The 70789-nt window shown below is 46.2% G+C and overlaps 2 protein-coding genes across 5 annotated transcripts; one reads left to right on the top strand and one right to left on the bottom strand.

Annotated features, from left to right (window-relative positions):
* Positions 1 to 221: 221 nt before the first annotated feature.
* On the top strand, positions 222 to 45006 carry LOC113919618 (sterol 26-hydroxylase, mitochondrial). Of its 4 annotated transcripts, none has more exons than XM_027589038.2 (12): positions 222 to 894; positions 7339 to 7451; positions 9339 to 10282; positions 11757 to 11846; positions 36224 to 36414; positions 39690 to 39889; positions 40016 to 40213; positions 40403 to 40575; positions 41105 to 41271; positions 41435 to 41516; positions 41597 to 41809; positions 41920 to 45006. In XM_027589038.2, exons 3-12 carry the CDS (start codon positions 10019 to 10021, stop codon positions 42037 to 42039), a joined length of 1698 nt encoding a protein of 565 aa, XP_027444839.1. In that variant the 5' UTR covers positions 222 to 894; positions 7339 to 7451; positions 9339 to 10018; the 3' UTR covers positions 42040 to 45006. The 4 variants fall into 4 exon arrangements, with proteins under 4 accessions (XP_027444839.1, XP_027444838.1, XP_027444841.1 ...); XM_027589037.2 differs by having other exon boundaries at positions 7344 to 7451; XM_027589040.2 differs by lacking the exon at positions 11757 to 11846 and having other exon boundaries at positions 225 to 894; positions 7344 to 7451; positions 41920 to 45005.
* A 3677-nt stretch (positions 45007 to 48683) lies between these two features.
* Positions 48684 to 55073, bottom strand: PRKAG3 (protein kinase AMP-activated non-catalytic subunit gamma 3). The gene is made up of 12 exons (XM_027590236.1): positions 55034 to 55073; positions 54440 to 54595; positions 53683 to 54086; positions 52437 to 52518; positions 51873 to 51931; positions 51708 to 51753; positions 51419 to 51473; positions 51107 to 51233; positions 50808 to 50973; positions 49477 to 49514; positions 49153 to 49299; positions 48684 to 48800 (listed from the first exon to the last, which is right to left on the bottom strand). The coding sequence occupies exons 2-12, from the start codon at positions 54591 to 54593 to the stop codon at positions 48684 to 48686; spliced, it is 1395 nt and encodes a 464-aa protein (XP_027446037.1). The 5' UTR covers positions 54594 to 54595; positions 55034 to 55073.
* Positions 55074 to 70789: the final 15716 nt, after the last annotated feature.

A 70789-nucleotide genomic window follows, 5' to 3' on the forward strand; every position in this document is an offset into this window, starting at 1 on the left:
CAATCTTGTGTGTGTGTGAGAGAGAGAGAGGGAGGGAGAGATGAATTGTTGAAATGGTTTTGTAACTTGTTTTTGTTTCTTCTTAATGAAACATTGTGAGCATTTTAATACAACCCTTGCTCTTTTCACCATATCAAGCTGCCTCTTGTTTCAATAAATTCTTTTGTGTCAGGGTAGGAAGCCCCATTCAAGGGTCAGAATATAGCAACTCTCCCAGTGGCTCCCTTTGCATGGGTGGCCCTCCCCCATTAAGGGAGCAGTGGCTGAAATGTTTCATCTCATTCCTTTTTAGGAAAGACCAACACAGCAGAGAAGAAGAGTCATTTATTTGTTTGCAAAAAATTTCAGGTTTAGATGTGTGATGAAATATTTAGAAAAAAACTTACTTGGTTACTGAGAGCCAGAATTCCTGCTCCGAAGAGCAGATGGGTTACCTGAGGTGGCAGAAGGGGAGGCAACGGCGAAGAGGTCTGGTGAAAGGAAGTCAGTCCAGGGAACTGTAGAAAGCAAGATGGAGTCCCTCACGTCAAGCAGTGGCCTGTGTCAAGCAATGGTGCAGGCAGCTGTGGGCATTGCGGTTCAGACCAGGTATTGCTGAGAGCAGCCCCTGCCGACGACGCACCCAGAACAATAAGCAGCAGAAGGAGAGCAGGTCTGCAAACGCCCGGCACTGACTAAATCCCCGGTAAAAGGGAGGATTTTTGCAGCAAATGGTCAGACTCTGGACACTGAGCCTTCTGCGTCTGACCACTTCAGAAAGGTAGCTGCTGCCAAAGGCTCTGCCTGATTGATCTCTGAACAGAACCGAGATCCTTGCTGGCCTGAACACAATCAGCAGTCAGTGCCGAGAGCAGACCCGGACCGGACCTGGACTGGACCGAGGCCTTATCTCAGGTGCGACTCAGACTGAGTCTTTTGATTCATTAACGTCCTATACCTGTTCTATCTTGTTTGTTGTGTGACTTGCCTTGTGCCTTGCATGACTTTTTTTTTTTTTAAAGGAGGCTCCCCACCCAACGCAGGGCTTGAACTCATGACCCTGAGATCAAGACCTGAGCTGAGCTGGTATCAAGAGTTAAACCCTTGGGGGCACCTGGGTGGCTCAGTCAGTTGAGAATCTACCTTGGGCTCAGGTCATGATCTCGGGGGAGGGGGAGGTTGGTCCAGGGATCAAGCCTCTGTCCAGCTCCCTGCTCAGCGGGGAGCCTGCTTCTCCCTCTCCCTCTGCCCCTGCCCCCCGCTTGTGCACACGAGCTCTCTAAAATAAATAAATCAATCTTAAAAAAAAGAAAGAGGCAGTGTACCAGTTTGCTCAGGCTGCCATTAAAAAGCACCACAGACTGGGCGGCTTAAAGAGCAGACATTTATTCTTTCAGTTCTTCTGGAGGCCAGAAGTCTGAGATCAAGGTGTTGGCAGGGGTGGATTTTTTTCCCTATGATCTCCCTCCTTGGCTTGTAGACGTCCTCCTCAGGTGCCTTCACCTGGACTCCTCTGTGTGTGTCTGGGTCCAAATCCCCTTATAAGGATGTCAAATGTATTAGTTTAGGGCCCATTCAACCTCACTGAACCTTAATCACCTCTTTAAAGGCCCGATTTCCAAATATAGTCACATTCTGAGGTACTGGGGGTTAGGACTTCCACAAACAGTTTTAAGGGGCGGACACATCAGTCTGTAACAAGCAGTATTTCAAAGGAGACTCCACTGGCCCAGGAACAGGTCGAGAGAAGAGTGGGACATAAAGCAGGGAGTGAAAACTGGCACACACAGATTTTGTTTGGACTGATTAATTTGTTTATTAAGGCTGTAGGGGGTTTTCTCATAAAAATTCTGATGTTTTGGCTTCTTGCCTAAAATCTAAAGCTCCAGCCACATGGGGCCTGCATTCCTGCATGGCAATGCTTGGCTGGGGTTGGGTGGTAGCTGTCCCAATTCCCAGCACTCCCCTGCTCTGCTCTCCAGCCTGGTCTGCTTCACCTAAAGCCATTAGGGTTTTTGGCACCTGGGCTGGAGAGTATAGACGTAGATCCAAATTCATGTTCAAACTGAAGAAAAAAATGTATGTGATATTTCAAACCTATGGGGAAGCACTGTGTGGAAGAACGGGCCATGCTGTCCCAGCCCCGATGAGAGGACCATTGTTGACTTGAGGAGTTTAAGGCAGGTGCTTTCCTCTGGGTGCCTGAGAGTGCAGCCCTTAAGCACTAGCCTAGAGCTTCTGTGATGTCGGCAGTTCCCCTGGGCCCCAAGAAAGGCAGGGGAGAAACCAGCTGCTTTGTTTGTTCTTCAGCAAAATAATGGCACTCACTGATTCTATTAATTTTAAGAGGAAATGCTCTGGCTTCGATACGGTTTAGACTAAACCGTCTTTAAGGGGAAGAAAAGTAATTTGTCTCGGGTGAGATGCTCGCTTTTAGAGGTCAGCCAGTAGAGGAACGATGCCAACTGCCCAGCCGCCAAGCTCACGGGCGGGAATACTGTGAATACAACAGGAACCGGAGGGTCTTCCTTCACCATCTCCTGGGAGCTGGGTGCCCACCCCCCTGCGCCTGTGGGGCCACTGGCTGAAACTCAGGGTTGAATGAAACTATCAAACTAAGACTCAGAACCTTAATCTGAAGAAAAGAATCCAGGTTCCTTGGGAAAGAAGTGGGGTTTTCTCAAGGAAGGGAAGTAGAGTTTCTCTACTTCGAGACTTGAAGAAGAGAATGCAAGAGGGACCAGGAACAAACCAAGTTCTGGAGAAGCCAGTTAGAAAGCTGTTCGAGAAGCATCTGAAGCACGGAGTCATGAAGGTCTAGGGCACCAGCTGCCCACCCTTGGGCAACTTGAGGGAGAATGTGTGATTCTCCTATGTAGCGGTTCCCTTCTGGAAATGTCTTTTTTGCTAAAGGATCATAGGTTGTCTGCTCTGTTGGTCTTGTGAACACTAAAGAGGCAGAGTGGCATGACGTGGAAGGGTATGTTCCTTCCCATCTCCTCCTGGTCCTCAGTGAAGACAGAGGGTCACCCTCGGGTGAACTGTAACCCTAAGCTGCAGGTGGTCATTGTAATATCAGAGGATAATCCTGAAAGCTACCCGGCACCGGGACACCTGGGTGGCTCAGTTGGTTAAACAGCTGCCTTCGGCTCAGATCATGATCCCAGGGTTCTGAGATCAAGTCCCACATCGGGCTCCCCGCTCAGCAGGGAGCCTGCTTCTCCTTCTGCCTGCCACTTCTGCTTGTGCTCTGTCTCTCTCTCTGACAAATAAATAAATAAAATCAAAAAAAGAAAAAAAAGCTACACGGCACCAAAGCAATGTTCTGCAGTGAAATGGAAGATCAAATCTGCTAAGTCTTATAAGTTAAAGAATCCTGCTCCCAGATGGGAGATGGGGGTACCCAGCAAACTCCCGAGCTATTATATAATAAATCATGTTGGAATAATTAGATGTTATTTAATTTAATGATGTAGATACATTAACACCCTAGGTCACACCAGAAACAAAAATTCATTCCAGATGGATTGGATTACTCGTGAAAAAAATATATAGCATATAAAAAACAAAACTATCAAATATAAGGTAAAATATATGAAAGTTTTTTCTTTCTTTTTTTAAAGATTTTTTTTTAAGATTTTTTTCTTTATTTATTTGACAGAGAGAGACATAGCGAGAGAGGGAACACAAGCAGGGGGAACGGGAGAAGGAGAAGCAGGCTTCCCGCTGAGCAAGGAGCCCAATGCGGGGCTCAATCCCAGGACCCTGGGATCATGACCTGAGCCAAAGGCAGATGCTTAACAACTGAGCCACCCAGGCGTCCCTATGAAAGTTTTTTCTGCTAACAGTGTTGGGGTAGTCCCAAGCAAGATATGAAACCAAGAGGTCATAAAAGGAAAAAAATGCCAGGCTGGACTACACAGAAATGAACAAAAGATACTTTAAATGCAACCAAGATATAGGGAACAGATGACCAGAAGAAAATACTTGTAATATATAACAGACAAAGGTTAATCTCCCTAAATAGGAAAAGAACACCAACACACTGATAAGACAAAAAAAAAAAAAAAAAAAAAAACTCGACAGGAAAAAGATCAAAGGATATAATGAAGGACTTCATAGAGAAATAGAAATGGTCAATAAGAATATATTTTTAGAAACCCTGAGCCTTTATAATATTTAAAGGACTTCACATTGAAGTATCAGTATGACCCTTTTACCTGTAGGTGAAAAAAGTTTTGTAAATACAGATTAAGGTCTGGAAGAATATGCACTAAACTCTGCACAGTATTTCATTCTGAGGGAATATAACTGAGGAAGCAGAGCAGGGGTCTTTTATTGATTTTTCATGTGGTGAGATTATGGGTGATTTTTACCTTGGGGATGTTTTGTTGCTGTACAATTTAATTCCTTGGCAAGCAGTGCAAACATAAATTCACTACTTTCAGGGGGTTTGGAAAGTTTCTGTTTATTTTAGTTTTCAAAATCACAAAAAATGTATGAGTTAATTAGAAGAATCAGGCCAGTTTTTACCTATTCTCAGATCTCAAATTTTCTTACGGGGGGACGGCAGAAGGAGAGGGAGAGAGAGAATCTTAAACAGGCTCCAAGACCCTGAGATCATGACCTGAACTGAAATCAGGAGTCAGATATGGAACTGACAGTCATCCAGATGCCCCTACAGCCAATTTGTATTCACACTATTTGTCCTTGTACTTAATTCATGGATATCTTCAATTATACATTTTCCCCAACATACATCTTTCTAGATACCCCCCCCTACTGAAAATAGAAAAGAAAGAAAACAAAGAAGAAGGAAAGAAAGAAAAAAGAAAATGCCATATATATATGGCTTTGATTATTTTAATACATTATTATTGCTTTCACTAAAGTTTTGACTCTAGTGAGGACCAAAGTGACCAGGATAATAGATAGCCAGGCATCACTCTGGGAAACAAGTTTTCAGAAAGGTCAAAAGAAAACGTCCTTGCTATGTGACTTTTGAATAAGCCACTTGAAAAAACTAGATATTACATGTACATATTACATAACTCAAAGAGTCCAAGAGAGTGTGCTGGGGAGTTGTGTGCCTGCTACCTTTGTTCCTGAGGCAGATAATATTACAAATCGTAATATCTGGTATATCCTTCCAGAGACAGTTTACGCGTGTGCAAATGTTGGCTTAATTATAGCGTAGCTACCGGGCACCTGGGTCGCTCAGGTGGTTAAGCGTCTGCCTTCGGCTCAGGTCATGATCCCAGGGTCCTGGGATCGAGTCCCACATCGGGCTCCCTGTTCCTTGGGAGCCTGCTTCTCCCTCTGCCTCTCTCTCTCTCTCTGTCTCTCATGAATAGATAAATAAAATCTTTAAAAAAAAATAAAAATAATTATAGCGTAGCTACCATAACACTGGTTTGCGTCTTACTCTTTTTACTTAAAAAAATAGATCTTAGAAATTGTTGTATATCAGTATTATCGATAGAGCTGTATCATTGTTTTCAACAATATGCAAATGCAAATGATTTCAGTCATTGAATGATGGTTAACCATCATTTACCTCATTAGTCCCCTACTGATGAGCATTTATGTTGTTTCTCATATTTTATCTGTTCAAACAATGCTGTAATAAATATCCCTCCGTGGGGCCTGGGTGGCTCAGTTGGTTAAGCAACTGCCTTCAGCTCAGGTCATGATCTCAGGGTCCTGGGATCGAGCCCCACATCGGGCTCCCTGCTGGGCAGGAAGCCTGCTTCTCTCTTTCCCACTCCCCCTGCTTCTGTTCCCTCTCTTGCTGTCTCTCTCTCTCTCTCTCTCTGTCAAATAAATAAATAAAATCTTAAAAAAAAATAAATATCGCTCCGTATTTGTGATTTTGCAAATGTGCAAGAATTTGTAGAAGAAATCCCTGCACTTAGGATTACTGGCTCATAAGGTAAGTGCAATTTAAATTGTGAATGCTCTGTAGTAATTTGTATTCCTTTGAACCATGATTAAGAGTTTGTTTCCCTATACCTTCAACTACATAATGATATCAAGCTTTTGATCCCTGTCAACCTCATAGGTGAAAAATGGTTTCTTATGTAGTTTTGATTTCTCTTTCTTTCATTGCAAGTGAAGTTGAACATTTTTGTATATGTTTAAGGCCATTTATATTTCCTCTAAGGTATCCATTTATTATGTCTTAATTTTATTCAATTTCATGTATTTAGTTTTAAGCGTTCATTCAAATTACAAAAATAATTTTTGCTATTTAAAGATTCGCTTGCTGGTTAAGAAAAAATCCAGCTACATGGTATTTATGAGAGATACTTCTAAATCAAAATAACTGGAAATAGAGGGATGAATAAAGATATATCAAACACATGAATAAAAAATAAAGTAGGAGTAACAATAGTAAAACCAAAGCAATTTAATATTTTAGATTTATGAGAGGTGCTGTTCATCAAGAATATATAATAGTCATGAGCCTTTATGAATCTAACAACAGATTTCAAAATATAAAACAAAAACTGTTGGAAATACAAGAAAAAAAATTTTTTAATACAGCTTTTTTTTTAAAGATTTTACTTATTTGTAAGAGAGAGAGAGAGAGAGCACAAGCAGGGGGAGCGACAGGCAGAGGGAGAAGCAGGCTTCCCGCTGAGTAAGGAGCTGAGTAAGGATCCCAGGATCCTGGGATCATGACCTGAGCCAAAGGCAGACACTTAACTGACTGAGCCACCCAGGTGTCCTGAAATGCAAGAAAATTTGATGAATCCACAGATACATAATATTTTGGGGATACTAAAATGTATCTCTCAGAAGTTAACAAATCAAGTAGACAAAAGTAAGTAAGGTTACAGAGGATCTAAATAACAAAATTAAGTTAATAAACAGAGAATACATATTTAAAAAAGGCACATGGAATGTTCAGAAAAAGAAACAATTATGAGACTATAAAAACATTTTGATAATTCTAAAAAGACCATATACAATCTGACCACAATATAATAACTATAATTTAATAACAAAAGAATGGAACCTTTCAAAACAAAAAACAAAACTGCAACTATTTGCAAGAAAATAAAATCACCTTTCTGTATGACTCTTAGATTAAAAAGAAAATCAAAATGGAAATTACAAACTATTGGGACATGAATGACAATAAGGGAGAATGTTTAGTGAATCTTGTTGGAATGGCCAACACAGTAACATGTGAAAATGTATAGCATTAAAAGCATTTATCGGGAAATCAGAAAATTTTACTAGGCAGTTTTTTAAAAAGGTAAGAAAATGAATCTGGTGTGCGGGGGGCGGGGGAGAATAAAGATAAAAGCCTACATCAGATTTCTACTGTTAATACTGGACTTTCTTTCTAAGGATAGCTAGAAAAGCTACATGACTACAAATATGTCAAGCATTTACTTGAAGCATCAGCATCAGCGAACACGCAAGGTAATAAGACAATAGAACCAGAAGATGGAAACCCAGAGGTAAGTTAGGCATTATGTACCACTTTTCTATTAGTGGTATTTCCCATTTTCTTTTCTTAAGCTTTTTTTTCTTTTAAATATTTTATTTTTTTTCATTTTTTTTAAAGATTTTATTTATTTATTTGAGAGAGAGAATGAGAGACAGAGAGCATGAGAGGGAGGAGGGTGAGAAGGAGAAGCGGACTCTCTGCCGAGCAGGGAGCCCGATGTGGGACTGGATCCTGGGACTCCAAGATCATGACCTGAGCCAAAGGCAGTCGCTTAAACAACTGAGCCACTCAGGCGCCCTCTTTTAAATATTTTATTTATTTATCTGAGAGAGAGAGAAAGAGAGATCACGAGCAGGGGGGAAAAGGAGACTCCCCACTGAGTAGGGAGCCCAACACGGGACTCGATCCCAGCAGCCTGGGACCACAACCTGAGCCAAAGGCAGATGCTTAACTGACTGAGCCACCCAGGCGCCCCCCCGCCCCATTTTCATTAGAGGAAGCTGAGTGGTTTAGCCTCACAGGGCTGGGTGAAGAAACGTTGGAATCCATGATCTCTTATACCCAATTTCAGGTAGAGATCCCAAGGGGTTAAAGGACTGGGCTAGACTGGCTTTCTAAAGGATTGCAGCTTGGCTTCAAAGAATCTCAGTTCTGAAATTGAACTAGGCTGATCCTGGTTTGCTTGTGCCTTCAGGCAACGGTGAGAAACAAAAGTAAATCTTGCCTGAGGAAAATGAAATCATCCTAAACCTTAATGAGCTCCACCAGAAACTTAAAGAATGCATTTCTCTGGCACACAATCAAAAGCAACCAGGCCCAGGAAGAAATACGGCAACATGAACAAAAACCACTAGAAACAATGGACATTAGAAACCGTTTCATGTAGAACCCAGATATTGGAGTTATTAGTCATAATTCTTAAAACAACTATTTTTACAAAATATAAGGGAATAATAAAAGATAAAACTAAGAATTCGGACATAAAACTAGAAATATAAAAAAGGACATAGATTTAAAAAAAGCTATTCAAAATTAAAAACTGAAAAATACAATAGCTGAAATTAAGATTTAACAGCAGGTTAGACACAGCTGAATTGAGGATTAAGGAGCTAGAAGAGACAAGAGAATTTTTAAGAAGTGCAGAAGAGGGACACCTGGATGGCTCAGTCAATTAAGCGACCAACTCTGGAGCTCAGCTCAGGTCTTGATCTCAGGGTCCTGAGTTCAAGCCCCACTTGGGCTCCACCCTGGGTGTGGGGCCTGCCTAAAAACACAAAAGTTAAAAAAATGCAGGAGAGAGGTTAAGAGACAGGAAGGATGGGTCAGAAGGCCTAGAATAGGTATAATCTGAAGTTTTAGAAGGGGGGGTGGAGACAAAGGAATGGGATTGAAGAAATGTTTGAACAGATCATGTCTGAAAAGCTCCCAAAGTGATGAAAGATTTTCAGTCACAGATTTAAGAAACCCTATGGCCCCAAATGGGATAAATCCAAACATAAGTCCACACCTAGGCCACATTAACTGACCCTCTAATTGTTGCCCCTTTGAACCCAAAATGCCCTTTCTCCCTCTGGCTGTTTGTAAATAACCAATTCTTCCAATGTTCTTAGAACAAGATTTACCATCCTGCTTTTAACTTTTTGAAATAGAAATAACTTTTCAATGTACTTTGAATATATAGGAGACAAAGGATTCATGAAACACTACTCTTTCTTCTTGGCAGTATTTTCTGTACTATTTTATTCTTTTCCATCTTATTAAAAAAATAATTCTGGTCACAGTCCCTAAATCCGGGCTCAACCTACGGTTTGGAAAACCCTAAGGAGTGTGGAGAGAATAGAATTGCATTAACCTTTAATATGTAAATTTGTTTGTCTGTTTGGCTTTCACCCTCCAGGAATCAGATGACCTTGGACACGGGCCAGTTTTCTTTTCTTTGCTGTGCTCTGCTTTGTTTGCTTATTCTTTTTTTTTTTTTTTTTTTTTGCTTTGCTTTGGGGGTGGTGCGCATTAGGAAAAGCCGGCGGCCAGTTAAATCTCAGCAGCCGGTTCCTGCTCTCGGGGAAGGGAGGAACACTGGCGCTAGGGCGCTCTGCCGTGGCGAACCTGTAGGTCAGGCGAGGGCCCGGCTCCCTGGCTGGGGCTTCCTGGCCTTGGAAGTGCCCGGAGCTTCCGAGAACTTTGCTGTACTGCGAATGAAATGTCAGACCAAAGAACTTCAAGTTCTCCTTGAGAGTCCGCGGAAGTGCAGGGTGGGGAGTCGCGGAAGAGGGGGCCGCGATCGGCGCTCTGGAGATATCGGTAAATCCCGGGGTGCAACCTCTGCAGTGGTGTTGGCCGGCGCCCCCCCCCCGGGCCGCAGGCTTACGGCTGGAGGAGGTGGCTTCTGTGTGTTCGTGAGGTCCCGTCGGGGAGAGACCGAGGACCGCGAGGAAAAGTGAGCAGTAAGGGGCCTAGCCGGCCTTCGCCCGGCCCACCCCCGGCCGTTGGCGCCCTTGAACCCGCCCCTCCGGATAGATCTCTGAGCGGGTTCCAGGCGCTCTTCACTCGCGGTCCAAAGGCGCGGCGGCGCGGGCCATGGATCCCCTGGCTGCGCTGCGCGGCGCGAGGCTGCGGTGGGCGCTGCTGGGTACGCGGGTGGCCCTCCCTGGCCTCTGCCCGCACGGGGCCAGAGCCAAGGCCGCGATCCCCGCCGCCGCCCGGGTTACCGCCGAGACTCCTGGAAACGGGCCTGGCGACCGGAGACTGCGGACCCTGGAGGAGCTTCCAGGGCCCGGGCAACTGCGCCTCTTCTTCCAGCTGTTAGTGCAAGGCTACGTTCTGCAGTTACACAAGCTCCAGGTAACCGAGCGGGGCGGGGGGATGGGGGGGCGGAGCTCGCGGCCAGGGTGCGCGGGGGTGAGCATCGGGACAGAGAAGCTGGAGTTGGAGAGATGTTGGACAAAAAAGTGAAGGACACGAGAATTGAGCTCAGGACCGACGGGAGCTATGGTCCTAGACTGGACATCTGTAGGGATTATGTGTAAAGGGTAGACAGAAGCCTTTGAACTGAAATGAATAGGTTCAGGAGTTGGTAGGGCACCAGGGAGGAGGTGACTTGGGAGCCAGGTTCCCAAATGAACAGAGGTTGAGAGAGGCAGGAACTGTCTTGGTAACAGAATGGCAGATGTAAGTGTCTAAGTTGCCAGATGTGGTAGAACCACTATTTAATTCCGAGATGATGTTGGCTCCCGTAGACTTCTTCCAAAGGAAATGGCTTCGGGTAGGATTACAGACATCTGGCAATTTGCACGATAGATTTTTCCATAGGGAGAAAAATGTCACTTCTCAGGGAGTGAAAGCAAAATCGTAGACGTTTAGGAAAAGGTGCATTTTTGTTGTTGTTGTTACTAAAGAATCAGTGTCCAGTAAGAAGAGTTTATTCAGTGGAACACTGAGGCAGGGATGGGTGGATATCCCACTGTGAACGGATGGAAACTGGAAAACCCAACGTGGGTTAAGGTGGAGAGGTTTTAGGAAATGAACTGAAGAGATTCATCTGGGATCTGTCTTCCTCATGACTATTACAAAGTATAAACCCATCCACTCTGCCCCAGGCATTTTTCCAAGTGCTGGGATTCATTGAGAGGCAGCCAATGCCTTCATAGTTTATATGCTCAGTTGGAAGCTTACATCCCAGGGTTTATATGCTCCTTTGGGGGAAGGAGGAGGACAAGGGTATGAACAAGTCAATAAACAGCTCATTTCAGAAAGAGAACTTGAGTGCCCTGCGAGGAGAAGCCTGTCCAGCGTTGGGGGCGGAGTAGGACCTTTGATTCATTTGCCCTCCACATGTGTGGTTCACAGTGATTGGCAAGAGGAACGGGCAAGCTCACCTGCTGGGCTGGCGAGCAGGCTGGTTACCATGTAGCTGTGTGCTGGCCAGTAGTCAAAAACTCAGAGGACTGTGGGCACTGGGGATGCGACAGGCCTTTTGACGAGGGCCTCGAAGGTCAGACTGAGGGCCCGGGTTCCTCTGAGGGGCTTCGATGGGCTCTTGAGCGGGCCTGGGGGCCAGATGGCCTCCAAGGGACACTGTCCAGGTTATGATGTGTGCAGTAGGATGGACTAGACAGGAGAGGTAGAGAGGGCCTCGGGACAAAGGCTCGGGCGTGGTGTATCCAAACCACCCTCCAGACAAAGCTGGACCAGGAGTTGAGGATGAGGGGGGGAAATGACTCTGAGGCTTTGAAGCACTAAACTGACCAGTGTCTGTGCACGTGCATCCTCTGTACCCACCCGGGCTCCTGCTCTCTCCCGGGGCCTTCTTTGTTAGCTCCTGTTTCCAAGACTTGGTGGACAGCTCCCAAGGCACTCAGAGATGGTTAACAAATCATTCCTTCCAGGCGCAGCTTCAAGAAACCAAGTAAGCCAAGAAACCAGAATCCTGTAAACTTTTCCTACTTGATTTAACCTCTGGAAATATGAGAGGCCCAGTGAATGCCCCAAGGGTGATGACTAAGGATTTCTCATCACTTCTTAGGGAGAGTTTACTGGAAGGTTTTGCTCAGGATTATCTCTGGAGCAGTAACTACCAAAGAAATTCTAGACCATCCTAGGAGGTGGAGGAAGAAGCAGGAGAAAGCCAGGAATGTGTAATATTTTATTTTATTTTAATGTTATTTTATTTTATTTTATTTATTTGAGAGAGAGGGAGAGAGAGAATCTCAAGCAGACTCCATGCTGAGCACGGAGCCCAACATGGGGCTTGATCTCACAACCCTGAGATCATGACCTGAGCTGAAATCAAGAGTTGGACGCTTAACTGCCTGAGCCACCCAGGTGCCCCTTTTACTCTTTCTTTGAGATGGATTCCTGTAAGTAAATCCAGAGTCGTCTGCTTAACTGACTGAGCCGCCCAAGAGCCCCAGGCATGTATAGCCTTTTAGAGCAGCCAGGGCTAGGATCTAAGAGAGCCCCCTGGCTCCAGCCCCTGTCTCCCAGAGATCTGGAGTCACATGAATCTTCCCAGGGCATTGATGGAAAATACATTAGCCCTTCCCACTACGTGTGGCTGGTATGAGTTAATAAAGAGTGGAGGGCTGCACATCTATAAAACCCAGTTAATACCCCTATTGAGGAGGAGGATACATTTCAGTGACCCACTTTGTATCAGTTCAAATTTATTTGGTTGCCACTCACACTGGCTTCAGGTAGCTTTATTGGCTCCTATAACCAAAAAGTGTAATAGTTGGATGCCCTTCAGCTATATGGTTTGCTCTGGAGATTCATGAGATCATCAAAGCTACAGTTTTGTTTTTCTGCAGTTCTCTCGGGTCTGCTGTCTTGCAGAAGTTGGTTGACTGACCTGGGTTAATTGCCTGTATCTGAACCCATCATAGTGGCCAGAGACATACTCTAATTAGCTTAGACACATGCAGGCTCAGCCCTAAAGCTGGGATTGGGGTCCCTTCCACCTAAACCACGTGAGTACTGCACAAAAGGCAGAGGACTGGAGTTGATAGAAGGGCAGCTGACCACAATATCCCCTGGACCCTCAGTTGTCAAAAACTGTGCATCACACACAAAAATAATAAAATCAGCTCAGGGAAGCATTGTAGGACTTAAGGGGTGGAGTGGGGATTGGAACATGTGAAAATCGTGCTAGTCCATAAATGCAGTTCCCTTTTCTTTAACTAAAATAATACCAAGAGTGCTAGAAAAATGAAATGTGAACGTATATTAACTTTATATGTAGATTTATATCAAATTGGTCGGCCCAGAGAATGATGAGACCAGTTACATATTCCATAGTTCTTATTGTGGACTGCCTCGGTTGGCGACCCCTCGTGTGCCCCACAATGCCCTATGCGTGTGTCATTTCATACACATGGTTCTCTCTCTCTATCTTTTTTTTATAGTTACACATATTTTTTCCTGTGATGAGAACTCTAAGATCTACTCTCTTAGAAACGTTCAAATATACAATACTGTATTAATAATTATAGTCACCAGGCTGAACATTACATCCCCCGGATTTATTTACCTTGTATCCGGAAATTTGTATCTTTTGACCCCCTTCATCCATATTACCCCCCTCCCACCTGCCAGCCACCAGTCTGTTCTGTGTATCTATGAATTCGGTTTTGTTTGTTTTGTTTTTAGATTCCACATGGAAGAGAGATCAGTCAGTATTTGTCTTTCTCTGACTTATTTCACTTAGCATAATGCTCTCAAGGTCCATCCATATTGTCATACATGTCAATTTGACCTTCTCTTGTGTGGCTGAATAATATTCCATTGTATATATACCACAATTTCTGTATCAATTCATCCATCAACGAACACGTAGATCACTTCTGGGTCTTGGCTCTTGTAAATAATGCTGCCATGAACATGGGGTGCATAGATCTTTTGGGTTAGTATTTTCTGTTTTCTTTAGATAAATACCCAGAGTGAAATTGCTGGATTACAGGGTAGTTCTATTGTTGATTTTTTTGAGGAACCTCCATACTCTTCCACAAGGGCTGTACCAGTTTGCATTCCCACCAACGGGGTGCAAGCGTTCCCTTTTCTCCACGTCCTTGCCAACACTTGCCATCTCTCGTCCTTTTGAGGTTCATTCTAACAGGTGTGAGATGCTATCTCATTGTGGTTTTGATTTGCATTTCCCTGATGATGAGTGATGTTGAGGGTCTTTTCAGGTACCGGTTGGCCATCTGTATGTCTTCTTTGGAAAAATGTCTACTCGGATCTTCTGCCCATTTGTGAGGCAGATGGTTTTCACTGATATTTTCTATTGTCTTTTTAGTCTCTATTTTATTTATTGCCATCCTGATCTTTGTTATTTTCTTCCTTCTACTAACTTTGGGGTTAGTTTGTTGTTCTTTTTCTAGTTCCTCGAGGTGTAAAGTTAGGTTGTTTATTTGAGATCTTTCTTGTTTCTTGATGTAGGCATCTATCACCACGAACTTCTCTCTTAGAATTGCTTTTGCTGTATCCCATAAATTCTGGCTTTCACCACTCTTTGCCTCCTTTCCCTGAAGCCTGCATTCCATTCTCCGCTGGACATCAGCATCAAAGGCCAGATCAAAGGCCAGATGATCTGTGACCTTCTGAACCTGGCAGGCTTTGCTCGAGGGTGTCATGTCCAGCTCCGGCAGCTCCAGCGCCAGGTCAGCCTCCTCCTTGGCTGTGGCTCAGCCGGCAGCATGAGCAGCCCCATGGGGACTGTGGGAAGGAAGGGTGCCCGGGCGCCCCCTCCTGCTCAGTCTCCTGTGCTGCACAGTCTGCCCCTATAATTTATGCATGCACCACTGCCCTGTCCGTGTCCCTTAAAGCATGTTTGGTTCCCCTGCTCGGGAATCTCCACAGGGCCTGGGCAATCAGCTTTTAACTCTTCACAGGGATGTCGGAGGCCCCAGCCTCCTTTTCCCAGGCGCCTCCTCCTCTTTTAAGGTTTAGGGTGCTGTAATTCCATTTTCTTTCTTTCTTTTTTTTTTTTTTAAAGGTTTTATTTATTTGTCAGAGAGAGAGAGAGAGTAAGCACAAGCAGGGGGAATGACAGGCAGAGGGAGAAGCAGGCTTCCCGCCGAGCAGGGAACTTGATGCAGAACTCGATCCCAGGACCCCGAGATCATGACCCAAGCCAAAGGCAGACGCTCAACCGACTGAGCCACCCAGGCGTCCCTCATTTTTTTCCTTTTTATTTTTTTAATTTTTAAAATTTTTATTTATTTACTTGAGAGAGAGAGAGAGAGAGAGAGCATGATCATGGGGGAGGGGCAGCAGCAGAGGGAGAAGCAGACTCCCCTCTGAGCAGGGAGCCCGATGTGGGACTCGATCCCAGGACCCTGAGATCACCACCCGAGCTGAAGGCAGATGCCCAACCAACTGAGCCCCGGCGCCCCTGTATTTCTATTTTCATTTGTCCTTAGGTATTTTTTTTCTCTTTTGGTTTCTTCTTGGTTATTCAGTAGCCTGTTGTTTAATCTCCACATTTTCGTGAATTCTCCAGGGTGTTGGGTGTGTTTGGGTTTTTGTGTTTTTTTTGGTAATTGATTTCTAGATTCATACCCTTGTGGTGACAAAAGATGCTTGATAAGATTTTAATCTTGTAAGACTTGTTTTGTGGCCTATCATGTGATCTCTCCGGGAGAATGTTCCCTGTGCACTTGAGAAGAATGTGGATTCTGTTGTGTTTGAATGGAATGTTTGGTATATGTCTGTTAAATCCGTCTAGTCTGTTGTGTCATTTAAGGCCCATGTTTCCTTACTGATTTTCTGTCTTGGTGGTCTGTCCAGTGGGGTATCAAATTCCCCTACTATTATTGTATCACTGCCTATTTCTCCTTTTAGGTCTGTTAATACTTGTTTTATCTATTCGGGTGCCCATGTTTTATATCATCACCTGTTTATATGGCTTAGAGGCTGGGCTGATAAGTTCTGAGGGCTGGGCCTATGTCTTTCCCACCTCTTTGTCTCCCAGTGCCGGAGACAGGCCTGGGTACAGGGAATGTTCTCAGTAATGTTTAATAAAAAATAAATTTCAGGGGCGTCTGGGTGGCTCAGTCGGTTAAGCGTCCACCTCTTAACTTTAGCTGAGGTCATGATGTCAGGGTCGTGAGATGGAGCCCCATGTTGGGCTCTGTGCTGGGCGTGGAGCCTGCTTGAGATTCTCTCTCTTTCTCTGCCGCTCCCCACTCTCCCTCTCAGATAAAAAATAAAAATAATAAAAAATAATAAATTTCATGTAACAGCCAAAGGACTGTGACGGATACCGAGCAGTGGCTACATCTGGTGGCAAACTTTGTGAGTCTCTCTTCAGCTCTTGGGTCTGGGTTATGTGATGTTAGATGGAGTAAAGAAGAGACAGTGAGGGCGATGGGCAGATGGAGTAAGCCTGACCCTTCAGGTCTCAGCTTTTTGAGTTCAGAAACTAAATTTCATCAGCAAATTCAGCATGGGCAGACTATTAGAGACTGACCAACATTGGCCAAACCCACAGAAACAGATAGTGGACTGGAGTGCCCACGTGTTTATTTACTGGAGAAGCCAGCCCTCTTGGGGATCCTAATACTCCATCACATAGAAACCCTGTATTCTAGTTATCTATTTCTGTGTAACAACCTACTCCAAAACATAATGGCTTAAACCAATATTTTGTTACACTCCTGATTTTGTGGGTCAGGAATTTGAGCAGTACACATCAGAATTGACTTATCTCAGCTTCGCAGTGTAGTGGGCTTCAGTTTGAATGGCTAGTGATGGTTGGGATGGCTCGAGTGGGGTGTATTTCCGGGCCTCAGGCCTGGTTTTGGGCTGGCTTCCTTAGTTTTTCCCCATGTCACAACTCCTAGGCCTGGAATTTCCAAGATAGTTTCTTCAATTGCATGTTTGGTCCCTGGGCTGGTTTGGCCACATCAGCTGAATCATTCTCTCTCTCTCTCTCTCTCTCTCCCCATGTGGCTAGCTTGGGCTTCCTCACAGCATGGTGGTCTCTGGATAGTCAGAGTTCTTACAGGGTACTGGCTTCCCCCAAAGTGAATTTCCAAGGGCTAGAAAATGGATGTTGCCAGTTTCTTAAGGCCTGGGCCTGAAAACTGGCACAGCATCTTTTTGACTGTATTCTACCCATCAAAGCAGTTACAGAGCCCACCCAGATTCTAGAGGAAAAGACATAGACCTCACCTCTTAATGGGAAGGGAGTCAACGAATCTGTGGCCATCTTTAATCCACCACATCCTTTTCCTAGGATCCAGGTACCTAGAGAGAGAAAATAGTCATTACATTAGTGGATTGCTTGGTGTGCAGAGACCCCAGAATGAAAGGAGTAGAATCATATGGAAGGAAATTTCATCTAGGCTTTGGAGAAACCTGGTTGAATGTGCCTCTCTTGTGCCTATCCATTAGATTAAGTATCTCTCTTGAGAGATGAATGCTGCCAAATTCTTGCTGCTTGGCTCCCCTCTTCTGGGTTTTGTAATGGCCACTCCCATTCTGTTAACATATTCTTTCTTCAGTTTGGCTAATACCATTGATTAGTAGATTTTCTGCCCCAGGACTCCTGTTACCATCCAGGCTTTCAGAGATTATCCTCTAGTTACATTTATTTGGCTCTCAGTCTCATCTGGCAGACATGATAGGTTGTCCTTGAGACTATGGCCAAATTGGGTGGGTGGCTTTTAAGCCTCAGGAGTGGGCAATTTGAAACCAGGTATTAAGGTCAAAAGTGTGAATCATACCAACTTAGCAACTGCACTGTGGAATTTTTATCTTACAGGTACAATTCTCTGGTCAAAGAGAATACCAAATACTCAAGGTAGCAATATTTCTCATTGGGAAAGATTAGAATGACATGCATGTCCCAGTAAGGGACTATTTGATTATAGCATCTTCATACGATGAAATTTTATGCAACCGCTAAAACAGCCCACAGCTCTATGTGTATTACTATGAATTGCCTGCTAAGAGATGGGAAGAAAGTAAGGCACAAAACTGTATATATATGCATGTATATATTTAGTAGGTGCATAAAATCTCTCTGGGAGGACGCACCAGAACTTGGTAATGATGGTTGCCTCCGTGTGGGGTCTTGGCGTTGGAGACCAGTTAGGAGGAGGTCTTACCTTTAATGTGGGACTGCTCTGGACCTCCACCAGGTTTTCTCTATTACAGTGAAATTACCTATTACAGTAAAAACAACAGCAGCAGCCAAAGAATGGAAAGCAGGGGATAAGTGCATGTGCTTCCTGGTCTAACATAATATTTTGAGGTCCTCTGATGGCCCTTCCTCTTGCACCCTTGTTTGGCTCTGGGTCCTTACTTTCGATTTCCACCTCTGTGCTACATCCTCTTTCCAGTTCTGTATCCGCTGCTGATTGCACGTTCCTTGTTCTTGGAATACTCTCGTTCCGCCCGCCTGAGACCAGCCCGGCATGTAGGCAATGATAGGTATAGTAGAATACTATTTCTGTAAATTAAAAAACCACACAAAAATACTATAGGCTGTCATTGGATCCATATATATGTAGTAAAATTATATAAACGTTGACGGAAAGGATACATTTCAAATTCAGAATAGTGGGTTGTTCTGGAAAGGGAGGGCGAAGGGAAGGATAAGGAGACTTCAAAGTGTTTTCTTTTTTTTTTTTAATGTTTTCATTTTTGAAAAAGACTTGAAGCAAATATGACAAATAGTAACAGTTCTTCATTTTGGTGGGTGGGTGCATGTGTATTTATAATGTTATTTTCTTTAACTATCCACATTAAAATATTCATAATAAAAAATACAAGTAGTCCTGCTCATCCTAAGTCCACATGGAGCCACTGATCTCGGAGATCATTCAAGGCCAGGTTGAGAGCAGGGGTCACCGGGGAATGCTGTTAATTATCTAGCACCTTCTGTCCCTTGGAAATGTGAATTCCACTTGTGGGAGGGGGCTGGGGCTAAATTCCTGATGACACTTTGACAGTCCTGAGACATGACTGTCCCAGCGAGGCTCCTCTTCACCTTTGACCCCAAGTGGGCCTTCTTTCTGCCACATCTGTCAGTGTAGGCAAAGGAATGACCTGTGCCTACAGTTACCTGTCTCCTTCTGTTTATCCAACTGATGGCTGCCAACTTTTAGGGGCAGGCTTGTTGGTACCAGAAAAGCAGTACATGGTGTTTGTGAGTTTACTTTTGTCCTCAGCGCTGTTTGCTTGCTGTTTTCGTGGGTTGTTTTTTTTTTTGCTGTGCCGAGAGCCTCCCCGAGGAGTCCACTTGTCAGTACACCGAACAGGCCATTAAGTAGGAAAATAGAATATTGCGATGTGGTATCTGTTTTTCCCAGGGGAGATTTTAGATGATTTTAATGTTCTTTTTCCCCCCCCTCTGGTAACAGCTTTATGGAGATATAATCACGTGCCATATCATCCACCCCATTGAACAATTACATGGCTTTTAAGAGATTCACAGACTTGGACGCCTGGGTGGCTCAGTTGGTTAAGCGACTGCCTTCGGCTCAGGTCATGATCCTGGAGTCCCGGGATCGAGTCCCACATCGGGCTCCCTGCTCAGCAGGGAGTCTGCTTCTCCCTCTGACCCTCTTCCCTCTCATGCTCTCTATCTCTCATTCTCTCTCTCTCAAATAAATAAATAAAATCTTTAAAAAAAAAAAAAAAAAAAAGAGATTCACAGACTTGTGCAACCGTCACCACACCAATTTTAGAATATTTTCATTGCTCCAGAAGGAAACCTTGTGCTCTTTAGCATCACCTGGACCCCATTCTCTCATTAGCCCCTGGCAGCCACTCATCTATTTTCTCTGTCTATGGATTTGCGTGTTCTGGATATTTCATACAAACAGACTCATTGGACATGTGGTCTATTGTGAGAGGCTCCTTTCACTTAGCGTGCCATTTTTGAGGTTCATCCACGTTGTGGCCTATATCAGTACTTTGTTCCTCTTCATGGCTGACTAATATTCCATTGTGGGGATATGGTACAATGTGTTCTTTCCCCATCTGTTGATGGAGGTTTGTGTGGTTTCCACTTTGGGGCTCCAGTATTACTTTTTGGGTTTTCAAGGTACACACGACTGTCAAAAATAAGCACAGTGGACATTAAAGTGGTGAAAACAGATTTTATTCAGTAATGACTGACAGGAAGGGAAAGAGATTAAACTCCCTTCTGGTTTTGCGGGGGAGTGACTGGGCATTTTCAAAGGAGAGTGAGAGAGCGGGAAGCGGGATGGTGGGGGCTTGAGCAGAGACAGGGAAATGAAAAATTACAAAAGCAGGAAGCGGGGCAGTTGGTCCACGTGAAACTCATCTGGTTTGTTAACCGGTGCTTATCAAAGTTAGACTCCTGCATTTCCTCAGAGACTGGAGACAGGGGCCTTATTTTTAGGTGTTGGCGGGAACAAACAGGAAATTCTTTTGGCAGCCTTGAGTTTTCTCAGGCAGTCCTTTCTCCTAAGGATGAAGGTCATCCTAGGGATGCTACTCTGAGCTGTTAGAAACTATGTTGGTGTGTTCAAGTCTTTCTCGGCCCCAGCTGAGGCCTAGCTGAGAAGAGGCCTGGGGAGAGCCTGACCAGAGTCTGGTTAAGGACTGAATCTCTATCATATACCAAAGCTGAGTTTCCTAACTTTGTTTAGGTCCCCGACCTTTTAAAAATCTGAAAGTTACGGCCCTTTGCAACTGCAAAAAATGAGTCTATATACAACATATTACATAGAATTGCAGCTTTCCCCCCACTCCCCAGCCTGTCTGCACACCCCAGGTAACCATCCCTTACCTAGAGGCGGATTAGTACATTCTAGGCACTATGCCTAAAATTTGGGTAATGGCCATTATGACCTGCCTTGAGTTATTTATCTTAACGTATGGCTAGCCACAGTGTACCTTTGGGATCAACTAATAGTATAGTTCTCTTATTTAAATGATGAAGTGTCAAAGAGGAAAAGGCAAAGCTAAGGCTTGACTGATTTAATCAGTAAAGATACAACAAGCCACTTTTAGATTTAGACATTTTATTTCTTACATAGTAAAAGGAAGAATAGGCAAAGGTACCAGCTCCCTGGGAACCCCGTCCCACACATTCAAAAGGACAACACTGAAACTTTTCCCACCAGATCAGTGCAATGTGAGTTACAGGGTACCCTGTTGCTGAGGCATTCCTTCTAGATGGCAGCCAAGGGGATTTCTATTCTGTGGCTCTTGTCTGGGTGGGGGTGGGCAGAAAGCCAGCACTTCATCAGAACCTGGGAGGTGATGAGGAACTGTTTCATGACAACCTCCCAGGGGATATTAGGAAGGTGAGTGGGAGGTAGCCTTATAGCAGCTCCTTATAGAACATTCTCTCATATTCCAGGAAGATGGCAGAGTGTTCTGCCAAAACTCACAAGCTATGGCTCAAGTCATCACATGCGTGGATATGTACGGGGCTGTTCCATTATTCTCCCCTGACCTTTCGTATATCAAGGTATGAGAGAGAATTCTCAGCGATGTGAATACCCCACCAGATAAATAGTCCAGTTCTACTGATAGGAGCTCATACCAAATCGGCCGTTTGTCTTCAGCAACATCAGATGAGAGTCACCATACCCGCTACTCCCTGGAGGCTGATGGGGCCTGTTTGGAGTACATACAGCAGTCGGGCCCGCACCCGAGGGTAGCCAGAGGTGTCAGCGACCACGCACCGCCCACCCAGCCAGCCTGGGAAGTCGTGGGCATTACGATTGCCCATCACCACTGGTGCTGAAGAGTTTAGAGCAGCCCGTGACAAATGAACAAAAGAGGCCAGCAGTAACAGGATGAAGCTAAAGAGACCAAATCAGTGTCCAGAAAGTTAATCTTGTTCTGTTATCTTTACTGGAGGCTGACCATTTCTGAAATCAGTGTCTCTTGGGAAGTTTATAAGAGTTTTTAGATTGAGATTCTATTTGGCCGGTCAAGTTGAGGGTGGTGGCGGTCTGGGTTAAATTGGCCAGATGTCAATTAGATGCCATCTTGTCTGTAGATAGATGCTGAGAGAGAGAGATTAGTGGTCCTTCCTGCACCTCCAACTACCAGGGGATGGTCCTTGATCTCCCACAAGCCAGACGTATCCCTCTTTCCATAGCCATGTGACCAGTGACCATTTCTTCTAGCAATCACTTCACCTTTTCATCCCAGTCCTTCATTTGTCTTACTCTCACACGAACCCTGGTTTCTCGTGAGGTGCTTCAGTCGTTTCTCCCTTATCTACCAGCTACCTATTCTAGTACATCTCCGAACCCCCACAGCAGGACCATCTGGGGAGTCGTCACCTCATAGTCATGACCATTATCGTCAATATCTATTATTGCCCAAGAGCAGCTAACACAGCTGATGGCAAGAGAAGCACCAGGTTAGAGTCGTTCACCCCCTGACTCTTCTTGCTGCTTGCAAATTCCAGTAACCTTGGTTTTCCAAAGGTAGGTGTGGGAAGAAAAATGGTAGAATGAGAAGAATTAATTATGTGGCTTGGGTCCCTTACAGCTTATCCAGGCCTCTCGAGAGGATGGTAGGGGACCTGTAAAGTCTGTGTGCCAGGACAGGCTAGCTCTGGTACTCCTCACTACGTGCCCCCACATTTCCTTTACCACTGGACCGTTTTAGCGGGCAGTCTGGACATATTTGCCAGGCTTCTTTGGCTTCATGTGCCAGAGTCACTATGCCTTGTTTGGGGGCCAAGTTTTGAATTGTAGATGGATTACCATGCCTTGTGCAATGGTGTACCCAGGTGGCTAGGGTCCTTACATGGGCATCACAGGTCCCCTCCACTTGCTGATTCCACTGATGTGTGTTCATCCAAGGAAACCTTTGCCACGGGCATCCACCTGGGGGCACGGACAGAGGGTATGGGTCTTGTGTGATCTGCTGCCATAATATTCCTTACCAGAGAGCCTAAGACTTATTCATCCAGGCATTCCACTGCCAAGCATCAGCTCACAGGGATCAGGGATCAGGGATCAAGGGAAGATGTAGCAAGGTGCATTTTGGGAGGGCTTTTCCAGAACAAGTACCACAGCTCCCAGCTCTGCCTGTTGAACAGCAAATGTTTTCTTTTCCACGTATAGTTGTAAGCAGTTTTCTTTGGGGCTACACAGCAGCAGTCCGGTATCCCCCCTGGCCCTCAACTTAGCTGATCTGTCCATGAACCAGGCCCAGGCTTTGTCAGGAACCTCAGTGTGGCGAGGCCCCCAAGAAATTTGAGGGCTGGCCTAGACCCTGCAAATGAATCAACACATCTGGGGGGCGACTAACCACTTAATGGCTGGTGGACGACTTCCCTGGACGTACCGCTGCCACATAAGGGACGCTTGTTAGGCCATACCCACTTCGTTGGTGTTCTCATTGCTGACCCATCTCAGGGGAGGAACACCAGGTAGAGCCACACTTTGCTGTGTTGGCCTCTCCCTGTGCACTAGCTCTGGGTAACAAGCCAGTAACGGTCTCTCGCGTGGGGTATTCCAGGTCCTGATGACAGGTGAGGGCCACGTTCAAAACCCTAGAGAACCAGTGTCCCATGGCCACATCATTTTGCTGCAAAACTCGTCTGCATGTGAGTCACTGACCCGTGTAGCTCAAATGGCGAATGAGGGTTGACCCAAGTGGAAGGGCAGTCTGTACTGTTGGATTGTTTGTTTTTCTAAAAAAATACAAACATCTATCTATCTATCTATCTATCTATCTATCTTAGTGACCTCTACACCCAGTGCAGGGCTTACACCCATGACCCTGAGATTAAGCATCGCAGGCTCTTCTGACTGAGCCAGCTAGGTGCCCCTGGATTCTTTCCTTAAGCATCATGTTTGTCTGTACTAGTTCTTTGATCAAGACAGTGATCTTCCCTTCTACCCCTTCCTTTTCCCTGGAGTCCTGTTACTACTTTTTTGATTATTGATAACACATGACTGAGCTGAGAGAGCAAGGTAGACTCCTGGTGGTCCACTCAACCCACCACCATTGTTCTAATCATGGCGTTTCCCCACTGGGAACATCCCTTACAGTGTAGAGAAGCATGATATATACTTAATACACCTATTCCCACAATACATTCAGTAGTATCCATGACAACCATTAGAGTGTATATTGGCTCAAAAAAGGCTCACCCATGGTAATCGTTAACTTTTGTGTCATCTTGGCTAGGTTATGATGTTTGGTGAGACACTAGTCTAGATATTGCCATGAAGGTATTTTGTAGGTGTGATTAACATTTAAATCAGTCCCCTTGAGTAGAGCAGTTTACCCTCCATAATGTGGGTGGGTGGGCCTCATCAAACAGTTAATGGCCTTAAGTGAAAAGACTTAATGTCCCCAGAAGAAGAAGGAACTCTGCCTCCATACTGCCTTCAGACTGAAGACTACAACATCACCTCCTGCTGGAATTTCCAGGCTTCTGGCCTGCCTTATAAATTTCAGACTTGCTAGCCCCCACAATTGCATAAGCCAGTTCCTTAAAATAAGTCTCTCTATATATACCCCAGTGGTTCTGTTTCCCTAAAAAGGCCTGATTAATACACCCACAAAATTATATCAGTCCATTGTCCAGTTTGAGAGTCATTTCCAAATCCAGCTGAGGTAATTTTTCAGCCATGCCCATGGGTATTTCTCAGCATCCTAGTGGCTTGTGCCCACAGTCCAAAAAGGCTGAAAAACTCTGACAACCTTGGTTGCCATCAAGTCCCGAACCCATCTTAGCCAGTGAGTGCATAAGAACCCTGGTCCTCCTTAGGGAAGGAGGGGCTTGGGTCTCTGCCTTAGTCCTGTTTATTCTTGAAGAGGGTGAGATCTGGGGAGAGAGGTAGGGTGGAGGCACTGGATCAGCACGGCTCCAAACTGCACAAACCTCAGCAAGGGCACCTCAGTCCTCTTGGCCCTCCTCCTGTTTGTCCACAGTAAGTGCCAGTGGTGACTGGGGATTCTCCTCTGTTACAACCTGGGTCTTGCAGTTTTGTAGCCCTCTCATGGCCTGGGTGCTAGAGAGAATTTCCTTCCTGGACAAACTCTCAGTCTCCAATTCAGTGTCATCCTGGCATAATAACCAGGTCCATATGATCTTACATCCTGGATGCCTGTATTCCTACGTTGTCCCCGTGTGTTCGTTTGCAAGGGCTGCCATAACAAAGGACCCCAAGCCAAGTGGCTTAAACAATAGAGATGTACTCTCGCACAGTTCTGGAGGCCAGAAGCCCTGGATCAAGGTGTTGGCAGGGTGGGTTCCTTCTAAGGGCTTTGCAAGGAGGATCTTTTCCAGGCCTCTTTTCTTGCCTGGTAGAAGAGTTGTCTTCATGTTCACCTGCCATTCTCCCTGTATGCATGTGTGTCTGCATCCAAATTTCCTTTTCTTAGGGCACCAGTCATATTGGATTTGGGCCCGCCCTTGTGTTCACTGGATTACTTCTTTATTCTGTCTTAAAACAAGGTCACGTTCTGAGGTACTGCGTGTTGGGACTTCTTTGAATTTGTTGGGGGGGCACATTTCAATCCATAACAGCCCCCCCTTAACCTGAGGGGCATTGACCTTGCTCTCTGTCTAGGCTTCCATTCTGGGAAGTTTGTTGCCCAGAGATGAATAGTTTTCCAGAGTCTGTCTTTGGGGTGCAAGAGCAGATTTAACTGTCCCCTAAAGCCTGATGGTGCCCATTGAACAAACCGCTCAGTCTAACCATAAGTGACTATCTGATCATCCAGGCAGTCATGTTTTCCACTGTAAATCCAGCTGTGGTTACAGCATCCCAAGGGAAGTTATGGTTTCTTCCCTTGTCATCCCTGGGTGCTTATCAGATGATGGTTTCATTATGGGTGGAAGGACCCAGTGCAACAAGCCCTGATCAGTCTTCGCCTGTCCTTCCTCCATCACCTAAGGAATTTGTGTTCATGGCCAGGGTGTCTAAGGAGCATGGGGTTGGTCATTAGGTGACATGTTGATTTCCATTCCTTCTCATCCAGTGGAACTGGCGTGGCTTTCTCATCTACTACCTGGTGCAACCAAATTTCCAGAGTCTCATTAGGCTTTTGCCCAAATCACTCCCTAATTTCTCCTTTCCTGCTCATTGTAAGAGGAGACTTCAGTACATCTCTGGGGAACTGACTGCCCTTGATGACAGGGGGTATTTTACTTCTAGCCACAGCCACGTGTCCGATGGAAACAGTGTCCCTTTCCTTGGTGATAAGGAACAACTGTGGAATGCTTTTTAAACATTTTATGGGCCCCTCTCCCCTTTTGCTCTAAAAACCAACACAACTCACCAGGGCTCTCAGGGACCACAGTCAAGGACCCTTTGTCACCTTGTCACTAAACACATCCACCAGGTCTGCTACTGCCTACCAGGATCCTATTGCAGACTTCGCAAGTTGGCCTGTGGGGTCTTGCTATCTTTTTCCTAAAAGCGTGCTGTGACCTCATCAGCTTTGGTGAGGAGGGTTTAAAAATGCCATGTAAGTCCATCTGTCAGGAGCAGTGGAGTGTCACCCCGGGTGCTGTGGTTCTTTTTTGCGGGAGCAACTTTTTAAAAAAAAGATTTATTTATTTATTTGGCAGAGAGAGAGATAGAGAGAGAGAGCGCACAAGCAGGGGAAGCGGCAGGCAGAGGGAGAGGGAGAAGCAGGCTCCCCGCTGAGCAAGGAGCCCGGGATCATGGCCTGAGCCGAAGGCAGGCGCTTAACCAACTGAGCCAGCCAGGCGCCCCGCAGGTGCAACTTTTATATCAGGAGTATACTGCTTTTTAGTTGGTAAAAGACAGCAGTTTTTCTCTGGCTGCTAGAGGGATTCCATGCTGTCACTCTACCAACATTGTTTCTAAAACTCCTTGGCAAGCGGACTCTGAATCTTACTGGTCATTCCTACTGAGACCTTCAACTTGCCAACCAACAAGACATCATTATACAATGAAAAGTTGAGACATCAGGGGAATGTTCCTAACACCTTAGGAACACTGTCAGGGAGACGTCTCAATACCGGTCACACATTTTGCAACAGTTTGTAGGAGGAATCGCCTCGGGGACCTCTCACAGAAGGACTTTTCCCTTTTGTTCTCTCTTGGAGGCCATTCTTGTCCCAAACCATCAGTCGCTTTTTACGGAAGCACAGACCAAGGGGTTTAAGTCAGGCACTTCAGTGAGCAGTGGCTGGAAGGTCAGGGGAGAAGGGGCAGCGCAGGGGGACAGCTCCAACAGAAGGACAGCTTTGCGGTTAATTTCAATTTTCAGTGGCCTTTTTTGTTTTTTTTTGTAACATCTATTTATTTGAGAGAGAGAGAGCGCGCACGAGAGCGAGCGGGAGGGGGGTGTGAAGGGAGGGGCAGAGGGAGAGAACTCAAGCAGACTTCCCATTGAGCGTGGACGCCCCCCCCCCACCTCCCGGGGCTCCATCTCATGACCCATGTGAGATCATGACCTGAGCCAGAATCACGAGTTGGAAGGTTAACTGACTGAGCCACTACAACGCCTTTTCAGTAGCCTTTTATTAACAGGATGGATAGGACAGTGGGAAGACCCCTACTCCTCTGCCTTCTCTCCCCTACCTTGGCCCATGCCATCCACCAGTGGGAGGACCCTTCCCTGCCCGCCCCCCCCCCCACACTTAGCCCAGAGCATGTGCTCCTAGATCATGGGTTCTGCTTTGTCTCCAAACCTGACCATGTGGTCCCATTTCTCTAAAGGGGCATTGTAACCTTAGCAGCCCCATGTTAGGCACCAGATGTGTCCAGTTCACTCTTTAGACAAGGCAAGGCCAAGACATAACTGATTTTTCTGGTAAAGATGTAATGGGCCACATTTAGATTTCGACAGTTCATTATTTACATAGGGAGTGAAAAAAAGAATAAGCCAAAGGTGCCAGCTCCCCAAGATCCTTGTCCCACACACGCAGAAGGACCACCCCGAAACAAAAGGGGTACCCCATGGTGGAAGTGCCCCTTCTAGACTGCAGATAGGGGGGTTATATTTTGCAGCTCTTTCCTGAGGGGGGCGGGGCAGAAAGCACACCCCTCCTCCGAGCCCAGAGGAGAAGCTGTAGGTCTCCTGACGGCCTCCCAGGGGACGTAGGAAGGCAAGTGCTAGGAGGCCTCATGGTGGCTCCTGGTCGGCCTCCTGTCCTCCGGTGTCCCGGGAGGGTCACAGGGCATTCAGCCCAAAGACCCAGGGAAGGCTGGGTTCCAGCTTTTGTGTGTATGGATACACGCAAGGTCGGGAGGGTGCCATAGTGAAGCTGTCATCCAGTAAAGTGACAAAGCCTGTTAGTGTTGGGGCTGGAACTGGAACAAAATCTCCTGCCAGGCAGTCCCTGCTCCCTGCACTGATCCTAACGGCTGTGGATGAGATTAAAAACACACAACAGCAACAGGCTCTTTTTTGCTGTAAAAATTACTCTTGTTTTTTGGAAAAAATCACATAAATATGAGGTATGTGCTAATTATTTATGACTGCATACCACCTGTAGGAGAAAATGTCATTTCGACATGGCTGACGTAATTTTCGGATATTAAACAATATTCTGCACACATTAACGCATTTTTATTGTAGAGAAATCAGAAGATATAAAGACATAAAAAGAAGAAAATCCAAAGTTTCCATAATTCCCAAACCCTGCACAGGTCACAGTGCCTTGTGTACATAGGTGCTTGATAAACATTTGTGAAATGAATACATAAATACACACACCTGATCTTAGTGATAAGTAAGCATTATCCCTGTTTGCTTATCCTTGGTGAATAGATTTCCACACTTTCCCCGATGTGTCATCAACATTTATATATTTTTTTTAAATGAAAGCACACCATATACTCTCTTTGGTAAACCTGCCCTTTATTGAAAATAAATATGGGGGCACCTGGATGGCTCAGTTGGTTAAGCAACTGCCTTTGGCTCAGGTCATGATCTCAGGGTCCTGGGATTGACCCCGCGTCGGGCTCCCTGCTCAGTGGGGGGTCTGTTTCTCCCTCTCCCTCTGCCCCTCCTCCATGCTCATGCTGTCTGTCTCTCTCTCAAATAAATTTTAAAAAATCTACAAATAAATAAATAAATAAATATGCATACCTTTCTATATCAACAAACACTTCTATAATAATTTTTAATGGCTGAATAGTGTTCTAGCATATGGCTTCACCAGAATTTGCTGAACCTTACCATTATATATTTAGACTTTTTTTTATTTATAAAGCATTCACAAATATATCTATCACTAAATATCATGCCCATCCTGAATTAGTTCCGCAGAATAAACCCCTAAAATGGAATTGTTGTGTAAAAGATTTTGTTCAGAGGTTTGTGGTATGTATCGCCTGCCAAATTGTCCTTTAGGAAAGTTGTAAACACAGTAGTTTAGCACAACAGAGGGCATCTTCAGAGACTCTGCCACTATGTTCTTCCCAGAACAAATAAACAGACCCACAAATACCTCCCAAAGCTTGATCCTTTGTCCCGGGTTAGGAGCTGACAGCAGAAAGGAAAGGTTGGTCTGGTTCTCTTTCCTCCTTGATCTACAAGAGAGAACACCTTGGAGGCAAGGAAGAACCAACTCAAGGGAACATTCCTTAGCCTCTTTCTGTTCTGTCTTTTCTGAGGGGCTATTTTTTGTTCACAGCAGGTTCTTGCTGAGGCTCTGGAGGCTTTTTTTTTTTTTTAAGTAGGCTCCACACCCAGAGTGGAGCTCAACCTGGGGCCTGAATTCATGACCCTGAGCTCAAGACCTGAGCTGAGATCAAGAGTCAGTTGCTTAACCAACTGAGCCACTCAGGCACCCCTGGAGGTTTTAAGTATCACAAACTTCTGGGCCTTTTGTTTCGTTTTGTTTTAGGGGAAATTCACATAATACAATTAATCATTTTAAAGTGTACAATTCAGTGGCATTTAGTGTATTCTCAATGTTATGAAACCACTACCTCGCCCTAATTTCCCAAAACTTTTTCAGTACCCCAGAAAAACACCCTGTCACCAATCAATCTCTCCTCATTCCTCTCTCCTACTGCCCCTCGATAATCATTCATCTGCTTTCTGTCTCTATGGATTTGCCCATCCAGATAAATCATATAAAAAGGATCATACAGGGGTGACTGGGTGGCTCAGTCAATTAAGCGTCTGACTCTTGATCTCAGCTCAGGTTTTGATCTCAGGGTCATGAGTTCAAGCCCGGCATTGGGCTTCATGCTGGTGTGGAGCTTACATTAAAAAAAAAAAAAAAAGGATCATTCAGTAAATTACCTTTTGTGTCTGACTTTTTTCACTTAGCACGTTTTTAAGATTCATCCAAGTTGTAGCATGTGTCATATTTTATTCCTTTTTATGACTGAATAATATTCCATAGTATGTGTGGACCACAATTTGCTTATTCACTCATCAACCGATGACATTTGGGTTGTTTCCACCTTTCAACTATTATGAATAATGCTGCTGTAAACATTCGTGTCCAAGTCTCTGTGTGGCATATGTTTTCATTTCTCTTGGGCATATACTTAGCTATGGAATTGCTGGATTATATGGTAATTCAGTGTATAACCTTGGAGACCTGCCAAATGGTTTTCCAGAGCATCTGTACCATTTTTAAAATTCCAATGTACAAGGGTTTCAATTTCTCCACATGCTCACCAAAAACTTGTTATTTTCTGTTGTTTTGGATTAGAGCCATCTTAGTGTGAAATGGTATCTTATTGTGGTGTTGGTTTGCATTTCCTTAATGACCAATGGTGTTGAATGTCTTTTCATGTGCTTATTGGCCATTTGTGTGTCTTCTTTGGAGAAATGTCAAGTCCTTTGACCATTTTAAAATTGAGCTGTCTTCTTATTGTTGGGTTTTTTAAGACTTCTTTGTATATTCTGGATATCGAACTCTCATCAGACATATGATTTGCAAATATTTTCTCCCATTCTATTAATGCCTTTTCACATTCTTGATAATATCTTTTGATGTGCAAATATTTTAAATTTTTATGAAATTCTATTTATCTTTTGTTTTTCTCATGCTTTTAGTGTCAAATTGAAGAATCTGTTGCCAAATCCAAGGTCATGAAGATTTGCCTCTATGTTTTGTTATAAGAGTTTTAAGTTTTAGCTCTTATATTTAGGTTGTTGACCCACTTTGAGTTAATTTTTGTGTATGAAAGGAAGTAGGAGTCCAACTTCATTCTTTAGTACTTGGTTATCTAGTTGTTTCAGCATCATTTGTTGAGGAGACTCTTCCTTCTCTCTATTGAATGGTCTTGGCACTCTTTACAGAAATTCATTCACCATAGATGGTGAACTGTCAGTTATCCATTGGTGTATATGTGTATTCTTATGCTATTGCCACACTGTTTTGATTATTGTAGCTTTGTAGTAAGTTTTAAAATTAGGAGGTGTAAATCTTCTAACTTTGTTTTTCTTTTTCAGTACTTTTTTTGGTCTAGTCAGGGCCTTGATTTTCCATTTCTACAGAAAAGGTCATTGGTATTTTGGTGAAGATTGGATTGCATCTGTAGACTTTGGGGAGTACTCCATCTTAACAATATTAAGTCTCCCTATCCATGAACATGGGATATCTTTCCATTTATTTAGTCCTTTAATTTCTTTCAGCAATGTTTTGTAGCTTTCAGTGTACAAGTGTTTCACCTCCTTGGTTAAATTTATTCCTAAGTATTTTATTCTTTTGGATGCTCTGTATTAGTCTTCTCTGGCTGCTGTCACAAAATATGACAGATAATAATAAGACACCAAAATGTGGGTGTCTTAAACAATATAAATTTATTTTCTCACAGTTCTGGAGGCTGAAAGTCTGAGATCAGGGTGCCAGTATGGTTGGTTTCTGGTGATAGCTTTCTTTCTGGCTTGTAGATGGCCACCTTTTCCCTGTGTCCTCACATGGCCTTTCTTGGTATCTTCGTGCAGGGAGAGAGAGAGAATGCTCTCTGGTGTCTCTTCTTATGAGGACACTAATCCTATTGGATCAGGGACTCACTCTTATTTAATCTTAATTACTTGTTTAATCTTCCTTAGAGGCTCCATCTCTAAATACAGCCACACTGGGGGGCTAGGGCTTCACCATATGAATTCCCCCAAACACAAATATTCAGTCCAGAACAGATCCAATCCTGAATGGAATTATTTTTTTAATTTCCTTTTCAGATTACTCTTCCAGGCTTTTACAACTAGTGGCCACTCCTTTGGAGCCACTGTTACCAGTTTCCTGTGAATCTCCTTCCCCACCTCCTTTCTGTCTGTCTTTGTTTCTGTCTGCAACTTAAGTTGTCTGCAACTTTTTTTCTCCACCTGATTTATTGACAACTGTTAAACATTAAGTGTCTAAAATGTGCCTAGTGGTATGTCAAGCAACATGGGAAGCAATAAAGAAGTATGATATGGTTCCTGCCCTCGAAGATTTTCCATCTAGTTGAGGAGAAAAGACATAACTAGGGAGCAATTTATAAGCAACTCCACTGTGTGGCTCATGCATTAAGATGTAAAGTCTTTAAGAGTAGGTGTTCCTGGTGTGCTCACAGTTGTATCCTCAGCCCCAAGATCAGTATAGGAGGAACAAGACATGAGCTCAATAAATGAATGTTGAGTGAATTCATCGCTCTCCCCCTTCAGAATCTCACTTGGTGGAAGCTACCCCTCCCATTCATCCTGGAAGATGATCCCTAGGGGACTGTGTTCTGCAAAGTGGCACTTGGACAAGGATCTATCTGAGAAACTTGGGGCTCTCAAACTGGCTCAGGTTACGGCCTGATGGTAGGTTCACAGACACAGCTCACTCTTTCAGCAAGTATTCTGGTGTCTTTCTAAAATAAGTTCTTACATAAATAGATCCTAGTTAAGTTCCACTGAGTCAACTGAGAAGAGGAATATGAAAGAAGAGGGAAGAAAGCATGGCCTACGCAAAGGGGGAAATGTCTCAGAAACCTGCAAATTGACAGCCAGGGAGAGGTGCCAGAGGCTTTGGATTCCAGAGAAGAAGCTGGTCCCCAAGTAAATGATTATTGCTTTAGTCTTTTAAAACATGATTTTTTTTTTTTCTGATTCCAAGATCATGGAAGAAAATCTGAAAAACAGATTACAGTATAAAGAAGGAAGTAACCTATCTACAAACCATGACTCAGCAATAACCTCTATTTGCATTTTTATAAAACTGTTGCATGTAATTGTATTTGAACTTAATACAAGGAAAAGAAACCAAACTTCAGATAAGTATTTTTTTCAAAATGAGATATTGTTTCTTAAGAAGAGTCCTCTAAAATTAAGGAATTAGAGTCGTATTAAAAGGTTGGAGTTACAAAACAACAACAAACCACCACCACCACCAACAACAAAAAGGTTGGGGTTATTGTGGAGGTTCTCAACCTGTGTGATTTTGCCCCTCTGGGGACATTTTGGCAATGTCTGGAGATGTTTTTGATTGTCACAACTTCGAGGGCAGAGAGATACTCGTTGGTAAAGGCCAAGGATACTGCTAAATATCCTACAGTGCACAGGATAGTCCACTGCAATAAAGAATCATCCAGCCCCAAATGTCAGTAGTGCGGTGAGGAACCCTGATTTATTGCATAGTTGTGTTGGTTTTAAATAGTGCATATTTTTAAAGGGCCTAAGTTTGTTCCTGCTTAGTAGGATATAGTCAGTTTTCTCAGGGATCAGTAGGGTAAGTGGTTGAGAGCATGACCTCAGTCTAGGTGGTCTTAGTTTGAATTCTGATTCTTCTTCTTCCCAGTAATGTGACCTTGGGCAACTTCCTTGGGCCTGAGTTCCCTCATCTAGAAAATTGTGGTAATGTTACACCCCTCTCATAAAGTGTAGTGAGGACTGAATTTCTAAATAAGTAAAGTGCTTGGAACGCTGTCTGGTTTATGCTAAGCTCCATGGAAATATTTACTGTTATTATCATTATTATTATGTCATTAATACCATTAATAAACCCAACTGGAAACACAAATTAAAACTTACGTTTAGGATAATTCTCCTAAGGGATTCAGTACAGGAAAACAGACATATTAGGACTTTCAACTTTTTTTTTTTTTTTTTTTTTAAGAGCCGGAGAGAGGGGGATTGCACAGAGGGAGAGGGAGAGAAAGAATCCCAAACAGGCTCCACACCCATTGCAGAGCCCATCGTGAGGCTCAGTCCCACAACCCTGAGATTTTGACCTGAGCTGAAATCAAGAGTTGGAACATAACCAACTGGGCCACCCAGGCGCCCCCGTATAAGTACTTTTGAACAATGGAACCTTTACGAGAAATAAACAAAGTGAGTAAAGCTAGGGCCCAGTTACAAATCTAAGAAGTATATACATGAATTGAGAGGTTTGGCAAGCCTTTCCTGCTTTCTGGAATTACCTGATCAATGGCAGGTGACTCATTATTTCACAGGGCACTTTCTTTTTGTCCCTTTAGATTTGAAAAATTTGAATTCATTCTCAGTTCAAAACTCAAAGCAATATGACAAGATATACATCGTGCAGTCTTGCCTCTCACTGCCGCCCCCTCACCCGCCCATAGGTAGTAACTTTAATTAGTTTCTGATGTATCAACCCAGTGGTTCTTTATAAAAGCAAATATAAATGCTGTATATTCTTATTTGGCCTCCCTTTCTTAAACAGAAGATATCATACTTTTCCATTTAACAGTCTACCTTGGTTATATGTCTTTCCACATTGCAATCCATCTTTCCATATTATTACACCAGAAGCTGCTTCATCCTCTTTTAAGGTGACATAGTATTCCATTATGTAGACATCCATATTTTGTTTATAAATGTATTTGTAATTTTTATAAATATTAGCAAATTGTCCTCGATGTGGGTTTGTGTCATTTTAAACTCCCACCAGCAATGTATGAATATGCCTATTTTTCTCCAAGAATCACTGTAGTTTCCAGACAACCATCTGTTCAAAACCAGACCACACTGGCAGGCATTACTGGGAGGTAGAAGTGGGAAACAAAACTAAAAAGATGCTGGGGGTTTGTCGAGGCTGTTTTCCTAGAACCTGACAGAATCAGCTGTTAGTTCAGGATGGATTCTGGGCAACTGGGTAATATATTGAGGGCAATTGGGTCACATTGGTCCTGGGAGAATCTAGTTTTTAATGTCAATAGTAAAACCCAGGAAGATTGCTGTTTTTCTGGACCAAGAGCTGGGTGAAGTTTCTTTCTATGGTTTGAATGAAAGATATCTTCTCTATAATTTGAACACATCTTTTACAGAAATGCTTTGGTCTAATTTCTGTACTGGAGCAGATTCTAGTCCTCTTAACATCTTTTCAGTAACAGATTATGAAAGATGAAGTACCTGGGAAAACGCTATGTTTCATATTCTTTAAGTTTATAGGTGTAACTTAGCCAGTAAATTTAGCCTCAGTATTTGTGGATTCTTCTTAAGTTTTACCCCCCAAACCCAAAATATATTTATTTCCCCCTCATTTTCGACAACTCTAAAAACATTATACTCATGTCAATTTCATAGATGCTATGGGTATCAATTGTCAAGTGCTTTAGAAGTTCTAAGATAAAATATTTGAGAATCATATTACTTAACACAGCTAATAAACTTTTTTATTTAAAAAAAATTCATACCAGGGTGCCTGGGTGGCATAGTTGGTTAAGCGTCTGACTCTTGGTTTTGGCTCAGGGTCCTGGGATCGAGCCCCTCATCGGGCTCTGAGCCCAGCATGGAGTCTGCTTGAGATTCTCTCTCTCTCTCTCTCCCTCTGCCCCTCCCGCTTGTACTGTCCCTCTCTCTCTCAAAATAAATAAATAAATCAAATAAATAAATACATAAAAATCATACCACAAAGTGTACTTCATATTTGAATCTTGGCTTTCTCATTCAGCTTCTTGCTTTTCCTGGAGTTTCTATTGTGTTTCTTTTTTCTTATTGATTATATGAGATATTTATCTTTATCTCATTGACAGCAAGCTGCATTAGATTTAAATGCTTCTATGAAGGAGCTGTGGGCATTCTACTATACCTTACTATAAAGGGTTCAATTTCTCTAAAACCTTGGACCCCAAATATCTATACCTCAATACAGACCCCAGTTTGCCACATATCCCATTTTTTTTAAACTTCATTTCTCTAAGGACTTCCACTCCCCCAGTTCTACCAGATGCTCCGTGCTCTCAGTATTCTAACTCCTGTGTACCCATGTTTTTCGGTGTTCCCCTTTGAGAACCACAGGCCATCCTAGTGCCTACCTCCTATAGCATATGCTTTTGCCCAGCCCACTTACTCTGGTGCGACTGTCAGATACTCCCTGATCCCATCTCCTCTCTAGTAAATTCCTGCCTGGCTAGGCCATGGTTATTCAGCTTTGGTTGAACCCCACAGGTGCTGAACAAGGCCAAGTATGGTCCAATGTGGGTAACCCGCATAGGGCCTCAGAGCCTTGTGAACCTGGCCAGTGCCCCCCTCCTGGAGCAAGTGATGCGGCAAGAGGGCAAGTACCCAGTACGGCACGACATGGAACTATGGAAGGAGCATCGGGACCAGCAGGGCCTGGCCTATGGGCCCTTCACCACGTGAGCTGGGGCCTGAAGGGATTGGTGCAAGGCCTTAGAGGGCCAGGCCCAAGGACAGTGGTATTAGGAAACCAGTGGATAATGGGCAGAATGGGTTCTCCCTGCATCCTCTGAGCCTGATCCTCAGTCTAGAAAGCAGTGGTTGGGATGGGCTGAAGCCCAGGGACCATTCATTATCTTTTCCGTTGGTATATTGTATAACTTTGGACAAAGGAATAATTTCCTCCTTCCTTGACCTTGTGTTTCTCATATGTAAAATGGGAAGTTTGGAGTGGAATATCTCCAATCTATCTCTAGGACTTTTCCAGCTCCATTATTCTCCATTGTAGTTGAAAATATACCAACTTGAATCATAATAGGACGTATCTGTTTATAGTTGGAAAACATCATCACCATACTAGTTAGGAAGGCTGAATTTAACTTTAAAAATATTTCCTAAATTATGTATTACAGGTTTGTTGTTGGATATAACTTTCACAGTTGCTCTCCATACACAGACAGATGTAGGTTTCTGCCTTGAATTTACACCCAGAAAAGTTAAGATTATTTTGGCAGTGACAAATTCAAGGATGGGCTGCATGTGTTATATACGCATATGCCAATTGAGGTAAACCATTGAGAATCATTGGTGATGAACCATTCCTGATGCTACAGGTTGTAACTGGGTCTGTTACAGGGTTTTTAAAAAATTGTTTTTTATTTTAATCCCAGTATTGTTCACATACAGTGTTATATTAGTCTCAGATGTACACTATAGTGATTCAACAATTCTATATGCTACTCAGTGCTCATCAGGATAAGTGTACACTTTAATCCCCATCACCTCTTTTACCCTATTACAGATTTCTTTTTGCTGTAGTATGTTAACAGAGCTCCAAAAATAATGAAAGACTTATTTTCCCTAGTTGCTTGACATCTCATGCTTTCATCATTTCTTAAGGGATTAAAGTTGATCCTGATGGTGGTTATAGTAGCAGGACCAATGATAATAGCTAAGCAGGTGTTAATAACATGCCAGGTATCAGGCTAGTCTCTTTACATTTATCATTTCGTTTTATTCTCACAACAAGTCCCTGAAGTAGATAGTGTGATTATCCCCTTTTATAGATGAAGAAACTGAAGCCTGGAGAGGTTTTGGCATCTCTTGCCACTAGTAAGTGGTGGAATCGATCTCTCTGATTCTGAAAGTTAAGAACTTAATGCCTTGATAATTTTGCAAAGGAAGCAAACTGGTTGGAGGGTGCATTTCATCTGTCTTTGAGGGTGCATTTCATTTGTCTTTGATGCCTCTGTGTTCATTCTCCCATCGGCGGGTTTGTTTCTTTTTTGTGGTTCCTTCACAGGTGGACAGTTTCAGAACTGCAACAATTAATGAGCCCTTTATTCAAAGTTGCGAAGAGAATCCAGTGTCTGTCCTTCCAGAGCTCTTTAACTTGTTGTCTGGCCCTGAGGGCAGGACTTGGGTCTTAGGTTTTCACCAGGTCAGCTCACCACTAGAGTTGATGGCTCAGGATTTAGAATTGGAGCTGAACATTATGTACACCCCTATTTATCTATTTATAGTTTTTCACTCTACAGCCAATTTCCTAATTATATTATACCATATATGTGTATTTTAAAGCTGTTTTGCTAACCAATGATAAGTTCTTTTTGCTTTAACATATATATGTGTGTGTGTGTATATATACATTTTTTTTAAATCTCATTTTATGAAGCATTTTTCTCCCAGGAAATATTTTAACAACCACAGAAATGTTCTCGTTTAAATTCTGCAAATCTGATTGCTACTATTGGGAGAATTTTTTACTCTTGGAGAAGCACCCACACCCTGAAGTTCCAGTAAATGAGTCTATTCTGGTTTTTGTTTCTTTTTCAGCAGCACTTTCAGTTGACCTTTTTGCAGCTTTTCCCAACATAACAAAGAAAACTCCTGAGGTTTGAGGTTCATTTAAATAAATACTTTTTTAAATAAAAAAAAAAAAATTCTTGCTGTAAGCCTTTTTAATATCTTTTTTTTTTAAAGATTTTATCTATTTGACAGAGAGAAAGAGGAAGAGAGAGCACAAGCAGGGGGAGTGGGAGAGGGAGAAGCAGGCTCTCTGATGAGCAGGGAGCCCAATGCGGGGCTTGAACCCAGGACATGGTCCTGGGATCATGACCTGAGCCGAAGGCAGACGCTTAACCCACTGAGCCACCCAGGTGCCCCTAATATCTTTCTTTTTAAAATACCTTATTGGTTTTTACAATTCAAAAGTAATGTTTTTTGTAAAAAGTCCAATAATAAAATATTGTCTCCCTACCGCCCACTCCCGTCCCATTCTTCTAAGTAATCCTGACAGTTTGGTGGGTATTCTTCCCTACATTATGTGGAAACAATCGGATATACATATGGATCTATAGGGTTTCCTTTCTTCTTCCTAAAATTGGGCCATATTGTACTTACTACTCTACAGGTAGCTTTTAAAAAATTGACCCATGCCCAGCTTGCTTAGGAAAGGTAACAGGTTTGGGGGACAGCTGTGGGTGGGGACAGTCCCTGCACCTGAAGCCCCCTGTGGGAAGCATGTTCCCACCCTCGTGAGCATCCCTGTCTACCCAGGGTGGGGACCCAACCCCCTCACTGGATGACTGTAGCAAGAGGACCTGGGGCATCAGCCCGGTGGGTCTCCCTGTCCCTTTGGCTCACTGAGCCAAGCAGAGCATGAAGGTCCAGAATCTGAGCTTCTCAGGAACCCTAATTTGCTCCTCCTTTATTCCTCATCCTCCACACGGAAGGACTGGAATGATTGCACTTCCTCCTCATTTCACATACAGAAGATTCCAGAGTTGTGTCATCCTAAGATAATCATAGTCAACATTCATTAAGCATTCACCATGTGCCAGGCTCTGATCTAAGCACTGTAATCGTCCGAAGAACCCTACTAAGATAGGCACGCTTATTATTCCCATTTCACTGAAGGGGAAACTGAGGCACAGAGGAGTTAAGTCACCTGCCTAAGGTCACTCAGCCAGTAATCATCAGACCTGTCATTTGGCCCTAGGTAGTCTGGCTCCAGATGCCCAGCTTGACTACTTCCACGATGCTGTAGTGAGACTCTGAAGTTTTGTGATTTGAAGATTCTGGTCTTTGAAGTTCAGTGATTCTATAATTCTCAATCTAGGAGCCTGAGATTTTCCTAGACTCTGTTGGGGTCTGAGGGCAGGGGGAAGAAGAATCCATCTCATCTAACCTCCATCAGGTACTTACAAGTGTGCGCTTCCTCCATTCTCCATAGGGAAGGACTGCAGTGGTACCAGCTGCGTCACACTCTGAATCAGCGGATGCTGAAGCCAGGGGAGGCTGCGCTCTACACCAATGTCGTGAATGAGGTGATCGACGACTTCATGGTCCATCTGAACCGGCTGTTGGCAGAGAGTGCCTCAGGGGACCAGGTGTTGGACATGGCTCACCATTTCTACTACTTCGCTTTGGAAGGTACCTTGTTGGGAGAGGGGCTGGGGTGGGCAGGGGCAGAGGCAGGTTGTGCTCCCCCTCCTCAAGCCCCCCCGGATTCCAGGTGCCATGACATTGCCACCTTTGACGGCCTCTGTGCACTGGCAGCTATTTGCTACATCCTGTTTGAGAAACGTATCGGCTGCCTGGAGCGCCCCATCCCCCAGGACACGGTGGCCTTCGTCACATCTGTCGGGCTCATGTTCCAGAACTCAGTCTATGTCACCTTCCTCCCCAAGTGGACCCGTTCCCTGCTGCCTTTCTGGAAGCGCTATCTGGATGGCTGGAACACCATCTTCTCTTTTGGTGAGGAGGCCAGGGAAGGAAGTGGCGGGGGTAGGATTGGGGGTGGGGGAGTGGGTTCCAGGGTCTGTGCCATCAGCAGTCTCTCCCAGGACCTTCTACCTCATTGCTACCAGCTGTCAGAGTGGCTCTTGGTCCTTGGAGATCATGACTTTTGACCTTGCCCCCCTTTGTTCTCCATTGTCCCTCTAGGGAAGAAGCTGATTGATCAGAAACTCAAGGAAATCGAGATCCAGCTGCAGACCAAGGGGCCAGATGAAGTCCAGATATCTGGCTACCTGCACTTCCTGCTGACCAGAGGACAGCTCAGTACTCATGAGGCCATGGGCAGCCTGCCTGAGCTGCTCCTGGCGGGCGTAGATACGGTGCGTGAGGGGGGTCAGCGAGGAGACCAGGGACTCCCAGCTCCTATCCTGAACCAATTCCCCATTACCCTCACCTGAGCCTGACCTTCGTCCCTCCAGGTACCTGCTTTTCTCTTTCTGTATCCTAGATGTAGAGCTAGAAGGAAAAAGGGTGGGGGGGGGGTCATTCAACCTGGCAGAGGCGGGCAGTGGAGTGTCCTTTTGTAAGAGGGACCTCATCACCTCCTGGAGCCTCTCTCGGCCAGCTAGAAGTTTCCTCTCCCATCTATTTAAGGTGTAACTTAAGTGGAGAGCTCTGTTCTCTCTGTTCCAATCTTCTTGTTGTTAGAGCATGATTCTCCGTCTTGTGGGTCCTCACCCTGCCGTGGAGTCACGCTCAGCAGGGAGAGTCCCCATGAGCCCCTGTGTCTGTTTCTGCCATGCTCGTGGCAAATTCATTTTTTGATGCATGCCCCCTCACCCTCCCACTATCTCACTCGCCTTTTGCCTAGAAATCCCTCCTCACTTCATCTCTCCCTCTGCCTCCCAGACATCCAACACGATGACGTGGGCCCTGTACCATCTTTCAAAGAACCCAGAGATCCAGGCTGCCTTGCATAAGGAGGTGGTGGGTGTGGTACCAGCCGGGCAGGTGCCCCAGCACAAGGACTTTGCCCACATGCCCCTGCTCAAAGCCGTGCTTAAGGAGACCCTGCGGTAGGTGGTGGTTCCCGGGAGCTCAGGGTCTGTGCGGAGGAGGACTCAGGGACAAGAGTCGGGAGTGGGGGCTGGTGGGCTAGAGCTAGGGCTAGGGCCAGGGGTGAGGTGGGAAGAAGGACCTGGGGACCAGAGGCAAACCTGCACCTTCTTTTCCCTGCAGCCTCTACCCTGTGGTCCCCATGAACTCCCGGGTCGTCACAGAAAAGGAAATCGAAGTCAATGGCTTCCTCTTCCCCAAGAACGTGAGTGGGGCTCAAGGGCTGGGATTCCCAGGGCTGTGCTGTAGCCCTAAGCTGATGTGCTGCCCATTCTTGCCCTGCAGACCCAGTTTGTCTTCTGTCACTATGTGGTGTCCCGTGACCCTGACATCTTCCCCGAGCCAGAGAGCTTCCAACCTTACCGCTGGCTGAGGAAGAGCCAGCCTGCTGCCCTTGGGGTCCAGCATCCATTTGGCTCTGTGCCCTTTGGCTATGGGGTCCGGGCTTGCCTGGGCCGCAGGATTGCGGAGCTGGAGATGCAGCTGCTGCTGTCAAGGGTGAGTGGGGAGAAGCTGCAGGGCTGGTGGAGAGCAGGGGGAGGAGCATGTACAAGAGGGCAGTGGATAGAGATCGCAGATTCTAACGCCCCGCGTGCGCTCTCTCCTAGCTGATCCAGCAGTACGAGGTGGTCCTGGCCCCTGAGACCGGGGAGGTGAGGAGCATGGCCCGCATTGTCCTGGTTCCCAATAAGAAGGTGAGCCTGCATTTCCGGCAGAGGAAGTGCTGAGCTGGGCCCGTGCCTCCTGGGAGGAGCCCCCCTTCTCTCTCCCCGGTGCACTCATTCCTAGCCACTGCTGTGTCTCAGACCAGAAGGGGGAGAAGGGGGAGAAGGTGGCTGCCAGACACCTGCCAGATCGAAGAAACTCGGTGCACTTTCTGTAGAACCCTGAGCTTTTGCCACTTTGATCACTTTGAATGTCTCCTTCTCAGATAAAAGGCCACCCCCATGTCACATTGCTCTCCTTGGAGAAAATACAGAATAAAGGGACTTCTATTGATAATTGGAGACCTTTGTCATTCTCTTTGATGACCCAGCATCTGAGCCCCTTGCTGTGTTTGGGGAACAGCCTCTCCCCACTTAGGGATCTTGTGGGACGCAGAGCCCTCTCCCTCCGTGGAAAGTGAGAACACCTGTGCTCTCCTGGACCTCACAGAGAGGCCTTCGCTTCAGCTGGTGCTGCTGAAGCCCAGCCTGAGCAGGACCTGCAGAACAATCCTCTGGACCCCAAGAGGGGCCCCCTCTTTTGAACACAGAGTGCTTTGATATAGGCAGTGAAGTGCTGCCAGAATGTATGGAGGCGTTCTTGGCTGGATCTACAGCAACGGCTCCCGGGGCGCCCATCAGCCTGGGAAGCACCAGGTTGGCCGCCCTCAGGAGCGTGAGTGTCGCAAAGCTGTCGCCACAGCTGCTGGCCCCAGTGTGCCTCTGTGTCCCCGGGGTCAGTGCTGCCGGTGGGGAGAAAAAGCGTCCTCCCTGCCCCCACTCCTGGCCCATGACTGCCTCTCCCCCAGCCCCCCGCAAGGTGACAGCAACAGCGACCGCAGGAGGAGCAGAAGCATGGCCTCCGTCCCGCTACCCCCTTCCACCGACATCTCACATACAACTGAGAGGTGGAACCCAGGGCCGGCCTGGAACCTGCGCTGCAGGGCAGTATGGGGATTGTAGTTCTCAGCTTTCCAGCCTCTTCAGCACAGGAAGCCGACCAGAAGGAAAGCGGGCTGGTGCGGAGACCGAGTGCACCGCGGGTTTGAGGAGGCGATGAGCCCCAGCCTCACAGAGTCCCAGCCCCGGTGGTAAATTTCTGCTGGGTCATAGAAAACTAAAGTCGTATTTCTTATGTTGGTGAGATTAAGAAAAAAAAAAAGATGTCATTGTCCTTATTAAAATCTTCAGTGGCGGGCGCCTGGGTGGCTCAGTCGGTTAAGCGACTGCCTTCGGCTCAGGTCATGATCCTGGAGTCCCGGGATCGAGTCCCGCATCGGGCTCCCTGCTTGGCAGGGAGTCTGCTTTTCCCTCTGACCCTCTTCCTTCTCGTGCTCTGTATCTCTCATTCTCTCTCTCTCTCTCTCAAATAAATAAATAAAATCTTTAAAAAAAAATAAAATCTTCAGTGGCTTCTCTCAGCCCTGAAGCAAAGTCCTAAGGCCTTACTCTGGCATGGAAGACTCTGGCACCCTGCCTCCACCCCTACTCCCTGCCCAGACACCCTTTCCACAGCCTAACCCCAATTCCTTGTATAGACCTGAGCACATTCCACTCTTTCCGGCCTCAATACTTTGTTCTTAATGTCCCCTCTCCTTGGAACACTCTTTTCAGCAACTGTGATCCCATCCCAGAGAACTTGCTCTTCTTAGGGCTCAGCTCAAATGTCACTGCCTTTGAATAAGCCTCCCCTGACCTCTCAGGGGGAGCATAAGCACTCCCTTTGTGTTCCCCGCCTCCCACCCCCCACGTTACAGAACTGAGCGCTCAGCCTATTGACCCTCGAAACCCGACTGTCTCCCCAACCAGCTGTGCACCCCCTGGAGGGCACAAATCAAGCTCCTTTCAGTTTTGGATCCCAGAGACCAACCCTGTGTCTAGCCCCTAGGAGGCGATTAATAAATGTTTGTTGGATGAGAAGAGGCTGCAATAGTAGGCAGGGGAAGGAAGATGAGGGGATGATGCAGAGCTTTTCCTACGGAGTCCGGAAATCTGGAGAGAGTTGGGAGGAACTCCTGATTATAAGGGCATAGCTCTTGACCCCACCTGTGCGAGGATTCAGCTGTGAAAGCGCCTTATAGATGCAGAGCGTGGGGGCCGGGCTCAGAGGGGGAAGGGATTTCTGTCACAAAGTCAACCAGAGCCACTTATGCCTTCCCAGTGGGCTGCTCCTTCGGACCACCAGGGGTCTGCGGTCTCAGGGACCCTGCGCTGCCCACATAAGTCACAGGGAAGCCATGTTACAGCTGGGCTCCCTGATTATCCACCCTGACCTGCCTCTGTAAGGAAAGAAGAACAATAGGATTTAGGATCATTGCAGAGAAGCAAGTGAATGTTAACTCAGCACAGCAGATACACCTTTGGTTGAAAAGAATGTGCGTATCTCCTTACTGCCATTGCAGCTAATTTGAACTTGGCCAAATTAGGATCCATATTTTCAGGTAAGATCCATAATTTTGGGTAAGAAGTCAGCTAGTCGGGCACCTGGGTGGCTCAGTCAATTAAGTGGCTGCCTTCGGCTCAGGTCATGATCTCAGAGTCCTGGGATCAAACCCCACATCGGGCTCCCTGTTCAGCGGGGACCCTGCTTCTCCCCTGCCTGCCGGTCCCCCTACTTGTGCTTGCTCTCTACCTCTCTCTCTCTCTCTCTGTGTCAAATAAATAAAATCTTAAAAAAAAAAATCAGTTTGTCTTCTTAAACAGCATTTATGCCGCACTCCCAGGAGTAAAAATAGATTGAGTACTCGATGTTTTCTGGCTGTCTACATGCTCCTGTTCTATAGATGTTCTAGCTCTGCATGTAGTTTGGCTTGTTCATATTAGTTCGGTTCTAATGTTATTGTTATTAGTTATTTATGATTCCAGTTTTAAGATGCATGTCAAACAGGGCGCCTGGGTGGCTCAGTTGGTTAAGCAACTGCCTTCGGCTCAGGTCATGATCCTGGAGTTCCGGGATCGAGTCCCACATCAGACTCCCTGCTTAGCAGGGAGTCTGCTTCTCCCTCTGACCCTCCCCCCTCTTGTGCTCTCTCTCTCTCTCTCAAATAAGTAAATAAAATCTTTAAAAAAAAGATGCATGTCAAATAATAAAAATTCTGACAGCTGTCATCATGAGATGGACATACGGGACCTTGTATTGAATTCTTCTGTTTTTGTGGATGTTTGGAAGACCAGCAAGAATGCCAGCAAATCGTGTCTCTCCTACGCTGTGCCCCTTCCCTTAGCCAGCTCTTCTTGTAGATCTTAGTCATAACAAATAATACAGATGCAATAACGTGACGAATGATTTTCCTAATTATGGAAATGAGGCATCCTTATCTCTCAGCAAGCCATCGTGCTCATCACGTGTATCTCAAGTGTCTGCAGAGAATAATACAGATGCCCAGGTCCCACCCCGCTAAGTCAGGATATTAGCATCTCTAGGCACTGGCCCTGGAATTTCCATCTTATAAAGCTCCCTGGGGCATCCTGTTGCCCTGCCAGGGTTGACAGCTGTTGAGATAGTGGGAGAGAAGAGAAGGGGTGGGCTGAGAAGTGGGAGAGAGTCCAGCCTGGGGGCCACAGAAACTTGGAGGGGCTTCGGAGGTTGGGGCAGGAGTCAGGGGCATGGAACCAGTGATGTCTAGAAAAGGTGACCAGCCCCAGATTCAGAGGTATGAACAGAGGGACCAGCAGGGTGGGTTTCACACTTTTATTCAGAGTCGGGGCAGGAGTTGTCCCCATGGCAACCCGTTGCCTCTGTTCTAGCAGCCATGATGCTGGAGGACTGTCGGGAATGGAGGCCTGGGCTCTGATCCGAGCAGGAGGTCTGAGGCAGGGGGCTGGCATGGTCCCTCACAGAAGGGCCCAAGGGAGAACTGCTGGGTCCTCAGCATGGTGGGGCCCAGGAGGCTGGAGACCTATCTACTCTCAGGGGGAGCAGGAGAGGGAAGGAGGGACTTCCTCAGGCTGCCCTTTCTGCCTGCACTATGACTTCTGAAGGTCTGCTCATGTGGAGCAATCTGGGCTCCCCCCACCTCAGAGACTGACCTGCTACATTTACCCTACGGTCATCTGCAGCTGGTGGCAGCCTGCCCCCAGCTCTCTGAGGACATTGTCACTTGAAACAGGCCCAGAGAAGCACCCTCATCCCATCATCCCACTTGAGCCTAAGGCCCGGGGCCTTCCCAGGGAGGGCCAGAGCAGTGCCGGCACTGACCCATGGGTTATGGCAAAGTCAGAGATAGAGGCTGGGTATCTATGAGAAAAGGCCCTCTTTTGCTGCCTGACTCATCAAGCACAAATGTCTCCACTCCGTTGCTCTGTGAGGTAAATGAGGTGGGATCATATTTTAGAAATATTAACCTATCCTCTGCCCACTGGACAGCAGACCTACAGTGTCCATTGCCATAGGGGAGGGACAATACAGCAGAAACCTGGTCTTGGTTTTGGAATTTGGCCCTCCAGGTAGGTGGCAAGAAATACAAGACAAAGACAGTGGACTTGGAAGAATGCATGGTGGGTTAGAAAAAAGGCCCCAGTGGTAAAGATGCCATAGGTTGATGGGGGTTGGGGAAGAAAAGAGACTGTGGAGATCTCTGAGGTCCACATTTCTGGGGGCCCTGAGAAGAGGGGCCCTGAGAAGGGAGCTGTGTCTGAAGGGAGGGAGGAGTGTGACAAATACCCCAGAGAGGTTTGGAGATGACAAGGGTAGAAGAGCCCTGTGCCCTATGTTTCCAGGGTGGAGGCCAAAATAAAGCAAAATGCAGGAATAAAGCAGTCCACTTGCTGTCCATCTGAGCAGATGGGCTTGGGACTGCCCTGCAGAGCTTCCCGAAGCCCAGAGGGGTGCAGGCACAGGAGCTAGAATGTCCTCATGCCCCAAGAGCAGGCAGGCCCAAGGAGGCTTCATGATAGGGACTGAGGGAGCACCTAACAGGCGCCAGGCCCACCAATGACCAACCAGTGACAACCAGATGGGAATGGGATTGTTTTAGCTGGTGCTGACATGCATGGGTGGATGATGACGGAGGAACAAAGTCTCACGCTACTTAAAGTCTTCCCTCCCTCACCGAATTTAACCCCAGGCAAAGGTGGGGGATGAGCCCCAGACTGACTGAGATTAATTTCTCCCACCTGGTGAAATGGGGTTCATAATAGAAACTCCATTCAGTGTTAGAAAAATAAAGTTTCCCGCAGATGGGAGTTTGTCGACTGAGTTGTATTTACTATGTAATTAACTAATTCATATCTTCTTTGTGGTTTTGTTATAAATAAAAGATGGAAAAAGAAATTTCGGTGGGGTAACACTCTATGCACCAAAGAAATGCCAGTTGTAGTGGTTGTCCATCACAGACTTCCCTCGTGTCTTTGAGTTCAGAAAGCACAGGGGTCTTGCCACAGGTTCAGGTCAAATGACTGGCATTTTCTGAGGGAAACTTCTACAATTCAAGTTCATGCGTGGTTCTTTTTCTTTTTGTTTTCTCAACGGTTCATCCTCAGTGATCCAAACCCAGGCCGTCCCTGGGGAATGAGAACAATGTTTGCTGGTGCTCAGGATGATAATGGAGGGAGGACCCCACTCAACAGACTCTACCCAGAGCTGCTATTCCACGGCGACCACCAGCAGCCCTGAAACGACAACGCTGGGAGGAGGAGGCGGGGCACAGTGGTGGGGAACCACCTTAGGGGTTGTGGAGGAACGGCTGGGACTCCCAGGTAGTCCAGAAGCTGAGGAATCCGGAGCTCCTGACGAACCCCACCCACCGAGGCCTTGCTGCCCTGCTGGGGCCGGTCACCCCCCCCCAGGGTGGGGGGAAAGTGACGTGGGTGGGCGCGGAGTCACCGGCCCTGGGGTAATCCCGGTGCTTCTGGTTCACAGATCTCTAGGCTTGACTCAGCCGTTCTCCTTCATTTCATCATCCCACGGTGCACTGGGCATTCATGAGGACTTCTGGGAGCACAAGCAGGGCAGGGGCAATTAGGGAAGGCTGGAGAAGCCTGTGGAGAAAAGAGAAGGGAAGACAGTGACTACACTGTGCGGGGGAGATGGCCTTTCCAATCTGGGAACCTCGTCTCGCCATCCTCTGCCAAGCAGGTGGAATCTGTGCGAGCCCCTAGCGAGCATGCTACCAGCCAAGAGTCTGAGATGGTGTCATATTTACTGAGATTAGTACTTAGAAGCTCCCCCCTTTCGGCAGTAGTTTTTACTGAGAATGGAAATTCCATGCAACAAAGGTTTATTAACCTGCTTCCTTCCAGTGGAATTCCGAGCCGGCGGGAATTGAGGTGTGAGAGGGCAGGTCAGTCTCCCCTGAGCATCTGAAATCACATCACTGCCCTTGCCTTTACCCCAGCCCCTGCCCATCCCTCTTATGAGGACCTCCATGACCTCAGCTGAGACCAGGACAAAGTGGGGGCCCCACAGTGAGTCCTGACACTTGGAGTTTTCATGGGGCTCCTCAGCAAAGAGCTGGGCCACTCCTGTCCTCCAGGTGCCCCGGTCTGAGATCTGAGAGCCCCAAAAGATCAATGGACTGGTGCTAAGGCCAATGGCCCAGGGCAGAGCCTACCTGTACCAGAGCCAAACCAGCAAATGGGGGTGGGGGAAGATGAAGGCTGGGTCCCCTGGCTCCCTTCATTGGCTTTGGCGTGTGAAAGGTGGCCTGGGAGGGAGGACTCAGATATTCTCAGGCACTGAGGGTGTCCATGCCCGCAGGGCTGAGCACCAGCGCCTGCAGGATGTCGGAGAGCGACACGATGCCCAGGAGATGCTGGCTCTCGTCCACTAGCACCAGCCGGTGTACCTGTGGGTCCGCAAACGGTCCATGAGGGGTCAGAGCCGTGCAGCTACGGCAGCCAGCAAGGCTGGTGCCAAGAATCGGGGGCATCAAAGGAACATAACTGGAGGAGCAAGATCGTGTCTCCTAGAAACCAGTTAGGGGTGGCTCTGACCACTCTGGGTGATCAACTGTCTGTGGCCCTTAGCACGGGGGCCCCATGGGCAGGACCAGTTGCAGACCAGTGTGGACACCGAGAGCTCGAAATGGCCATGAAACGGGAGGACAGGGTGGGTGCCGTGTGTATAGGGACAGCTGGAGCCGCTCATGAGGACTGGGCTGTATGCGTTGGGGGCGCGTATGCAGGGGTATGGGGTACCTGCTCCCGGGCAATCCGGTCGATGACTTCCCCCAAGCTCTCGTGGGGCTGGCAGCAAATGACTCCCTCCAGACACAGCGTCCTCTGCTTCAGGGCTTCTGCCACACTGATGTCTAGGTCGTTGTAGGTTTGCTGGGCAGCCAGGTGCTGGGGCAGGGGGGGAGGTGCCGTGTGAGTCAGCCCCTCAGCCAGGCTCCAGACCCACGCATACTGCCCCCTCTACCCGTGTAAAGGTCCTCTGGTCCACAGATAGCCCTCCACCGATCCTCACACCCACAGCCTCTCCCCATGGCGCCCTCATTCCCTGTTCCCGCGGATACTTACAATCACATCAAAGCGGGAGTAGAGGCCCACGACCTGTCCTGCAGGGGGCGGGGGGCGGGGAGGAAAGGAACAAAGGGAAGAGGTTCACATCAGGACCAGGATGTTGTGCAAGGGCCGGGGGCGGGCTTTCGGAAGGAATTACTGGACACCCCCCACCCCTCCCCGGGCTACTGGCTTCAAAATGACACATCGGGCTGTCACCACCTGAAGCCACAGGTCACACAGCATCATGGACAGAGAGACGGGTTGATATGCGGCCTGATGTGATGCAACATGAATACATAGTGTCACCTCTGAAATATCCTAGCCTCAAATGGGTAGCCTGAATCTGACCAAGCCTTTAGATCTAATTTCCAGTTTATGGGGAAACCCGGGAATAGAGGAACAATGTTGAGGCCACCTGTAGGAAGCAGAGGTGAATCTGGAGGGGGGACATTCTATAGGACAACCGACCCATGATAATGTCACAGAAATTAAGTGAAGACAGAACTGTTCCACATTAAAAGAAACTTAAGACAAAAGAAGCAAATGCAAGCATGGACCTTAATTGGATCCTGGTTTGTCCAAATCAACTGTAAAAAAAAAGATATTCTCAGGGAAGGTGAGCAAATGAGAATTAGGATCAGATCTTAGATAATATTAATAAATTAGTTAGAGTTTTGTTAGGTGATATGGGAAATATACTGATTTTAAGAGGTGCAGACTGAAGGGGTAGGGGGGAAGTGACATGATCTCTGTAATTTAAATTACTTCAGCAAAAAAAGGGGGAAAAAAAAACACAACTGGTTACAGCAATATATTAACAGGAGTTAGTCCAGGTAATGGATAGGTGGATTTCATTATACGTTTTTTCCTACCATTTTCATACATTTGAAATTTTTCATAATCAAAAATAAATCAAAACATTTCTTGGTATCTAGCATCATTACAGCAATTTTAACTTTGAAATGGTTTACAGCCATGGTTCAACCAAAGAAATGTAGTCCCTCTAACCCCTCTTCAGAGTGAGAAAAGGGGAGATCTGTCTGGATCCCATGGCCCATTTTAGGCTGAATTAACATTAAAAGCCCCATCTCTTGTTTCCTCTCACCACGCTCATTTTATTGCACATATTCCTTTCAAATCATCCCCTAAAGTCAGGGGATGGGTGTTGTTAAGATTTCCATGTCACAAATGAGGAAACTGAGGCACAGAGAGGATAAGGAATGGCTCTAAGACTCAAAGCAGGCAGATTTCTAGCCCCAACTCTACCCTGGGTCCTGAGCTGATGCCCACAGACCCCTGCCTGCCACCACCGCACCCTAGCCAGCCCCACTCCTGGGTGCAGTTACCAGCTTCATTGACCACGGGCAGCGCAGACACGCGCCGGTCCACAAAGATGTCCAGTGCCATCAGGATGGGCGCTGTGTCCAGCACCATGGCCAAGTCCCGGAATGTACCGATGCCCAGATCTTGGATGGTGCGGGAGAGGAAGGAGGGCTGGGGCAGCAGGGCGCCCTGGGTGGGTTAGGGACAGGGGGGCATCAGGGTGGAGCAGCACCCTGAGGGCTCCCAGCTGCTCCCTCCCCAGTCCGTTGGGCCAAGGACTGCTTAGCCCCTCAGGACTCCCTGAGGCTGTGCCCAGGCTCACAAAGATGTGCAGGAACTTGAGCAGCCTCTTGTGTGTGAGGATGTGGAGCACGGTGCCTGAGACCGGGTCCAGGACGGGCAGACGGTGGATCCGATTCTTGATGAGGGCGTAGACAGCTTCAAACAGGCTGCAGAGGTGGGAGCAGTGGGTCTGGGGGAGACACGCCCTACACCCCAGCCCCTGCAAAAGGAGGACAGGGTGAACAGCCTGCCTTGTCCCCTACAGGATGAGCCTATGAGTTCAGAACTGAGGAGCTGGGGAAGCGGACTGCTTGGGGCAAGGAGACGCAGGTGGGTGGCTGGGGACACTTACCTGCTGTTGGGAGAGATGGAGACCAGAGGCTTGAAGGAGCCTTGAAGGTAGATCTCTGTAGGCAAAGCCAGAGTCAGGCTCAGGGAGCTGGCTGCCCTGCCCATCACCTGGCAGCTCCCAGACTGTCTTCCTCCCTCAGGCCCCCTGGGCTCCCTCTGTCCCCTCCCTTGCTCCCTCCAGGAAATCCCCACTGCCCATCCTCCACCCCAGGTGCTTGGCTCCCCGCTCACCCACACACACCCTCAGCCCCTTCTAGGCGCCCCTCTCCTCCCCTCTGCAGCCAGCTCACCTCTCCAGGTCTCAATCTTATGTTCTTCAATCTCATAGATCTGGACCTAGAGAACAGACGGGACTCCAGAAGTCAGACATGGGACCCTCGGGACACCAGGCTCCCTGAGCCACCCTCCGTCCCAGCCCAGATGGGAGCCCCCGGGACCCCCAGCCCACTTCTCACCAGTGGGGACCTGTAATAGCGGTGCAGCACCAAGATGAAATCTGTGATGGTCAGCATCCCTGCGGGGTCAGGAGGGGAGGGGAGTCAGCTTGGGGCCTTGTGGTGAGAGGCGGGTTGAGGGGTCGGACCCCCTTCCCCACTCTGCCAGAGGCCGAGGACTGAGACAGCTGTGGGAGCTGCAGAAAGAGGAGAGCTGGGCAGCCCCTCCCATGCCTGAGAAATGGGGGTCGTCCCTTCTATGCTTCCTCTGTCATTTCTCTCCTCCCCCACCTTCTATTCTCCTAATTTCTTCCTCTCCCTTTCCTCTCTTCCTATCTAGCACCTATGACATGGGACCACAGGGGAGTAGAGCTGCAGTGGTCAGCTGGTCACACCTACTCCACACGTGGGGTCTCCCACCCGGCGGCCACAAGACCGGATCCGATGTTCCCAGTGCCAGCCCCCAGCTTGGCTCAGCCCAAGGGTCCACTCAAGGCCGTGGCACATCAGAGCTCAGCCCCAGAATCTCCACAAAAGATCTCTTTCTTCCCCTTCCCCCCAGCTCTGCTCCCCACCCCTCCTCACCCACAAAGCTCTGCTTCTTGCTGTCCCACAGAGGTGCCGCCCGGATGCCGTTGGCCACGAGGGCAAAGAAGGCCTTCTTGATCTGAGGGCCAGAGAGAACGGTGAGGGGTGAGTCTCTCCCTGCCCCTCAGTGGCACACTGTCCCCACCAGGGGTCCTTCCCTGGGGCCTTCTCCCAGGGTCTCCTGTACGTGAGCTTCACTGCCTTTCCTAAGTCTTGGCATCCACTGGACGTGTTCCTTGTCAGGCGCATTTGCTCAGAGATAAGGCTGCTGGTGGCCAGAGGCACAGCAGGGACCCCTTCCCCTGGCTTGCCCGGGTGTGGGAAACTCACCCAGCATTTCCACTCGGAAGTCATATGTGGACAGTCACACACAGTATAGATTTTGCTAATCTAAGCATGAGAGGTATACTTATTTATGTAATACTTACAAAATACTTTTCTCTAAATAAATTTGACAGTGACTCATGTGGCCTCATCCTAACTAATACTATCTATACTGCTTATACCTATTCTGGGTGCATTTTTCTAATGCGTATTAAAATAAATGTAAAGCTACTAAAATAAATATATTTGTGCATCTACCACTAGAATCAAATAGCATGCTGTGGATGGTCCATATGCTGTGCTTCTGGAAACACTGGCCTGCTCTCTGTGATGGTAAGAATGGAATCAGGCATTCCACAGCTTAGCCTAGTGGAAGAGCGGGGACTAGAGCTCCTCCTTATTTTCTGTTACCAAGAGTTCCCTGCTGTTTGTCCTAGGCCACCCTGCTATGTCTTCCACATACTCTGGGGTTCGCAAAGTGCTCCCATTTATCCTGGGTTGTCCCAGGAGTCCTCTGAAGCTTGTAGGGCAAAGCAGGCATTCCTGTCCCCATTTTATTTCATTTTGTATTTATTAAATTATTATTTTTTTTAGTAAACTCTCCACCCAACATGGGGCTCGAACTCATGACCTCAAGATCAAGAGTTGCATGCCCTTCCAACTAAACCAGCCAGGCACCCCCTCATCCCTATTTTAGAGACAAGAGAGGTAAAGTGACTGACCCAAGATCCTACAGATACTAAATGGCAGAGCTGGGATGACAATTAGGGAGAGAAGCCCTCCCCGGCCCTCGCCTCCTGGGTGTTCAGAAGGAGTTCTGGAAGGGGACTTGCAGGGGGTGCCCAGCAGGGTGTCCCGGAGGGTGTGAGTGGGGGCTGCAGCCCCTGAGGAGGGAGGTGGGGCAGAGCCATGGCCTCACCTCCAGCGTGGTGTCAAAGATGACCATCTTGGAGCTGGTCGCCATGGCATCGTAGCAGGTGTGCTCCTGCATGAAGTGCATATAGACCTGGGCCCCCGGCTTCTGCAGCTCATCGTCCCAGCCCGGCCTGGGTGACAGCGCCCGCGGGGAGGGACACACGGAAGGTGTCTCTTCCACCAGGCCGAGCTCATACCCCCAGGCTGCGGTGGCTGGGAACTCTATGTCCAGCTCCAGATCATCTGTGCTGGAGCCCACCGCTGAGGCTGCATCGTCAGGGGGGATGATGTCCCACTCTGCGGGTGGGGAGCCCACCCGGGCCAAGGGAGCAGCTTGGGACAAGTGTGTGGCCTTGGGGAATGTGGCCTCCAGCCCGGTGTACTCAGCAGGTGGCCTGGTCTGGGGATCTGTTGGATCTGTTGGAGAGGGAGAGGACAGTAAGTCCATCTTCCAGAGCACTTTCTTATCTGCTGGCTCGGGTCAACCTCGCAGCAGCTTTGGGAAGCCTGGATGCTGTGGCCCCATTTTGCAGGTGAGAAAGCTGAGTCTCAGAGTCACACAGGATAGTGGTTCTGTCCCGAGTTGCACATGCCGGACCCCTGGCTCTGCAACGCAGTTGACTGAAGAGAGACTGAAGCTACAAGATGAGCTTGGGTCCACCTCTGTGCATTGGAGGGATCCAGAGCAGAGCCCCAGCCCCAGGCTCTGCGACATCCCACTGCCCCCACTCCTGACTCCCCAGAACTGGCCTGGGCCTCACCTTCCCCCAGACCCGGCAGCTCCCCTTCCTCCACAGTCTCCTGCCTTGTCCATCTCGAGGCCTTGGCCCCCTGTTTCCCATGGCTTCTCTCTGAGCCAGTGGTCATGGCCGGTGATGGCCATGAAGTGTTCTCTCCTTGTTCTAGGAAGCTCATCTCTGGAAAGGGGAATGGGGCCTGTTTGGTTAATAGGGAGTAATACAACAAAATCAATTAAAATGTTATCAATAATAATATTTAATATTTGCAAGCTCCCCAAGGGTTTTTCTCCTATATATTTCTCACTCAAACCTCATAGAAATCTTATAAGGGAGGCATTATCACCCTTATTTTACTAAAGAGGGACCTGAGATCAGAGAGGTTAAGCAACTTGCCACAGTTCACACAGCTAGTAAGTGATAAAGTCAGAACTAGGGTCAGAGTCTTCGGACTCTAGATCCCCCCACTTCTTCTGAAAGAGGAAGGAGGAAGTGAGGGACAAAGGAAGAAGAAACAGGAAAAAGAAGGAAAAGGAGAGAGAGACAGAAGCCCGGCTATGAGAGTGGAGGAGATTGGGGGCCCAGAGAGGTGGGAGACAAAGGAAGTGGCCCACCTACCTTGATGTTCAAGTCCCCCAAGGTGGCTCCAGGATGGGTTCTGTGAGGGAGAAGAAGGTCTGAAGGGGTGGGAACATGGCCCACATTCCCAAACCACAGGGAACTCCTTTTCCCACCGCGTGTGTGTATGCGTGTGCATGCACGTGAGCATGCCCGCACACACACGCACCCACCCCCACCCCCTACAAACACACACCCCTACACACTTATATACACTCAGAAAAACACACATTCAACCATTCCCAGATCCACACAGAACCACATACGTCACTTACACGAAGAATACACATACACACAGAGCCCACATGCTCACAGGCGCCCACCTGCGTGCACGTGTGCACACACACACACACACAAAGAAAATCCAGACGGCACATGCACGCGCGTGCACACACACACACACACAGAGAAAATCCAGATGGCACGTGCGCGCACACACACACACACACACAGAGAGAAAATCCAGACGGTACGCGCACGCGCGTGCACACACACACACACAGAAAATCCAGATGGCACGTGCACACACACACACAGAAAATCCAGACCGCACGCGCACACACACACACACACACATGCACATTCACACAGTGTGGTGTGCTCTCAGTCCCCTGGGCTCGGCTGCCCCAGCGCCTGTCCCCCGGCACCCCTGTACCTGGTGCAGTGCGTGCTCCATGTGGCCAACCCTGACCAACTGGAGAGCAAGTGCGCAATGCTGGCCACACAGCACTATTCTGGGCCCAGCCGTTGGCGCCCTGCCCTCCCCAGATCGGTTTCTCTCTGACTGGGTGTCAGGCAGCAGGAGGGAGGGCCCCACAGGCTCAGCTGCTCCCGCCCAGAGCCTGGGGCTGGGTGGGGAGGGCGGGGGGGGGGGGGCACCTGGCATCTTGAGGCCTGGTCCTGGGCTCCCTCCTGGGTCTTCAAGGACAAACTTGAAGGACCTTGCTGTGGGGGAGGCGGCTTGGAGCCCTGGGGGGTACTGGGGAGGCACTGGTGGGAGGAGGTGGGCTCTCGGAGTCCTGGGTTCCTTCTCATCTTTGTCAAGTGCCAAAGGAGGGAAAATGGAGGCGAGCTGAGCTCAACATTCTTCCTCGTAGAAACTTCTGTCGTGGGTGGTGCTGGAGTTAGAAAGGGCAAGTTGGAGCCAGCTGGGAGGCTGGGGCCAAGGGGTTTGTGGGAGGTCCCAGGAGAGTGGCCATTGTGTGTCCAGATGTCCCCATCTGAGTCCCAGGAGCCTGTCCCTTTCCCTGCTGGAGGAGTTGGAGTGGGATGGCCGGGAAGGTGGGGAGCTGGGAGAATCACCGCGAAGTTGTGCGGTGGGCTCGAGGGCCCAGGGTGAGAGACATCTGTTTCTACCAGTGGTTCAGAGGTGGGTCTCAGAGTGTGGGAGCCCCGGTCCCAACATCCCTCTGTGTGTGCTGTCCCTACAACTCCTGGTGCCAACAGGATCCCAGCCCGGCTCTGGTGGCTGCCCACCCCCCTTCCTTGGCATTCCTGGGGCCTGAGTCAGTGTCCAAATCGGGAATGCTGACCCAGCTGCTCTAGCTCCCCTCTCTCTTCCCGCCCCTCCTCTCCTTCCAACCTCTTCCATCCCATCTCGGGCCCCAGAATGGACACTCAGTAATGGATTACTGGATTTCTTGCTGAATGTACCGAACACATTTCTCTTCACCCCTCAAAGCCCTTGTCCTGCCTCCAGGGAGGGTGGAGGAGAATGGGTCAGGGAAGGGACTTTGCCTTTCCATGTGTGTCTTGGGTAGTACTGGGGGTGAATGCAGCTCTCCTTCTGCAGGATCCCTGTGGCCTATTCCTGTCTTGTCCCAGAGGATGGCTGTCTAAGGCACAGCGAAGGGGATGCCTCAACTGGTGGAAGGATCAAGTGGACCATCCTTGGAGAGACGTGATGCATCAGACCCGGCAGGCCTCTACCCCTGCTTAAGCTCCAGGCCACCTTAACAACCAAGCCAGATACAGAACAGGTGCAGATCATACCATTGCCTTCTCCTGCGATGCTCCATTCCCCTTCTCCCGCAGGCCTGTTCCATCTACAGGACCAGTAGGAGGGCTCTTCTTTAAGACAGTCTTCCCTGATGGCCTCACTCTCACGCACTGGTCTCCTTATAGCGCAGGCTCTGTGTGCCTATCTCAGGGCGCACAGAGCTGACATTTACATAACTATTCACGGGGAAGGTTCTGTATCTCCAAGTAAACAGTGGGCACCTTGATGACCAAAATATTTTGGCTGGATGTGATGGAAAGCCTGTTTTACGGTCAGATGGACCTGATTAAAATTCATGTTCTGCCATTTGTTTGCCATACGACCTTAAAAAGCATTGCTTGTTTTCTCTGAGCCTGTTTCTACCAATGTAAAATGAGGATGAAAACATTCTGTGGCAGACTGCCAGTTGCCTCCCACCATCTATTTTCCTCTTCTTCTTTTAGTAGTAAAATCACTTGAATGTTAGCTGGAGTGGCTGCCCGTAATAAAGACTCAGATTCCCAATCTTCCTTACAGCTAAATGAGGCCTTGTGACTAGTTTTGGCCAAAGTGATGTGAGTGGAAGGGATGTGAGCAACTTCCAGGTCAGGCCTTAAAAGAAAGAGGCGTGGTTCCTTCTCTTCCTTTTCCGCTTCTGCTGGCTGGAATGTTGATGTGATGGCAGGAGCTAGAGCAGCTATCTTGTACCCAAAGTGGAATGCTGTTAAAGGTTTCAGAGTCCCCCTACTAGCTTTAGACTGTCTACAGACTATTTTATATGAGAGAGAAATAAATTTTCTTGTTTAAGCCATTCTTAAAGTGGGTCTTTGGTACAGCAACCAAACGTGAATCCTAATGAATGCAGAATTAGTATCTGTAAGCGGCACTGCTCTAAAAAGTCCAAAACAAGTGACATTGGTTTAGAGATTGGGCAGCAGATAGCAAAGAAAAGTATTGCATGTTGGTAAGGTGGTGACCATTGTTATATTACAGCAAAACATATGGTGTGGCAGCCATCTATAATGCCTTAATAGAGCCTATAAGTCACAGAAACTGGATGGAAACACTCAGAATGTTAGTGTGTCTGGGCTGTTGCTTGCAACTACTAGCAAAGACCTACAGGAGAGGTGCTCTCAGGCTGGTTATAAGAGGTGGTTTGGAAGAGGCAGCCTTCGCCAGCATTGTGCCTCTGGTTCCAAACCTTTCCCAAGCACACTCTGTTCAGCAACAGTGGGAACTGGCCCAGTGGGCAGAATAAGGGAGGCTCCCTTCACAGCCAAGCATATTTTTTCAGATGGCCTCAATAGCCACCAGCATTTTGAGAGAGAATAGAAAGTACACCACGTCCAGAGTATCAGGCACAGAATTTATGGCTCTATGAGACCATTGGCTGTGGTTCCTCAAATATGGAACCAGTCAGAAGCCTTTTAAGATTTTGAGGGTGGGGATGCCTGGGTGGCTCAGTCAACTAAGCGTCTGCCTTCGGCTCAGGTCATGATGCTAGGGTCCTGGGATTGAGCCCCTCATCGGGCTCCTTGCTCAGCAGGGAGCCTGCTTCTCCCTCTCTCTCTGCCGCTCCCCCTGCTTGTGCTCTGTCTCTGTCTCTCTCTCTCTCTGACAAATAAATAAATAAAATCTTTTTAAAAAAAGATTTTGCGGGTGTTGGGGGTGCCTGGATGACTCAGTTGGTTAAGTGTCTGACCGGCTCAGCTCATGATCTCAGGGTCCTGGGATTGAACCCCCTGTTGGGCTCCTTGCTCAGTGGGGAGTCTGCTTATCCCCCTCCCTCTCCCTCAACCCCTCCCCCGGCTCATGCTCTCTCTGTCTCTCTCTTAAATAAATACATAAAATCTTTTTTTTTTTTAAGATTTTGAGGGTGTTGTATTGGCAAAGAAACTACAAACCTGGTCACCAAAAGCTGGTTTGATCAGCCTCCCAGATATGCGCCAGCAGGAAGAGGTCTATAGAAGCTGTAAGGTCTGCAAGGACATGTTCTCTGGGGCAGCCTTAGAGGATCCTGGGTAAGGGATAACTTCCCAGGAGACAACACCAGACTCCACATAGGCTAATGGAAAGGGGAGGTCCTCCCCAGAGAGCAGAACCAGTGGTTGCCAGAGGCATCACCCAAGAACTTACTCCTCTGTAGAGAAGCAGCTTTGCAATTCCTGCCCAACTGGATTTGGTAATTGATAAGATCCAGTGACGGCTAGGTGTTTGCCTTTCTTTCTTGTTCCAAGTGGATTTCTTTCTTTTAAATTTTATGTAAACTCAATTTAGCTAACATATACGGTATTATTAATTTCAGAGGTAGGATTTAGTGATTCATCAGTTGCGTATAACACCCAGTGCTCATTACATCAGGTGCCCTCCTTCATGCCCATCAAGGGTGGGCACATAAGGCTGGCAACGGACCTGTCCACAGAGACTTGGCGGGCCAGAAAGGATGGGCATGATATATTCAACATGCTAAATGGGGAAGAGATGCAGCCAAGAATACTTTATCCAGCAAGGCTGTCATTAAGAATAGAAGGAGCGATAGAGTTTCCAGGACAAACAAAAACTAAAGGAATTTGTGAACACTAAACCAGTCCTGCAAGAAATATTAAAGGGGACCCTTTGAGCAGAGAGAGAGCCCAAAAGTAACACAGACCAGAAAAGAACAGGGACAGTCTACAGGAACAGTGACTTTACAGGTAATAATACAATGGCACTAAATTCGTATCTTTCAATAATTACTCTGAATGTAAATGGACTAAATGCTCCAGTCAAAAGACACAGTATCAGAATGGATTAAAAAACAAGACCCATCAATATGCTGCTTCCAAGAGACTTATTTTAGACTCAAAGACACCTCCAGATGGAAAGTGAGGAAGTGGAGAACAACTGATTGTGCTAATGGACACCAAGAGAAAGCTGGAGTAGTCATCCTATATCAGACCAACTAGATTTTAGACCAAAGACTGTAATAAGAGATGAAGAAGGACACTATATCATAACAAAAACGTCTATCCAAGTGGGTGCTTTAACTGAGTTTATCCTGTTCCTCCTCCACTGTTGTCTCTACGGAGAGTAAGAGGAGCAGATTATCTGCCTTTTAGTTTACAGGTCACTAGACCATCGGATCCCATCCACACATTGTCCTTCAGAGATCCTGGGCTGGTGCGGTGCCCAGATGCCTCCCTTCCAGGGCTGCTGACTGTGGTCTCTGCTTGGGGTGGCCAGATGGTGGGCTCTGACAGAGCAGTATCTACTCTCTCCTTCTTTTTCCTCTACAACTAACCCTCACAACTTTAGCCAAGTGCAAGATTATATCTCCCAGCTTCCTTTGCAGATAGTATGGCCATGTGACTAAGCTTGGCTAATGGGATCTGAGCATCAGCATTATACTCAGACTTTAAGAATGACCTTAGAAGGAAGGGGCAGATTGTCTTCTTCCTATTGACTGGAATTCTGATACAATGGTCAGAGCTGGGGCACCGTTTGAACCCAATGGTGGAAGATGCAGGTTGGAAATGACAGAACCTCTCCTGCCCCCTTGTTGGCCTGCCTACCTCTGGGCTTTCATGCTATAAAGAGAAATAAATTTCTGTCTTGCTTAAACCACTGACAAATCGAAGCTTTGCTACAGCAACTGAGCCTCTCTCTAGCGAATGCATTCACATAGTAGGATTGGGGTAGGGTTAGAAATGACAAGTATATGTAATGATCCTTCACATTTATGCAGCGCTTAATACCTACCAGACACTGCAAAACATTCTGTATGCAGTATCTCTTGTAATCCCTCACCACCCTGTGTGGTAAATATTATATGTTTTTTATTTAAGTTTGAAATGTTTCATATGTATTAATATTATTATATACATATGATAAAAATTTTCCAGATGAGAAAATCGAAACATAAAGAGATTAACTTGATCAAAACCTCAAAGCGAGTGAGATGGAGCTCAGAGTCAAAACCAGTGTTTCTGGACTCTGGTGCCACACTCTTAAGCCCAAAGCTTACTGTAAATAAAGCACAAGCCTGTCATCTAATAGATGCTCAGTAAGTGGTTACTATAATTACTGCCTCGCCACCCGCTTTCAGTCCCCCTAGCCCTCCAGCTACAAGGCTCTGAAGGCAAGCAGGCCCGGGACGCACTGACCTTCCCCACGAGATATTGGTATCGATGGGGATGGAGGAGGGCTTCAGCTCGGACAGACCCTAGCACTGCTCAACACTACACCCATAGTGATTTTCCGGAGTAAAAAAAAAAAAAAGGAGCTCTCTGCCCTGCCCCTGCCCTTTGCCTCTCAGAGCTCCCACACTGCTCTTGCTGCCAGGCGAGCCTGACCCATTATCTTTGGCAGGACGAATCAGCAGAAGGTACTGGCTTTGGCTGGGAAATAAATACTCCTTGCGTGTTTGCTTTTAGTCTCTGGTCATGGTATCATATTTCTTGAAACCTTATTTCTTGGCTTGCTCTCAAAACTGGGTGTAATAAGTCCCTGCACCCTGACCCTAGGGTGAATTTGGCTGCCATCTCTGGATAGCTGATTTGCCTGGGATATGGGGTCGGGATCCTGTTTAAGTGTTATTTTTATATCAGAGGGAGAAAAACAGCTCGAGGAGGCCAAGGGGAGTAGCCTGATAAATTCCAAGTGGGGTCTGCTGTACCAGAGTGGTTGGGAGGTTGTGGGAGCAGCCTTTAGGTCAGTCACCTGAACACTCCAGCTTTCATCCTGTCTGTGTGTGGCTGAAATCTATGTCCATGTCCCAAAGACCTGGATAGAACCAGCACCTCATTAAGGCAATTTATTCTGCCCCAAGGGCCCTGTTCCTGAGTGTTTTTTCTGTGAGCTGTTGGAGACTGAAGTGGACAGATGGTGCTTGTGGATACCCAGTGTCCACTTACCCCTCTTTTGGCAATCCCCCAAGTTTTCCTTCAGGAAACCACAATTCCTCCCATCTCAAAACTCATAGTTTTCAGATGGGCTTAACTCTGTGTTCCAGGAAATATACCTCTGATGCAGACTTGGCTAATCAGCACATCACATTCCCCTAGCCACAGCGAAAGAAAGGGACATTGACCGAATTAGTCCAATAGGGGTAAATCTTGGAACCTCTGTTGGAGTGAATAGGAGCATGCTTCCACTGGATTTGGAGCTGAGGATGTAAGTGTGGAGGTTCTGCTACCATGCAGTGTGGAAGTGCCTGAGAATGAAGGAAAAATAAAGGGCCAAAGAACCATGATATGATAAGAAAGACCAGGTTCTCCTGATATATACTGAACCCCCGGATCAAACTGTACCTGAAGACCTACCACTGGGTTTTTCAGTTACATTAACCAATAGAATTTTTCTTTTAAGAGAGAGAGAGGGGGGATGCTTGGGTGACTCAGTCAGTTAAGTGTCTGCCTTCGGCTCAGGTCATGATCCCAGAGTCTTGGGATTGAGCCCTGAATTGGGCTCCCTGCTCAGTGGGGAGTCTGCTTCTCCCTCTCCCTCTGCCTGCCACTCCCCCTGTTTGTGTTCTCTCTCTCTCTATCTGTCAAATAAATAAAATCTTAAAAAAAGAGAGTGTGTGTGTGAGTGGGGGAGGGGAGGGGGAGAGGGGCAGAGGGAGAGGGAGAGAGAGAATCCCAAGCATGCTCCATGCCCATCAAGGAGCCCAATGCAGGGCTTGATCTCACGACTCCGAGATCATGACCTGAGCCAAAATCAAGAGTCGGAGGCTCAACAGACTGGGCCACCCAGGCGCCCCGAATCTTTATTTTAAATGCAGTTTGAATTGTCTTCTGTCACCTGTAACTGAAAGAGTTCTGATACCAGAGTTAACAAAGAAACAAGATCTCAACACCTTCAGAAGCTTCTGGGAATGATGTTCAGTCACTGCACTTTCCCAAGAAAAAGTGCACATTTGAAAAAGCAATTAGAGTAAATCAAAAGGTACTTGAAGAAAATACAGTAAAGGAGGAATTGGAATGGAACAAGGTTAATGAAGGAAGTTTTCCTAAAGAAGGCGAGTTTGGATACAGAAATGATCATGATGACAATAGCAACTATTTACTGAACCCTAACTATGTGCTTGACATCAGGCTAAGCAGTTTAGATGTGTGGCACAATAATATGTTGAAATAGTAGCCAAATTGAAGGGTACTTTCTTCTACCCGATAGACCTTTTCTCACTCAGGCTTGGTGTGTCCTTGTTTATTGCCTCAGGGAATAAATGATATAGCGCAAAGAAAAGCATCTTCTGACTTTTAAGTTTCACGTGAGGTCTTCTGGGAGGAAAGGGAATAACTTTGGCTTAAACAAAAATTTGGGAATTTTGATAGGCTAGGTGATTCAGAAAATATATCCCACCAAAAACAACTCAAAATGCTGGATAAAATATAAAGAGCAGCTTCTTTAAAGCTCTGAAAAGACAAGATAATAAAGAACTTACTAGATCCAGGGGCGCCTGGGTGGCTCAGTTGGTTGGGTGTCTGCCTTTGGCTCAGGTCATGATCCCGGAGTCTTGGGATCGATCCCTGCGTCAGGCTCCCTGCTGAGTGGGGAGCCTGCTTCTCCCTCTCCCTCTGCCTACCATTCCCCCTTCTTGTACTCTCTCTGTGTGTCAAATAAAAAATAAAATATCTTAAAAAAAAAAGAACTTACTAGGTCCAATTGAAAGGAAAACAGGGGCACACAGTGAAGTTAGTGAAAAGAGAAGGAGCTCTGTTCCAGGGCATCTGCCAATTCTAGCAAGAGCCATGTGTGACAAGGGGAGCCCAGGACCCCCACAAGCTGGGAGGATGAGAGGCAATCCCATCTATAAAAAACTGGGATCTCGAAGGACAACACCCTCAGAGTAAGTGTAATCCAGAAGCAAACTAGCTCTTACATAGATTTACAGACAAGGTTTTCCTCAACTGACTCGTTCAGAGAGTGTCAAACCTTGAACTTGGTTTAAGGTGTTACTAAATCAGTAATGACCCTAGGTGGTTGGCAGGAGCAAACACAAATGTTCTCTGGAGAAAGTTAGCTCCTTCAAAGTGACAAATTATTCCAATAATATCCAGCACATAGTTGAAAATAATGAGATACACTAAGAATTGTAAGAACCGGCAGAAAAGACAGATAGCAGGAATAAGCCCATAAAAACTTCAGAAACTGGAATTATCAGACACTTCGTATACGAGAATGTGCTCATTATGTTTAATGAAATATGAGACAGTTTAAAAAAGTATGGAGCAAATAGGAAACTAAAAAAAGCAGCATAACATATTATTTTTAAAAGCAAAGAGAACTTCTAGGGGCGCCTAGATGGTGAAGTTGGTTAAGCGGCTGACTCTTGGTTTCAGCTCGGGTCATGATCTCGGGGTCATGGGACTGAGCCCCAAGGCAGGCTCCACACTCAGTGTGGAGTCTGCTTGGGACTCTCTCTCCCTTTGCCCCTCCCCCCTCAAATAAATAGATGCAATATTTTTTTTAAAAAGCAGACAGAATTTCTAGAAATGAAAAACACATAAGTGAAAATAAAAACTTAATAAATGTACTTAACAACAGATTAAGTGCAGCTGAAGAGAAAATTGAATGTCAAGTCAGAAGAACTTACCTATAATATGTATAATACAGAAAGTTAAAAAATATGTAAAATAGATATGAAAGAGATTAAGAGACATAGAGGTTAATGCCGAAAAGTCTAAAGCATATTTAAATAGAGTCTCAGAAGAAGAATGGAGAGAGAATGGGGTGGAAGCACTATTTGAAGAGATTGCTTGATATTTTCTGGAACTGGTGAACAAATAACAATCCCCAGATTCAAGAAGCCTATGAATCCCCAGGAGGACAAATGAAAGAAACTCACACATAGAAACGTCATAGCAAAAATTGCAGAAAACCAAAGACAAAGAGAGAAAAAAATTGAAAGCAACTGAAGAAAAAAAAAATCATGGTTGATCCTTGAAAAACATGGGGGTGAGGGGTGCTGACTTCCTGTGCAGTTGAAAATCTGAGTGTAACTTGTGACTCCCCAAAACTTTACGAATAGCCTACTGTTGACTGGAAACCTTACTCACAACATAAACAGTCAATACGAATAGCCTACTGTTGACTGGAAACCTTACTCACAACATAAACAGTCAACTAACACATATTTTGTATGTCATATTTATTTTATACTGTATCCTTACAATAATACCTAACTTTTCTTGATTTTTTTCAATATTTCTAGGCTATGTGGTTTGTCTGTGAGTTTTTCAAAAATTGTCATAAATCTCCAAAAAATTGTCCAATATATTTATTTAAAAAAATTCACAAGTAATCAAACCTACACAGTTTAAACCCATGTTGTCAAGGGTCAACTATACTTTCAAAGAAATGATGGTCTGACAGCTAACTTCTCAATAGAAAAGGGAAACCCAGGAATAGTAGAATATCTTCAGTGTGCTGAAAGAAAGCAACTTCCAACTTATAATGTTACACAAAAAGAAAATTTACCAAGAAGACAAAAACTGTATTTTATGACAAACAAAAACAGGTGGCTCATCACTTCAGTAAAGGAAATTTCCAGAGAACATGCTTCAGAAAGAAAGTGATCCTACATAGTAGATCTGAGACTTAAGAAGGTATAAACAACAAGGAAAGTGGTAAAAATGTAGACATATGTAAATTAATCATAAGTGCAAAAAAAGAGATAATGGTTGTAATGTCCTGTGGGGTTAGAATGAAAACACTACCAACCATGACATATAAATCAAAGGTGGTGAAAAATGGGGTGTTTAAAGCGTTTGAAAATCCTTGCATTATCTGGGAAGAGGAAAAGATTTGGGGTTTTGATTAACTTTGGATTTTGATATATTAATCATGAGTGCTGTAATGTTTAGAAAAGGCACTAAAAGAATATAAACGGGGTTAATAAATAAAAAGGGAAGGAATTGAGAGAAAAAAGAATCAACAGAACAGGCAGGACAAACAAAAAGCACAAAACAGTTAGGAGAATAAATATGAGTTAGATTAAGACTTTCTTGGCCCCAAGAGGAGACAGAGGATCTCTTGGTTTGGCAAGAGTCAGAGGAGAAGCAAGAGTGAGCAGATGTGGGTTCTTAAGGAAGGAAGGCTCTGCCCTCTGCCCCCTCCCCTGGCTGGTTTGTGGGATCTTGAGAGCAGAGACGGCCTGTGCTTCCTGATAGAACCCAGAGTAGGAAGGGTTACACGGTGTATGTGGGGAGACAGGACCTTATAGTGCTCCCCCAAACCCAGCAGAGTAAGGGAGCAGCAGAATGATCTTAGCACCCAAGAGCAATGCAAGAGGAGACCAAGCTTTTGAAAATCATATAACGTTTCCTATGATCCAGCATAGCATCCACACAGCGAGAATGTTTATTGTGTGCCCATGAGTGGGACAGAAGTGGAGCGAGAGAGAGAGAGCTGATGGGAATGAGGAACAGCACAACAGTGATCTGTATGGCCCGTCAACTAAGGACCAGATGGTTTGATGGATGCCTTAGTGGATGCTAGGTGGAAAGATGACGCCTGAGGACCAAATACCTATTCTCACACCCCGAAGCTCAGCCTTACATAAATACATGGGGATTTAGACACAACCCCAGGGGTGCTGAGGAGACTCTGATTAATGGAGATTAAATTTCTCAGAGGGCAGGCTGTATCAGTCAGGATGATTTCAGACACAAGTAATAGAAAACTCAATTCAAAGTGGCTTAAGCAGGGGCGCCTGGGTGGCTCAGATGGTTGAGCCTCAGTTTCCTCAACAGTTATCTGGGGATAATTATCAAAAGACTCGGTGTAGCAGGACGCCTGGGTGGCTCAGTCGGTTAAGCGTCTGCCTTCAGCTCAGGTCATGATCCCAGGGTCCTAGGATCGAGCCCCTTCATTGGGCTCCCTCCTCAGCGGGGAGCCTGCTTCTCTCCCTCCCTCTACTGCTCCCCCTGCTTGTGCTCTCTCTGTCTCTTTCAATCTGTCAAATAAATAAATAAAATCTTTTTTTTAAAAAAAAAACAAATTGGTTTAAACAAGATGGAGACTTATCAATTTGCTTAACCAGTTAATTGATTCTGGTTGATTTAATCCAGTGGCCTTGATGTATTTTTCCCTTGATTCTCTTCCCTTCCTCCTTCAGTGCCAGCTTCACATACTAAGGAAGCAGCAACAGTTCTGAGTCCCTTATCCATGCCTAACAACATCCAGAAGAAAAGACACCATTTTTTCCCTGTACTTTCTTCTAAGAGGTGGAAACATCTTCCAAAAGCCCTTGGAAAATTTCTCTTTGTATCTCATTAGCCCAAGTTAAGCCATGAGCTCATCCCAGAACCAGTCTCCATCACTGATAGAATACACTTGACTGAGATTAATCAGGGCTCATCCTTGGCTGAGGTCAATTCTCCCAGCTACGTGGTCACCACAAAATAAGGAGGAATGGAATGGCTATTCTAGAACAACTGTAACTGTAGTCCTCCCTGTTGGCTGCCCAGTAACCACACATACACTCCGTGGTATGTTAACAACTTCAGAAATGCATGTGTCTAAATGCAATGCACTCATGCCCTTCTGAAAAAGTACCACCCACACTTCATCCAGTGGCAAACCTGGGATTTCTGGGAGATGTGCCCGCCTCTCCATCATGTTGGAAATGTGCACCTGGATTAAAAGAAAATGGGTCAGGGAATGAGGTGAGTGCTTCTCACGGTGTGAGCTTGGAAAACTCTGACTCTAGTGTCCACATGTATGAAATGAGAATAATAATGTCTGCTATGCAGGTTATGATGTTGATTTCAATTAAAATAGTGACAAAAATAAACCAGTGAGAGCTGTGTATATTCATATCCCAGCTGCTGATCCCTAATAAATGTGTCACATTTGCAGCTGATATGCCAAAATTCTGCAGCTCAAAGTGATACCCTTTTGATTAGCAAGAAGACCTGTTATTTTCCCCTGGGATTAACCCTTCCCCACCAATTCCTTCTAGGAGTTTGAACACGTTCTGCACATAGTTAGAGTTATCATGCTGGGTTGCAGTTCCATCACCGTGCTGCCCTCTGCACGGTCATCCTCCTCTTTGTTGACTAAGGCCACCCTACTGGCACCTCGCCCCCTGTGCCATTTCTTTACTCCTCCGACCACAGACCTCTGTGGCTTCTGTCCTTCTCTTTGGCCAACAGAAACTTTCCATCTACTTCTTCACATTAGCTATTTCAAAACCCCAGCTGCTGGCCCCAAGTAATACTCTTCATTCCCTTGCATCACAGCCTTCTCCTTCCAGAACCTCAGCGGATGGAGGGGATACTAGATTATGGTCATGTGTGGCCTCACTTCCTGCCTAGAGTCACAGCATCCTCCAACATCTTGACTCTGCTGCCCTCTACCAGATTTCTTTCACACACAGTGATTTATCTCAGGGACCCATTAGTGATCTCATTCTCTCTCTCTCTCTCTCTCTCTCTCTCTCTCTCTCTGTCCCTCCCCCAGTCTTATCTTCTTCAGAAAACCCCAGTCCAACAACTGTACATGTTTATATGACAATAATAGGCCAGGTTCAAGTTCTCTCTTACAGGGCCCCTGGGTAGCATGTAAACTCGAGTGGGTATCTTATCTAAAATGCCATAGTTTATCTAGAAGCCACAGAGAAACTTTGAGAAGAGTCTGGGTCTCAATAGAGCTCCTGCTCTTCCCAGCCAAGAGAAGTTGCCACACTAGCCATGTGAGTATCAGCAAATCACTTACTTTCTTTGACCCTGGATTTCCACATCCCTGTAAAGGCTAAAGCAGTGTTGAGAGGGAAACATATAGCACTAAATACGCATGTGAAAATGGGGGAGGAGAAAGATGGGAAAGATATTTTAGTGATATAGAAAGATATCCAGGACCCTGCTAAATGGAAAAAGCAAGATGCAGCAGTGTACATAATATACTACCTTCTGTATGTGAAAGAGGGACTAGAATATTTATATGCTTGATTCTGCACAAAGAAACACCAATGGGATTACATGAAATGATAAAAGTGGTTACCCATAAATAATACATTAAAAGAATCACATACCATGATCAAGTGGAGTTTATTCCAGGGATGCAAGGATGACGGTTCAACATCCATAAATCAGTCATTGTGATACACCACATTAACAAAATGAAGGATAGAAATCACGTGATCATTTTAATAGATGCAGAAAAACCATTCGACAAAATTCAACATCTATTTATAATAAAAATTCTCAACAAAGCTGGTTTGGAAAGAATATACCTTAACATAATAAAGATCATATATGACAAGCTCACAGCTAACATATTCAGTGATGAAAAGCTAAAACCTTTTCTTTAAAGATCAGGAACAAGACATGGATGCCACTCTCATCTGCTTTATTCAACATAATACTAGACGTCCTCGCCAGAGCAATTAAGCAAGAAGAAGAAATAAAAGGCATCCAAATTGGAAAGGAAGAAGTAAAACTATCACTATTTGCAGGAAGCATGATTTCATATGTAGGAACCTAAACCCTAAAGACATCATCAAAAAAACTGTTAGAAGTAGTGAGTGGATTCAGTAAAATCGCAGGATACAAAATCAATACACAAAAATCTGTTGTGTTTCTATACAGTAATAATGAGCTATCAGAAAGAGAAACTAAGAAGAGAATCTCATTTACAATTGCATCAAAAATAATAAAATACTTAGAAATAAATTAACCAAGGAGATGAAGGACCTATATACTGAAAACTACAAGACATTAATGAAAGAAACTGAAGAGACATAAATAAACAGAAAGATATTCTGTATTCATGGATTGGGAGGATCAATATTGCTAAATTATCTATACTACTCAAAAGAAATCTATAGATTCACTGAAATCTGTACCAAAATCCCAATGGCCTTTCTCACAGAAATAGGACAAATTATCTTAAAATTTGTATGAAACCACACACACACACACACAAATCCCAAATAGTCGAGGCAATTGAGAAAGAACAAAGCTGGAGGCATCACACTACCTGATTTCAAACAATATTCCAAAGCTATAGTAATTAAATCAGTATGGTATCAGTATTAAAACCGACATGTGGATCAATGGAAAAGACTAGAAAGTCCAGAGATAAACCCACATATATAAGGTCAACTGATTTACAAAAAAAAAAAAAAAAAAAAGAGCCAAAATGTACAATGGAGGAAGGACAGTCTCTTCAATAAACGGTGTTGGGAAAACTGAAGCCATATGCAAAAGAATGAAACTGGACCCCTATCTCACACCATACACAAAAATTAACTCGAAATGGACTAAAGATTTGAATGTAAGACCTGAAATCATAACGTTTCTAGGAGAAAACGTAGGTGGTATGCTCTTTGACATGGGTCTTGGTGATTTTTTTATACTGACACCAAAAGCAAAATCAAAAATGACTAAGTGGGACTACATCAGATTAAAAAGCTTCTGCACAGCAAAGGAAATTATTAACAAAATGAAAAAGCAACCTACCAAATGGGAGAAAATAACTGCAAATTATATATCCAATGAGGTGCTAATATCCAAAGTATATAAAGAACTCATACAACTCAATAGCAAAAACACAAACAATCCAATATTTAAAAATGGGCGGAAAATCTGAGTAGGCATTTTTCCAAAGAAGACATTGAGTTGGCCAATGTGAAAAGATGCTCAACATCACTCTCGTCATCAGGGAAATGCAAATCAAAACCATGCTGAGCTATCACCGCACACCTGTTAGAATAGCTATCATCAAAAAGACAAGAAATAACAAGTGCTGGCGAGGATGTGGAGAAAAACTGTCTGTGGGAATGTAAACTGTGC

This window comes from Zalophus californianus, chromosome 3 (assembly GCF_009762305.2).
Source record: "Zalophus californianus isolate mZalCal1 chromosome 3, mZalCal1.pri.v2, whole genome shotgun sequence".
Taxonomy (NCBI): domain Eukaryota; kingdom Metazoa; phylum Chordata; class Mammalia; order Carnivora; family Otariidae; genus Zalophus; species Zalophus californianus.

Coding starts and splice junctions, on each gene's coding strand:
- LOC113919618 (XM_027589038.2), top strand. CDS start 10,019: ATGGATCCCCTGGCTGCGCTGCGCGGCGCGAGGCTGCGGTGGGCGCTG. Junction 40,576..41,104: donor TCCTGGCGGGCGTAGATACG/GTGCGTGAGGGG, acceptor TCTGCCTCCCAG/ACATCCAACACGATGACGTG. Junction 41,272..41,434: donor GTGCTTAAGGAGACCCTGCG/GTAGGTGGTGGT, acceptor TTTTCCCTGCAG/CCTCTACCCTGTGGTCCCCA.
- PRKAG3 (XM_027590236.1), bottom strand. CDS start 54,593: ATGAGCTTCCTAGAACAAGGAGAGAACACTTCATGGCCATCACCGGCC. Junction 51,754..51,872: donor GCTATTACAGGTCCCCACTG/GTGAGAAGTGGG, acceptor TCTGTTCTCTAG/GTCCAGATCTATGAGATTGA. Junction 51,474..51,707: donor TAAGATTGAGACCTGGAGAG/GTGAGCTGGCTG, acceptor CTTTGCCTACAG/AGATCTACCTTCAAGGCTCC.